Source organism: Pleurodeles waltl, chromosome 8, assembly GCF_031143425.1.
Source record: "Pleurodeles waltl isolate 20211129_DDA chromosome 8, aPleWal1.hap1.20221129, whole genome shotgun sequence".
Classification (NCBI taxonomy): domain Eukaryota; kingdom Metazoa; phylum Chordata; class Amphibia; order Caudata; family Salamandridae; genus Pleurodeles; species Pleurodeles waltl.
Window position 1 is genome coordinate 646,689,180 of NC_090447.1, and position 72,089 is coordinate 646,761,268.

Here is a 72,089-nt window from a genome sequence, read left to right on the forward strand (position 1 = left end):
CCGGAAAAGGTGGCAGATAGGCCTGTTGTAATACTGTGGGCCATACATTGTCGTCCGCCTAGCTGTTGGCGGTTACCGCTGTGGTGCTTGTTGCCATCGCCGTGTCGGTCGGTGTGTTAAAGTGGCTGTCTGTGTGGGCGGTTTCCACCGTGATCATAATTCAATTTTTTTAACGCCGGCTTGTTGGCGGTATTACCGCTGCTTTATCACTGACTGCCAGGGTTGTAATGAGGGCCTTTGTTTGCTCTAAAAAGACTTAAGACACTTTGGGGGTCATTCTGACCCTGGCGGCCGGTGGCCGCCAGGACCACCGACCACGGGAGCACCGCCAACAGGCTGGCGGTGCTCCCACGAGCATTCTGACCGCGGCGGTTCAGCCGCGGTCAGAAGCGGCAAGTCGGCGGGCTCCCGCGACTTACCGCTGCTCGGGGGAATCCTTCATGGCGGCGGAGCGCGCTCCGCCGCCATGAGGATTCTGACCCCCCCTACCGCCATCCTGTTCATGGCGGGAAAGCCGCCATGAACAGGATGGCGGTAGGGGGGGTCGCGGGGCCCCTGGGGGCCCCTGCCGTGCCCATGCCAATGGCATGGGCACGGCAGGGGCCCCCGTAAGAGGGCCCCACAAAGTATTTCAGTGTCTGCCTTGCAGACACTGAAATACGCGACGGGTGCCACTGCACCCGTCGCACCTTCCCACTCCGCCGGCTCGATTACGAGCCGGCATCCTCGTGGGAAGGGAGTTTTTCCCTGGGCTGGCGGGCGGTCTTTTGGAGACCGCCCGCCAGCCCAGGGAAAAACTCATAATACCCTCCGCGGTCTTCTGACCGCGGAGCGGTATAATGGGGGCGGAATTCTGGCGGGCGGCCTCCGCCGCCCGCCAGAATCAGAATCACCCTCTTTATATCACTTTCCAGTGATATTTCCACATTTACTTATCGCATTTTTATCGTTTTGACCTGCATTTATCCAGATAAATATTATATATTGTTCTAAACAGTGTGTAGTATATTCTTTGTGGTGCCATATGGTGTTATGGTATGATTTATTGCACAAATACTTTACACATTGCCTTCTAAGTTAAGCCTGACTGCTCAGTGCCAATCTCCAAGAGGGTGGGCCCAGGATAATTCGGATTGTGTGTGACTTACCCTGACTAGAGTGAGGGTCCTTGCTTGGACAGGGGGTAACCTGACTACCAACCAAAGACCCCATTTCTAACAACAAGCTACTCATGTGGGTGGCACAACCAGTGCTGCAGTTCCACTAGCAGCATTCGATTTACAGGCCCTGGACACCTCTGGTGCACTGTACTAGGAATTTATTAGTAAATCAAATATGCCCATCATGGAAAGCTAATTACATATACATTTTACATAGGATCACTTGCACTCTAGCACTGGATAGCCCAGAGTATCAAAAACAGCAAAAACAAAAGTCCAGCACCCATCAACAACCTAGGAAACAGAGGCAAAAAGTTAGGTGAGACCAAGCCAAGAAAGCCAAGTCTAAGGCATGCATGGTGTGGGAACATTGCACCATGACTGAGCATGCAGCACAAATCCTGTGAAATGGACTAGTCAGGGTACCTTCACATGCTACCCCATTCTGAAATAGCACCTTAAGTGCAACAGTATCCACATCAAGGGACTCATTTACTAAGTTTAGGTGCAGGCCAGTGCCTCAAATCTTTTTCCTGCGCCACCTTTCATCAAAACAAAAGGCCAGGAAAGCATGATATCTACAAAATTCATTGCATTTCTGTCCTTGTCTGCTACACTGGTGCACAAATTGCTGCCTAGCTCCAATGCAGGTACCCTTGCACCATGGTGCAAGGATACCTGCATTGTGGGGATGATTGCTTTTGTGCAGGAAGGGACACCTTCCTGCACATAAACCATTAGTAATGGTGTTTTCCTCTTTCTATGTGTGCTGCAGAATGCAGCACACATAGAAAGAAGAAAAAAACGAGGAGAAATAATGTTATTTCTCCCTGTTGCTCCACATTAATGCCACCCCCGAGGTGGAGTAGGAATCGGATGCATTCCCAGACTTGTAAATCTGGGAATGCATCATATACCATCAAATAATTCTATGCGTGTTACATAGTAACACCCATATCAACACCAATGGAACACCCCTTTCACGCAGTGTAATGCGTGAAATAGGTCTATTTTTATAAGGTCATGAAAGGCCAGGCCTTTGTATGGCCTTGTAAATATGGGCCTGCACACTGCGCCACCGGAGCATCCAACAAATTGACACTCCTGTAGCACAGTGTGTCATTAGTGCCTCATAAACGAGGCCCAGAAGGTCTGTGTGGAATAAGTCATGCAAGTGCAGAATAGCCCTTTGCATGCACTTTGTGGTCCCCTTGGATACCTGGCAATGTCTAAAGGTGCTGCACATGTATGTGCTGACCGTTCATGACAAAGCTGTGGCATAGGGAGACTCACAGGGGCTTTGGCATCAACAGACTTCTGTGCTGGCCTAGCAGTGGGTGGGCTAACCCCGTTCCAGGGAAAGTTTACGGCATCCCTAGGGGTACTCTAAGGAATGAAATCAGATGCCAAACCATAGTTGGAACATGGGGCAACCATTCTAAGGAGTGCTGTTACACAAATATAGGGATTAATCCCTATGCGTATTCTGCTCCTAGTTATGCATGTACTTTTAAATATGCAGACTCCCAAAACACACTTTGCACACATAAGAAGACAGGAACCAGGTAAACCCAAATATTCACAGGTAACACAGCAATTCCTATGACTTTGTACATGCATTCCACAACACACTATACATAAATACACATGTTTTCCTCATTTCATCTAAAAATACATGCATTAACCCAATACGATTTTCTTCAGCCATTGCATCAGCCAAAAATGATTCCTCACATCCAGCGCGTCAGAATTTACTTTGTGAAATCCATGTATTAGCCTGAAGCATTAAAAAAAATTATCCATCAGCTGAAAATGTGCCACATCTGCCCAGGAAGTGATGTAGTGAAATCAGCCATGCTGCAAAGCAGGAAATGGGAAGTTACTTTCACTTTCTCATCAAATCACAGTCCTTGTGTCTGTGGTTGGGAGAGGTTGTGTTGTGGGGTTGATAAAGAGGGAGGAGTTCTGTGTTTGTAGTCTGTTGTGCTGTCTGCTATCCCTATTCTGTCCCTCATGTCTCAATTGTCCTGTGTAATAGTTTTTTTAATTGTATTGTACTGTGTTTGTCAGGTGTTGGCCTTTGGGTTTTTATAGTTCTTGGCAGTAGTTTTGGGATATTTTATTTTGCATGTGCTGTTCATCATGTGTTTTGGGTGGGACATGTCAGGGAAGGGAAGGGCAAAAAGCATGGAGCTCGGAGGGATCCTATGGCTGGTGAAACACTACCTGCTGAACATGGTGGCCATGAGAGGATGTGTAATACAGGGCTATACAATGGAGGCACGTAAGCTGTGGTGGGAGGACGTCCGCTTCCACATGCAGCAGATATTCAAGGTGGAGTTGACAACCCACCAGCTGAAACATCACTTGGTGGACTTCATCAGCAGGAAACATGACATCCTCAACTACTTCGTACACATACGTTGTGAATGATTCCTTGGATTGCACTTGAATTTAGATGCCTGGTCGGCCACAAGGCCTTCCTTACTCCATTTTTCCAGCTCCTCTAACGGAGGAACACCCCCTTTGCATACATTATGCCTGGTGCAGGTATAATGTAGCGCTAAGGGTTGCATGCATTGCGCCACTCTGTTAATACGGCACGGGGATTTCGGCCTCATTGGGCCACATTAACATAAAAAATAATGACATTAATGTGGTGCAAGGTGGTGCTAGGGCATTATAAATATGCCCCTTGGTAACTTGTGCTATCCTGGGGTATGTGCTTTTGCAGGGGCTGTCCTATTTTGTGACATTCCGGTTGATCATGCCTCAGGTAAATGAGGCATGATGTATGTGACTCTGTACATGGTTCTGACATGGGGAATGTCATACATCTGAACATATCTCACACATTTGTGTCTCTGAATCTAATATATTGTGGTTTGGGGATGGACAAAAAAATTATGTTTGGTGTCTATGACTATGAAGCAATAACAGACACCAATGTCTATTAAATGAGGGCATAAGGATGTCTAACCAGTGAGGTATGTAGCATAGTCATGTACATGTGATGAAAAGAGCAAGGCAAGGGTATATCTAGTACTGGCTAATTGTGTGGTGTGAGTCATTTATGTGCAGAATGCCATTAAACATAGCTCTCCTCGCAAAATCTTGGGGTTGTGAATCAAATGAAATGGTTCAACAATGGGTCCAAGAGATGTATGTTAGGTTCAATCAAATGTGTGTAAATGTCAGCCTGCCCTAACAATGTATACAATTGAGCCATGTCAAATGAGCCATTTAGGGGCATATTTATACTTTTTGATGCAAAACTACGCTAACGCAGTTTTGCATCAAAATGTTTGTGCCATTCTACAGCGTGAGCCAAGTACTACATTTAAGGAATGGTACACGCCAGTGTTAAGCTCGAGCTAGCATCAAAATAAAAGATGCTAGCCGGGTGGCGGTCGCGGTAGAGGAGATGGAGGTTCAAAGAATGATGCTAGGCTGGTTAGAGGCAATAAAATGCCTCTAACCAGCCTAGCACCATTTCCTGACACACAACCATCCATAAAACATGACTCCTGTCATAAAAAACATGCGTCATGCCCACCACCCGAATGCCCAGCACAGGGAACAAGTGTCCCCTGGGCATGGCCATTGCAGCCAGTGCCATGCAGGGGCCCCCATGTCAGGACCCCCAGTGGCACTTAAAATTGTTTTTACAAATACTTACCTATTCTTACCCTACATACCTGGGATGGGGGTCCCGCATCCTCTGGTGTCCCTCTCGTGTGGCTGGAGGTGTTCCTTGGGCTTACGGTGGGTACCTGTGGGCTCATTCCATGGAGTTTAGCCATGGAAATGGGTCCAAACGTTGCATAACGCCTGGTCTGACCCAGGCTTTAAGTAATGGTGCTAAGCAAGCTTAACCCTATTATTTGGGTCTGCCTCCCACCTGTGAGTCATTTTTTGCATGGGGATAAATATGGCACTATGGGGATAAAGTCATTTTTTGGATGGGAATGTCTACTTTGCATCTCATTGATGCAAGGTGGGTTCACCATTCCAAAAAATGAGAATACTCCAACATTTTGACGCTTGATGGGTCTAGCGTCAAAATATAAATTCGGGGTTAAGTTTGCACCATTTTTGCATACAAAAGTGGACACAAATGGTGCAAAAAGAGTATAAATATTCCCCTTAAATTGTTACAAACAGAATGGTTCTATGGTAATTTGTAAGTTATGTGTAATGTTAATTATTTGTTCACAGTGTTTTCTTAAAACATTTACAATTCTATGCCTCTTGTTATGTCTTGCAGGTGGACCTGAGCTTTACACTACTGGAGAGGTGGTGACTGAGATACTGTCAGTGAGTGTCATCCTGTATGTCAAACGGGTAGTCCAAGGATTGTGTGTGATGTTGGATGCTTTGTGCAATGACACGGTGAATGTGCATCTATTCCAAATTAAACTCCACATTTTACATTTGAATCTGGACAGGAAGGTAGAGGCTGTGTCCTGGATGTGCAACTGCCTATGACTAATACCAAAGAGGATCTCATTGCTACCACTGAGGGTCCCATGTTTGCTGGTATGGCCAAAGTGCAATGACCCCAGTGACGGGATCTGTAAACATATGTGTTGGTGGATTCATAGTTCAACATGGCAGGAGATGTTAAACCTAACAAATGCATTTCAGATGCACTGATATGCCATTGTTACTCACAGTGCAAACATATGTCTGATGTGTATGGCCGACCCACACAGGGGTGATGAGTTATAACACAGTAATGACAGTAAGAACATGTGTCAGAATTACAGAGTCTCAACAAGCCATACAGGGTGGTGTCATGTTGTTTTCAAATTATGTTATTGCTGTGGGTGCCACAGGAGCATCACAGAATATTTTGGGGCATATTTACAAGTCCCATGCACCACTTTAGTGCCAACATAGCTTAATTTTTTTTACGTTAATGCAGCACTAAGGTGTCTTTTCTGCTGCTCCATGTTTACAAAGTGGCGCAATGCAAGCAGTGCAACACTTTACGACCCCTTGCACCACATTGTCCCTGCGTCAGACATAATGTGTGCAAGGGGGGAGTTCTGTCACAGGGAGACCCAACAAAATGGCGCAGTGAAAGTTACAACATTTCACTGCACCATGTTTTCCGTCATTTTTAACGCCTCCTCAAAGCAGGAATTAAAATGACACACCCATTATATTCAATGGCCTCCCTGTGCTTGTCTGCACTAGCATCAACATTTGTGACGTTAGTGTAGCAAAGCGCCACAATAGCACCAAAAAATGTTGATGATATTGTGCTAACGACAGCCATGGAGCACCGTATTGTAAGTACGGTGTAACCATCGTGTTGTTAGGTGCTGGTAGGGAGGGTGCAAGAAAAGTGCCACATAATCTATGATGTCCCACTTTCTTGTAAATATGCCCCTATGTTCCTCCCGGACTGAAGGACTTGTGAATAAGGTTGTATATTTAGCAGGACAAAGGTCAACATTCCACACTTGCAACTGCAGTTGAAGTGCCCACTTGTCGCGAAGGCTCTCATTATTTTAATGAGACTACTGGATTTCGAGTGACAGAATCGCCTGCGGTGTGGGAGACTGAGTCTAACCCACTACAGGTGACACCTGTTGCTCCAATCTGGGTTCTGCTCCTGCTAACTAGCAGTGCCTAATCTCTACCCAAAGGCAGGGATGCTTGGGCAGCCGAGCACATGGCATAACTGGTTTCTCATGGAAGCCGTGGTCACTCAGGTCTCATGCGTTTCTCTCAGTTACATTAGTCTCATATACACAATGAGAAATAGAGGTAGTATATATTTCAATAATGCTTTACTAAAGCAACTGCATCTTAGATAGCAAAGTGTGGACTGCAATAACCAGGACAATACAGCATGACAAGATTAAAATTGTGACAAGGAGAGTGAAACATAAAAATAATGCTACCATATTGTCACTAGAGTCAACAGACTAATTCCTACCTAGGCTATGATAGTGCACAGCATGTTAAGCTCTAATTCTGACCTTCAAGTTCCCCTGGAGAGACATCATCCCCCATACCTGAGCAAAGGCCTGAAGTCTGTAAAGACGGCTGTGGCGAAGTAATCGGCACTCAGCATACAGTCCATGTTCTCTGACTGGATTCTCCCTCTATTGTGTAAGGGACAGGGAAGTGTTTTTACAATAAAACAGCTGGTGTGCTAAGAAAATTTCCCTATGTAAGGATGTGTATTTTCTATGAATGTCAGAGACTAAACTTATAACACGTTCCCCGGCAGGCTATCTCGCTGCAGCCTTGAAAGAAGCACAGAGTGAGCAAGAATGTCTTGTTGGAGAACAGAGTGCTGGCCCAGGCAAAAACAGTCAGATAGAGAGAAAATAAAACAAGATCGTAAAAGTGCCTACTGTAACAATAAAAAGCAAAGCCGAATAAAATATATCTAGGTGCAAGTGCACAGCGGCAGGCCTAGTATGTTCAAATAGCGTGCATGAATCTATAACTAAAATGGCTACACAACACCCTCCCCTTGTCGGTTGAAGGTGGTTCAAAGTCTAAATATACATAAAGGCTACTAAGCTCAACCCAAGATATATATGTAAAAATGTCAATAATGGCAAGTTAAATGGACACAGGAGCGTATGAAAGGACAATTTAAATCTGTTAACATGTGGCATATAAGGGACCAAATTGCAAGAGTCAAGAGTTATTTTTAGAATTTCCAGATCGATTCCGGGACAATGGAGGACAGGAAATCTTCCACTTCGGCAGGTGTTAAAGTTGGAAAGGCATCGCCGAGAAGGACCAAGGAGCAGTCGTGTTCCATACCCTGAGCCTTAGCCAAGGCGGCATTCTGTGGTGTGCCCAATGAGTCAAGAGCCACATCCTCCAGGAAGGGCAACTCAGAAGTAGCTTCCCGTAGCAAACGCACCCTCAATGTACATGTCTTGTAATGAGCCCTCAGCAAGAACATCAACAGATCAGCGTCCAAAGAAAGCAAGCGCTGCGTAGAAAGACAAACTTCCAGTGTATTTTCCCAAGAGCAACAGAGGCACCGAAAGAGGAGCTGCACACAACGTAAAACCGTCTGAATGACAGAGACCAGTCACACGCCAATTGCTCCAGGAGTGCTGTTCCAAAATACTGCGTCATGCGATCACGACACAGCTGCTCTGATGGGAGCGCTATTATTCCTTCTAGTTGCGGCGGGGCAGCCCCATTGTTCATTAAAAATAGCAACAGCAAAACGCCAACTATTATAGCCAAAGTTATTGGAAATCCCCCGAAAATACTAGAGAGTATTGAGTGGATGGCTGATGGTATTAAACCGAATATGGAGGAGAAGCTGTGAACGAAACCAGAACCAACAGTCTTAAAGAAATTAGCAATTCCAGTAGCACTGGACACATTAAATATCCATCCCACGAGTTCACCAAAGTGTCTCAGAAAGTTGGTACTTAAAAGGGACTGTATCTCTGCTGAAGACCTTGCCACCTGAAGTGCGTAGGTCTCACGTGCAGATGTAAGAGCCACATGCTTTTGAGACAATAAAGCCTTGAGTCTTGAGTCTGCTCAACTTGTCAACTTTAACCTTAGAAGTAGCAAAATGAGGTCAAATGTCTGCTACCTCTTTTGCTTTAGTGGGAGGAAAAAGTTTGTTCCCGCAGCATGTAACAATCTTAAAGACAGAAACAACATAAACTATTCTGGCTCGCATCCCACAACAGTCTTCACCATTGAGGAGAACATAGCTGTCGTTTGAAACCACCTGGAATGTAGGTATAATCAAGGGGACTGGAACTCCTTTCAGATAACAAGCCAAGTTCACTCCAGACGCGTTACACGCCCCATGCAAGAACAGCTGTTTACAAACCATCGAATGGCTGACAGAAGTCTTGCATTCATTACAGCTAAGAAAGACTTCTTTCATGCCACTGAGACATTTGTATGCAAAGGGTAGCTCCTATACCTCATGTATGTAACTATCTCCCAGTTTTTTGTTTCTGCCTACCGGAATGTGTTTTAAACAAGATGTGAATTATAATGTGGACGTTAGGCAGAATAATGAACCCGTGTATTAACCACTCAGCAGATGGTATTTCAGCCACAGTAAAAGGCAACTTTACTAATTTTTTGATGTTTATCATGACGTAAGTCGCTACTTTCTTAGCCATTAGTTGCTGTTGTCGCGTTAAATTAAAAGAAGAAAATATTTCACTTGCGCTGACATATTGCCAGGGAACGCGACCAGCCTTCAGTGTTTGAAGCGTCCAACCCAACTTCATAATGGACCTTAGCTGACTCTGTCCATGATGTAAGGAAGACATATCTGTTTGTATAATGTCTATAGCAGAAGAAACAATGTTATTTAACGTATATATTCGGTCAGATAGGGTATTAATCCCATTATCTACAACAGCTACTGCCTTCTTTAAATTTTCCTGGTCTATTTGCCTTAACCAGGCAGCTGCTTCTTGTTGTGAAAACTTCCAAATTTCATTATATACTTCATATAAGAAGCGTTTTCTGCGTTGTTTTCTGGGGCATAACAGGAAGTCCTATAAGTTGGTGTTATTAGACAGGAGATTGAGGTGTTCTCTAACTGCGTCTAGGGAGGAAGTCATTAACCATTGCTGGCAGAGTTTCCCTACACTGTATGTTGTTACTGTACCTGTATGTTCGGACAATATATAGCGAGGGTCTGGCCTACTTGTTCTAAAACCCCCAGAGGAGTTAATAAAACGTTTGTGACACCCATTGATATCTATTGGCCACAATAACCACCCACCAGGACATGTCAGTGAAACATTAAATGTGCCATTCTGGCCCCATTCATCGAGCTGATCTTCAGTTGCATATATGTATTTTTGCCATTTCTAAAATTTTGCAGGGGCAGGTATACTGGGCGTGTTCAATTCCTTAATCTTTGCTAAGCCTATGCAACTAGTTTGTTGTACAGTTTCATTTAAAAATATCATTTGAACAGGTATCAGGCATGCTCTAAATAAAGCTTTCTTCCCCCGTATTTGCCAATGTCTAGTTCGCCACACACTTTTCAAGTCAATCGACTTTAGCCAATATTCATAGCCTTCTGTAGCCAACCGGGAAACAAAGGAATCCAAATAAACACATTTCGTATTTGTTAATAAAATGCGTACATTTTGTGTTTGTGGCAATTTAAAATAATATGACTCAGCATTTTTAACATCGTGCCCAGAAAAATATGTAAACTATTCAGAATACGTTTTAGAACTCCCTTGTGGTGGAGTCGGACAATGTTCCCATTGTGTATAATTAGAAACAGTCTTTGGGCTGCTTGCTCTGTAGATGAAATGGTGCCGATAATAATTATAGCAAAACATATCACCATAATTTTCTCTAGATTGATAAACATCTTTGTTTTCAAATACCATATAATACTGCAATTCAGTCATCATTGAATCAACTGTTTTCACATCCCAATCATCAGAAACAACCTCGGGTATTATTATATCGTTCATTGAACGTTTTAACACGTATGGTGTTTGAATTACCTCCGTAGGGCTGTATATATCAAATATTACTTTATCCAAGCAATCCCATCAAGAATTGGAAAAGCAGAAATGTTCACAAAAGACAAGTCTCTGCGAACCTTGTGAGAAGAAAAGTGTGGTTTTAGGACCTCATCCACCTGTTCAACTCCTGATTTTTCAGGAAGAAAATTACCATGTATTAATATAGAGAAACTGATGACAAATCCAAACCAAAGCAGGAAAGCTAGTACAGTCAAAGAAAGCCACAGATAGTTCCATGGAAGAATGAAGTAAGTATATTAAGCCAATTTATCAGCTTACGTGGTTTTGACAGTTCAGGTGGCGAAGAGGCGAATGAGTCTGAAGAGTCATCATTGATGTCAGCAAAGTATCCAGAAGCAGTTTGTGTAAAGACTGGAGCCGTGTTTGTTGGTGGAGTTGGTGTTTCCATTGGCGGCACCGAATAAATACCACCATCAGTCTGTGTTGAAGCTGTATCAAATCGATCAGTAATTTCCGTATTATTTGATGTCAGTGGAACTAATGCAAAATCATTTTCCACCCTCCCCAAGCCCTGGGAGGTGTCAGTGTTGCTGCTTATAACTCGTAGAGGAACTTCTTGACCAGTAGTGAGAGGGATACGGGAACTACTGGCTGTTCCTTTTGGTCAGCTGTGCAGGATCAGCCACATGGTGTACTTTGACATTGCAATAGAGACAAAATGATTTTCTTAGGCACCAGCCAACAGCGGTAGAATGATAGTTCTGGTACTGTGTATTCCCAAGACTGGGACTGGTGCACGATAATAAGGACCTAATTTCTTTTTCACAGTAACCTTTTCATGTACTAGATCCCCAACTTTAGGAATCCAGCCTGTAGGCATTACAGGTACATCCTTAAATCCTATGGAGGCATCACTGGCAGAAGAGTTGTCATCACAGAACTGTTTTAATTCCTGGAAGACAGTGACATGTTCATTTATGTCAAAAGGTGTTTCTGCTGCCTCCATGCCAGGACCATCAAGATCTGGAACATACATTTGAATTCCGAACAGGCACTCATATGAAGTACGACCCCCCACGGACCTTCTAGGCAGATTGTTAAGTGCTCTCTGGACTCCATACAGGTGATTAAGCCAACCACGACGTCTACCTAAGACTCTGGCTGCTAAGGATTGCTTTAAATCACAGTTGAATTGCTCCACAACACTATTTCCCTCGGGATGAAATGAAGATGAGTACTGGAGTTGGACCCCCAATGAAGCCATGTTTTCCCTGAAAGCCCTTGAGGCGAAAGCAGGGCTTTGGTCCGAGTGGAAAGCCGCAACTGCATATGTACTGACAAAGACTCGCAAATCTTTAACAACAGTCCGAGCATCAGCCGAGCATTGTGGCCACACCCATAGAAATCTGGAGCAGGAGTCAACAGTGACTAGAATATATTTGTATGCACTACGAGGTGTTAGGGGACCGCAATGGTCCAAGTACACACATTGTAAAGGTTTGCTAGAAACTAAGGGGGGTGTCTGCGGTGGGCGTTTAACAGTGGAAACTTTGATTTGTTGGCAAATGTCACAACAAAGGACATACTGCTTGGCCTCCTTGCATATGCCTGGCCACAAAAAATGGGCCTGTAGCAATGATATTGTGTCTGCCACACCAGCATGGGCAGATGCTTCTCCCTCATGCGCTGCTTTAATCAACTCTGTTCTTATATCTTTATTGGGAATTTCTCGAACCCCTACGCCTGGTATTTTAACTTCAACGTTTAGGCAGCCTCCCATTCGGTAGGAATATTTAGCAGGGAATGCTTTTGGATAGGGCGTACCATCAGCCGTAGCTTTCTTGGCAGCCCATATGTCTGCATGCCGGTTACTGCAGTAACAGTAGCCATAGAAACTGCTGACTTTGCAGCTTCATCAGCCAGTGTATTCCTAGCCACGTGTATTCCAACGCGCTGGTGTCCAAGTGTATGCACAACATGGACATTTGGTAGCGTTTCCTTCAGATCTGCTACTTTCCCCCATAGTAATCTGTGTTTAATGGTGTTGCCTTTAGAATCTCTGAACCCATTCTGGTGCCAATAATGCAGGTATTCATTGAAGGACTGGACACAATAGTACGAATCACAAACAATCAGCGTGTGCTGTGCAGGATCCGTATGTTCCAGTGCCATCACCAGAGTTTTCAGCTCTGCTAGTTGTACTGTGCAATCCCCTAGGGTTTGCGTAAATTATGTGTAGGGGACAACATTTATTATCCTCCATGTAGCCACTTACAACTGCGCAAGCAGCGGACTATTGGTGCTTTGTGTCAGTTGCAGGTTGTGCAGAGCCATCAGTGTACATGACTCTATGATATTGTTCAATAGGTAGAGTATATGCTGGAACTGGGTATTCTAGTTCGTATTGCAAAAATTCTTGGGTTTGTAACTTTGGGTCAAAAATGTAATCTACATCAGTGGCTGTCAAAGATGTGGCCCATTAGATCCAATGTGAATGTAATGCTTTTGCGTTAGGAGCGCTGACTTTTGTGACAGCCTTTGCCCTGGGCTAGAGGTCTTTCTTTAATGACAGCCATCTGAACAATGAGAATTTTCTCAGTAGGAGCAAAACGTTGTTCTGCTGCTGAATATAAATGCGATTTGTATGCAATCAGGACAGTCTCACCCTCACTGAAGTTTACATAGGTGAAACCGATGATACCAGCAATCACTCTGATGACCAAGTGTGTTTTGTTGTCCCTTGTGTGTAGATGTTGTGTTGCAAGCATGTCTGTCTGCAGGTCTCTGAGAATGTGTGTGTGTTTGACTGTCCAAAATTTGCTTGAAAAGTCAGGACGTATTAAGTCATATAAGGGTTTTATGCGTGATGCATAATCTGGAATATAAATTCTGCCAAAATTTAGGAAACCCAATAGAGATTGGAGTTTTTTAATCGTGTTTGGAGGTTGTAATTGTGCGCACTTTTCTAAGAATTGTGGCGCTTGTTTCTTGACTTCACTCAAAAGCTCACATCCCAGAAACAGGACGCTGAGGAAGGCTATTTTTGTTTTTTTTAAGTTGAATTTGTAGCCAAATTCAGCAAATCCCACAACAATGTGGGCTACCCATCTTAAATGTTGTAGTAATTCATCATCCTTAAGGTAGATATCATCTACATAGGACAATGCTTCAGGGTCAATGTTGTGCAAAATTGAAGTCACACGAGCTGCGAACAGTCCTGAACTGTTCTTGTACCGCTGAGGTAAACAACTGATTTTTTTCTGAGAACCTAGAGCACTGAAACTTTTTAAGTCTCTGCTCCGTAAATGTTGAGTGTTGTTTTGTATTTTTTGTGCACTATGTTGTTCATTAGTGCTGTGCTATGCGAGTTTTGTATAGCATATGTGCGTGTATGACTGTTTAAGTGTCTGTAGTCTAGGACTATTCTATGTGAAAGGTTTGGTTTAGCTAGGATTGTTCATTGGGGAGACGCAGGGTTCAATTACGCCCTGGTACTCTAGTAGTGTAAGGATTTCTCTCACAGATGCTTTCATATCATGTTTTATTGGATACTGAGGTTGAGGTTCGTTTTTAATAGGTATTACGTGGTAGGGGGATTCTTTATCCCATCCTACATGGGTGGGATCTAACGTGGGTGCCTGCACCAATTCCCAATCAATGGCGTAGGATTCAGCGAGTTCCTCCGGAACAAGGGGCGAGAAAGAAGGTTTAATAACCTCTTCCCCATATGGTCAGGTACGGAGAAATTCAAGTGGCCAATCCCGTTCGGCCAATAAGATATCATATATATTTACCATGCAATCCCAAAAGATTGTGGGGGTCATTCCAGCCTTGGCGGGCGGCAGGAGCCGCCCGCCAAGCAGGAACCGCCAGAAGACCGTACCGCGGTCAAAAGACCGCAGCAGTCATTCTGGGTTTCCCACTGGGCTGGCGGGCGACTGCCAGAAGGCCGCCCGCCAGCCCAGTGGGAAACACCCTTCCACGATGAAGCTGGCTCCGAATGGAGCCGGCGGAGTGGAAGGGGTGCGACGGGTGCAGTAGCACCCGTCGCGAATTTCAGTGTCTGCTAAGCAGACACTGAAATTCAAAGTGGGGCCCTCTTACGGGGGCCCCACAACACCCCAAACCGCCAGGAACAGGATGGCGGTATGGGGGTCGGAAAGTCGGCGGTACACCGCCGACTTTCCGTTTCTGGCCGCGGCTGTACCGCCGCGGTCAGAATGCCCAAAGGAGCACCGCCAGCCTGTTGGCGGTGCTCCCGCGGACCCCGACAGGGTCGGAATCACCCCCTGTGTCTATTGTGCATTCAATGTCTCCTTCTAACTGTAATGTTACTTTATACACCTTGGCCCGTATTTATACTTTTTTTGCGCCGCATTTGCGTCGTTTTTTGACGCAAAAACGGCGCAAACTTGCAAAATGCCATTGTATTTTGTAGGTTTGCGCCGTTTTGCGTCAAAAAGCGGCGCAAATGCGGCGCTAAAAAAAGTATAAATACGGGCCCTTATCAGGCATGGAGACTCACATGTCGGCAGTTTCTACCTGTAGAAAGTCATCAATTGCTTTCACCTCCAGATGCTCTAGAAGACTCTGGCGAACTATTGTGACCTCTGCCACCCTGTCTAGCAGCGCTAGTGCCCACCTCCTGTTTAATCAAGAGGACCCTTTTATTGAGCGGCATGCCGTATTGCAACTCCTGGCACTTTTTTCTTTTGAAATTGAGGAGGTTTCTCTTCCTTTTTTACAGAAACCTCTGATGAGTGTTGTGATTCCTGTCTTGGTTTCACATACTCTGTTCTTCGCTCTGATTGCCCACCTCTCTCACTGCGTTTTTCCGATGAGTCCCGAAAGGAACGAGATTGGCATGGATCAGTATATTGATATCTATCAGGCATTTTTATATTATCTCTATTTCGAAGATTATGTCTATTCTGCGGGGTCTCCATATGCGGATATTTTCCCCTTTCTTTTTTAGGAGTTTTTTGTTTATTATCACAGCATTTCTTATTACCCTCAGGAGCTTGCTTTGAAAAATCTTTATTAGATTTGCCCTGAAATTGTGGTTTAGTTGGTCTGGCCCCTAGACCATCTCGACCAATGCTAGAATAGGTCTCTGCGATAATCTTGGGCAGCTCGTTTTCCTGATCCTGTTGAGAACATCACGGAGCCGCATGCGCACTGCTAGAGCGACTGCTTCCCCTTTAAGTTTGCTTAAAATAATGGAGGATACTGTGGCAAAATTGCCCATTAATTGCATCCCCAAGTCCAGGGCCGGGGCAGTCCCGTATTCATCTTGAATTTGCTTCAACACGTCCGGTTAATTGGCAGTGTCGGTGTACCGTGTGCGGTAGTATAGAGCACGGCAAATAAGGTGCCCCAGGTATTATAGTTATCTCCTGTGGGGACCATCCCAAATGGCAAGCACATCGTTAGAATTCTATGTTTATCCTGAGGTCCCGTATGGGGAAATACCACTTCCAGTGCATTTATTTTTTCAGCTAACCAAAACTGAGTTTCCTCTCGTTTGGCGGGTACTTTACCCAGAATTGAATGTACAATTGCAGGGTTAATACCTGGCATCACTGCATGTGGTTGCGCTGGAGCAGCACGTGCTGGGTTTGTATTCAAAGTTTGCATTACACACTGTACTAATCATCTGTATATTGCTGTCAGTTCAGTATATAAGCGACAAACCTCAGCTACTGCTAAATTTGCTACTGCAGGATGAGATGCATAAGGGGCCAATAAAGGCCAGGAAGGACCATCATTAATTAGAGGACCTAACCTAACTGGTAAGATCGTGTGGGGTAGGGCGCCACCAAGCCAATTATTATGTTCTTGATAAGATAGAGGTATTTCTAAATATGCATATGCTCTGCATTGTCCAGTGTATAGTGATGAAATGTGTTTGTGTTCCCATCAACTGCTGGAAATGTGACCCAAGAATAAAATAGTTCTGTTCTATAAGCTGCATCTGCGTCAACAACAAAGGTGACTGGACCACCCTGGGTCATTAGGCCATTTGCGAACAAATGTGCAACCAGGGGTTGTCTCATATTTACTGCAATTGCCACCTGTTGCGGAGTCGCCATAATAGATGATAAATTTGTTCAGAGAAGGCACGCCAAATGGGGATTATCCTTTTGGAGTTCAAGCTTGAACAACCTCCAGCATCAGATAGGATGTCCTACTTAGCTGAGGAGGAAATCCTCAATACTACGGGCATCTCCGTATATAGTACAGAGGTGTCATCGTATATAGTGAGACGGAGATACTCAGGAGGACCCGAAAATTTGAACCTGACCAAACGTTGGCGGCGCCATGTTGCATAGGCTCTCATTATTCGAATTAGACTACTGGATTTCAAGTGACAGAATCGCCTGCAGTGTGGGAGACTGAGTCTAACCCACTACAGGTGACACCTGTTTCCCCAATCCGGGTTCTGCTATGGCTAACAAGCAGTGTCTCATCTCTACCCAAAGGCAGGGATGATTGGGCAGCTGAGCGCATGGCATAACTGGTTTCTCAGGGAAGCCGTGGTCACTCAGGTCTTATACATTTCTCTCAGTTACATTAGTCTCACATACACAATGACAAACAGAGGCATTATATATTTCAATAATGCTTTAATAAAGCAACTGCATCTTAGATAGCAAAGCGTGGACTGCAATAACCAGGACGATACAGCATGACAAGATTAAAATTATGACAAGGAGAGTGAAACATAAGAATAATGCTACCATATTGTCACTAGAGTCAACAGACTAATTCCTACCTAGGCTATGACAGAGCACAGTGTGTTAAGCTCTAATTCTGCCCTTCAGGTTCCCCTGGGAAGACATCATCCCCCATACCTGAGCAAAGGCCTGAAATCTGAAAAGACGGCTGTGGCAATGCATTCGGCAATCAGCATACAGTTGTGGTTCTCTGGCTGGAAGCTCCCTGTATTGTGTAAGGGACAGGGAAGTGTTTTTACAATAAAACAACTGGTGCTCTAACAAAATGTCCCTACTTAAGGATGTGTATTTTCTATGAATGTCAGAGACTAAACATATACCACGTTCACCGGCAACCTATCTCACTGCAGCCTTGAAAGAAGCACAGAGTGAGCAAGAATGTCTTGTTTGAGAACACAGTGGTGGCCCAGGAAAAACAGTCAGATAGAGAGAAAATAAAACAAAATCGTAAAAGTGGCTACTGTAACAATAAAAAAGCAAAGCCGAATAATATATATCTAGGTGAAAGTGCACAGCGGCAGGCCTAATATGTTAAAATAACGTGCATGAAGCTACAACTAAAATGGCTACACAACAACTCAAGTGGTGTGTTGCCCCATACTCTGTGTTGGATAGATCAACATTGCTATTCCCTGTCATCCTCACAGATATAACAATGTGTGTTGGAGCAGAGGAATGTCTGCACAGCATTGTCACACAGCATGCCAATGCCCAATCCATCTTCTGAGAGTGCTGGCCATTATAGCCTGCAACATTTACTGCAAACGTGATCATACTGGGTACAGCATTAGCCATTGCCATCCCAGGCTCCCTGTGCAGATGAGATTTAGGGCATGCATGAATACACATCAGATGATTATGCTGAGAGCTGATGTGGCACAAGGTGACATGAATATCTGACTCATATGTACAGGCAATGGCCTGCATAGTGGGACACATGCAGTTACTTGGGGACTATGTAAGAAGTTGTGGCGCAGCCCACCAAGTGCTAACAGGTGTTAATATATGAGCTGTTTCACACATCTCTGTGTGAGGTGAGTGAGCTATCCACCCTCCATTGTTACATATGATACCTGGCACATGTAGATGCTATGTAGCAATGTGTTGAGATATGTGCCCATGCCATATCAGGCACACAATGTTGTGACACAATACATGTGATTTGGAGTCCTTGCTCAACTTACTTTGGCTAATGCCAATGGTATCGAGGGTATTGCAGGATGCACAAGGGACACTGATGATCACTACAACATGTAGATTGTGTTTCACAATGATCACAAAACAGCATTGTTCATAAGCATCCCGGATGTTGATATGGTTATGCCTGGATGTTTTAAGATGGTGCATTGTTATTATGCAACATTAGCTTACCCTTAGTACATTGACCATGGTGAGATAATGGGTAGTGGGCAGATGTATGAGCAATTTGTCCTGTAAGGTTTTTTTGGGACATGTAAACAGCAACATATGATGTCTGAAGATAATATTGACATGGCAGGGTTCATGTTCTGTTACCAAGTTAATCTTTGAATGGCATGTTTTCTTTACGACTATACAGTGAGCATGACTCCAGGCCAGAAAAAAACAACACCAGCAGAGGGAGGAACAGTATAGGCATATTTGCAAAGTGCAAAAGACCTTCAAGAAGATGGGCAAGTCCTTTGACAAGGAAAAGGCATTGGGGTCCTGGAGGGCCTTTCCTCAAGATGTACCGGCAATTGAACCACCACCAAGGCTCGGGGTGCAGAAAAATGTAGGTCTGCAGAAGCAGGACCATCAACCTCCAGTAGCAGTCACACAGCCCACACATTCTCCCATGCTCCACCACAATTTCTGTCCCATGACTTTGAGCAGGACATGCACAAGGAAATAGCAGACTTGAAGTTTCATGTTTCCAGCCTGGATCACAAGTTGGATTGCATGCACATCCTGCTCCAAGAAATGAAGCAGGCCGTGCAGAGACCCTGAGTGGCATGATGAGCCCAATGGACTCTTCCTTCCCTTCCCCTAGTAGATAGTTATTTGTTAAGTAGTTTTTTTAGATAGTGCAGTTTATGTAAGTTAGTATAGTGTAGGTTCGTTTTAGTACTTTGTATTTCTTAGTAGGGATGTGTACATTTCTAGGTGTTTGGGTTTGTAGGAGTTTTTAGTGGGTGGTGGTTGATGTGTAAGGTATTGTGTGTTTAAATAAATTAAAACAAATAAAAAAAATCACAAAAAATAAAAAACATATAAAATCGTTGGGGCATAGATGTTTAGTTAGTTTATGTATAGTTGTAGTAACTTTAGTCCTTATCTGCAGATGTGTGTTAGGGGGGTTGTTGTTTATAATGTGGTGTTAAATGTATGGGATATTTTAGGATAGTTGATATTAATTAGTATGAGTTAATGCGGGTTAGGAGAGTTAGTATTTGTAGTCTAGGTATTGTTAGTAACATATATTTAGGTTTTTATCAAAATGTGTTGTTTGCTACACATGAGTCTCAATCATGAATAACTCTGCAAATCAGATAAGGTTAGGTACATGCCTTTGGGTCTGCTTGCAGTATTTGGCTAGATGTGTGACTAGGTGAATTCCCAATGGGCAAGTACCTGTCAGCTTAGTAATGCAATGACATGAGCTTTCTACAAATATCGTTGAGCAGTGCATGTGGCAATCTGTATGTGAATGGATGCACCCTAATTCAAGGATTTATTTACTCACATACTGATGCCTGCGCCTTACAGACTCACACTTGAATCATTTAGTTGTAACATAAATTTTGTTTGTTTGCTAACATCCATGGTTAGAGCAGTCACCTGTGGTGTGAGTTACATCAGCTTTCACAATGACTGCATGATACCTGCTGCTCTACATGTATGGGAACCTCAGAAACTGCTTGTTAGTCAGCAAACATATCATTTTGGTCAAATATGTTTCACTCAGTCTGTGTGACTTAATCCACACACATCCCTTTGGTAAGTAGTCAGTGTATTTTCTTCACACAATGCAACATGTTCAAAATGGTCCTGTTTCAGACATACATACACCTGTAGTTAGTGGTTCTATTTACAGGTGCAAAATTACTTGATGTATTGATGTACATTTCATGAGACAACAACCTTAACAAATGTATCAAGTCATTGGATGTCCAAACAGAGTCCATGTGCGCAACATGTCATGGGATATGTGTAGAAGAGGAGTGCTCCACTGAGGACCAGGACCACTTTGCCATTAGGGAAGATTAGCTACAATGACAGTCCACAAATGTGAGAGGCCAACAGAGGGAGAGCCAAACTAAGGACAGTGCCAGGTGTTTGGACACTGCCATGATCTTATCACAGCGCAAAAGAGAAAGTGGGTGTGTGCTACAGAGAATTTCTACCGGCCAGTCTTTCTGATGAAAGAAGTGCATTCCACATCTTCTTCCTCTGATGTATGCGGGGCCTCCGGTGACAGGGTTGTTGTAGGTGTTGAGGTAGAAGAAGGCACACACACATCAGGGGCAGAAGATGTGGATCACGTGACCACAGCAGCTCTCATCTGTGGCAACACATAAGGCAACACTGCAGCAAGGAGGATCTTCTGGTTTTGCAACACAGCAGCAACGTCACTGTGGTAGGCACCAAAGCTGGCAAAGAGGGAGTCCTGCTTCTGCTCCATGGACTCCAAGATGTTTTGGATAGCCCCCAAAGCCACTTTGGCAGGGCATTTGCTCATGCCTCTGCTTCATCATACCAGTGCTGTCAGCCAGGGGCTACTGGAGGCCACAGAGCGGGGAGTAGGTGCCTTGTATGGCAGCCCTGTTGTCCTTATTCAGACTGAGGCACCTATGAACTTCCTCTAGGATGCCCACCATGATCTCCATCCCCACCAGCACCTGATCTGCCAGCCTCCGCTGGACTCCTACCACAGTCTTTTGAAATGTAAGTTCTGAGTGCTGGGAGTCCAGGGCTCTGGGTGGGCTCGCAGGTGGTATATGTTGGATGTTGAACAGATCTGGAGATCCTGCAACACTGTCAAGCCTCCCAACAACCGGAGATGGTGTTTGGATGGCACCCTGGATTTGCTGAAGGGTGTCAGGATTTATGGTTTGCAGCTGGTCATCCACATCATGGGAAAAGTCCAGGACAGTCAGCTGGCCAGAAGGCATGAGTTCATCTTCTGCAATGAGATAGAGATATATTAATGGTGATCTCTGCTAGACGTTGACATAATTAATTTGGTTAACATTCAAGGTTTCAGGTGTAGCACTTTTAGCGCCTTATTTACGAGGTCATAGCGGCACACTGCACATCCAGACTATAATGTTTTTGACACTCTGCTGGCACTGTGACCCGGCCCATGTTTACAAGCCCACGCAAAGCCACCTTGCATGGTTTTTCATGGCCTTGTGAATATGGACCCTTTTCACGCATAACACTGCATGAAAGGAGCGTTCAATGGGTGTTGCTGTGGGTGTTCCCACATAATAGCCATGGAATCCAAGCAATCTGGCACATTTCCAGATTTAAAAGTCTGGGAATGCATTTGATTCTTACAGCACCTCAGGGGTGGCATTAAATTGGCACAACAGGGAGAAATCATTTTTTTCTCTCTGTTTTTTCCACTTTCTATGTGTGCTGCATTCTGCAGCACACTTAGAAAGAGGAACATGTAGGGGCATATTTATACTCCGTTTGCGCCGAATGTGCGTCAAAAATTTTGACGCACATTCAGCACAAACGTTGCCCCATATTTAAACCCTGACGCCCGAGCCGGCGCACAAGGAAAATGGCGCTATGTGCGTCAGTTTCTGGAAGCGGCACCCCGCCCTGCGTTAATGACATGCAGGGTAGGCGTTCCCGTCCAAAAACCGACGCACACAGCGGTGCGTCGTATTTATGCTTCCGTGCAAAAATGACTCCCACGTGGCAGGCGGCGCAAAACAATGACGCAAAGCACGAATATCGTGAAATTTTAACGCCTGGGTCAGGGCAGGTGTTAAAATGGGGCAAACACACCTGTACTTAATCAGAACACACAGAACAAACAACAGAGCAGCAGAGCAGCAGAGCAGCAACAGGGAGACATGGAGGTGCTTTTTCTTCAGCGTGCACGTAGATGCAGAGCCCTGCAGCAACAACAGCAGCTACAACCACAACAGCAGGGACCCCAAAGACAGCGCAGAAGGCAGGAGAGGATATTCCGCCCAAGAACAACCCTGCATGGCCTCAGGGAACGAGACATCATCCAGAGGTACCGGTTGAACTGGCAGGCCATTCAGCAGCTGCTGACAAATATTGAACAGCAGTTGGCCCCCACTTTAGTGACTCCCCGCACTATCCCAACAGAAAAAAGCTGCTTGCCGTACTTCACCTGCTGGCAAGTGGCTCGTTTCAGACAACTGGTGCCCTGGTTGGTGGAATATCACAACCATCTTTCTCCGCATTCCTGCCTAAAGTACTGGATGCCATCATTCGCCTGACACCCCGCCACATCTGCTTCCCTAACACACTGCAGATGCAGCAGGAAACTAAACAGGGGTTCTACGCCATCAGTGGCTTCCCGCACGTCCTTGGTGCAATTGACTGCACACACGTACGCCTTGTGCCACCTGCTGCGAGTGAACATATCTACCGCAACAGGAAGCACACACATTCAATCAACGTGCAGGCCATAGTCGATCACCAAGGACTGATCAGCAACATTGTGGCTAAATATCCTGGGAGTGTACATGACGCATTCATCTTCCGTCACTCCACCATCAACCAACACTTCCAGGATGGACGGTATGGCAATAGACTACTTGTTGGTAAGGACAAAAAACAAAGTCATATACACACTGCTCAGAAACCCTCTAGGATAAACAACACATACACCACAATAGCAACACCTAGCCAGGAACACACTGAGGTACTCACATCACTAGCCATGTTTCACAAGTCACCATTGAACCTCTCACACATTGGAATTTACTCTACAGCTTAGTGTGAAGACATTAATGACTGTGGTTGCCTAAATGTCACCTTGCAAATTGGAAGTCTCACAATAACCTGTACACTAATACAATGCATAAGTTTAAAGGTATGGGATGGCCTGGGTATGTTCATATGAACGTTTCTAATACACTTTCATGTTTCAACTCTACATGGAACTATCATCACACCCCCAGTGAGGACACACGGACCCCTGTATCACAAGTCACAATGCAAGGGAGGGCACACTGTACTGGAGAAACCAATACATCCTGCTGACAAACAGTTAGCCAACAAACACTTGCTCAGCCAAGGAAAATAAATCAATGCAAAAGTTTTCACCAACAACCATAGGTTGTCACATTAGTACACAAAATAGTCACAGACAACACAACACAACTACTGCCATCAAAGATACGTACAACAGTGCCTCCTACATCTAATTGATACCATTCTGTGTTTCTCTTTCAGCTGATCAGGGGTATGGCATCCAGCCTTGGATAATGACACCATATGGGAACCCAAATACTGCTGCTGAGCGGGCATACAATGACGCCCACAAGAGGACACGCAGCATTGTGGAGCGGACCTTTGGGATCCTAAAGTCAAGGTTCCGCTGCCTTGACATAACTGGCGGTAGCCTACTCTATTCCCCAGAGATGGTCTGTAAGATCATACTCACTTGTGCCATATTACACAATATTTGTGTTAAAAGGAATATTCCCCTTCTTGACCTGGACCCAGACATGCCTGAGGATGATGAAGAGGAGGATGCTGGCCTGCAACAGGAGGGGGAACAACGTAACACGGCAGCAGGAGTGCGTAGGCGCCAACAGCTTGTCAATAATTTTTTTTCTTAATTTAATATAATAACTTGTATTCCACACTTGTAAATAAACACAGATAACCAACACCACATCATGCTTTGGCCTATGCATTTCTGACCACCTTTAGTTTGAAATTGCTGAAGAAGAATGTCGTCTCATTGAGCAAGAATGCTATAACAGTCATCACACCAAAAATTAACATCACAAATGTATGCACAGAGGGTAGGATGTGACATGATACATTACCATACACAGAGCCCAACAGGAGTACAAATGTGGCAATTACACATGCCGGATCCAAACACCTGAAACAGTCTCTCATCCAGCCCAAAATTTGAGATCATTTGAAAGTCACATCACACGTGTTCAGAGACAGGGTGGGACCATCCATGTGTACGTGACCATGTCATCAATGGCTTCTCTCAAGTGTGTGATATGAGCAATACACAATTGGAACAACATCAGCTGCCACTAACTCAGGAGGAGACCTTGAAGTCACAGTGACAACACACACCCAGATAGGTGATAGTGGATCCACATTCCAACACACATGTACACATATGTCATACAATCAACCTAATATTTGAAAGTAGACCATCACAGTTGTGTCCCAGTTTGAACCTAGCAGGAAGAATGTAACATGCCACTAAACCAGTTTATGCAGAAAGGGACACAGACAACAACAAAATTATTCTCATTATCACATCGGGAACGCTGAGAGTCTTGCAAACATAGTCATTGGAAAATGGTATGCAAGTTTGCTCCAATTCATCATTACAGCAAACGTCAAATGGGCTAATGAGATGAATGAATGGTCAACAGTCATTCATACCATATGGCCTTACATTAGCCTGCTGCTGCAGGTTTGCCATGATATAATAAATATACTCCATGGATACAGTAGCTATTCTGGATGGTCAAATCCTAGGGTGCTGGGGCCGTAAGTCCACCTCTACCGCCCCCAAAACATACAAGAATCTTGTACTTGTGAACTAAACACATGCATAAGGCACATGTGTGGGCTACATGTCAAAAGTCCAACACAAATCTGAAACACAAAATCATAATGGGACATGGTTAGCCCCATAAAAACTGTAAGTGACTATTGCACTCCCTTTTAGGACTACAGATAAAAGCATCACCATCATAATTGTGGACACATTTTGGAGAAGGAATACATCATGGTATCCCATCCATCATTTCAAAATAGCCATCAGCAATTACCCCAAATATGTTGACAAATATGGTCAATACATTAGTTAACGTATCCAAAACATGACAGTGTGAATGCCTTCTCTACATACAACAACGGACATGTGTCATATCCAAACACAAATGTGTATCACATAGCACCGTTTGACCATGACAAATCACCTTTCCAAAGTTAAAAACATGAAGACATAAGGAAAAATTTGCTCAAAATTCTACGCATACAGCATGGGCGTCATAATTTGTTCACGTACATGAGTGCACAGAATGCAGAGTCAAATAGAAATGTATCCAAAAGTGTCACATATTTAACCATCAAAGTATAATTTACATCATAAATATTTTTTGACTCAGCATCATGTGCAATACTGTACGTGGAAAAAAATTACGCCCATGATGTATGCGTGGTAAAATTGACGCTACATGGACAATATGTTGGTCATCTCATATACATAAAAATGTATTAATATTCATATCATATTTTTTGACTCAGCATCATGTGCACTACTTTACGTGGAAAAAAATGACGCCCATGATGTATGCGTGGTAAAATTGACGCTACATGGACAATATGTTGGTCATCTCATGTACATTAAAAATTATTAATATTCATATCATATTTTTTGACTCGCCATCATGTGCAATGTAATGCGTCAAAAAAAAATGACGCACAATTGTGTATGCGTGAAAATATGACGCATAACGGGAAAATAAAAACGCCGGCCATTTTATGCAGGAAGTGATGTAATAGGATATCCTGTTTCCAAAATCTGTACTGGGAGTTAACTTTCACTTTCACTTTGCAGTCTCAGATTTATTTAGACTGTGTGGTTGTGTGAAAGGTGTTGTCCTGTGTTTTACTGCTTTAGTGTCCTGTGTCCCTTGTATTTTGTCTTTTTGTCAATCTATTCTTGTTGTATAACATTGTCTCAGTCTGTTTAGTCTTGTTTTGTCTATTCCTGTGATTGTTTGTATTGTCTGTGGGAGTCTGTTGTGGGTAGCATAGTTTGGGGGGTTAGTTGGGCTATTTTTCTCCTTTTTCATTTTCTTTCACACCTCTACCTTTCCCCATTTCCCACTTTTACTTTCTTATTTCATTTGTCCATTTTTCTAGCTGTCAATATGTCAGGTAGGCCTCGCCTGTCCAGGATGGGTGAAGATGAATTGGGGGGGTTCATATGGCTAGTTAGCCATTTCCTCCCACTGATGCTGGAGGCTGGGGGCCGTGTGATACAGGGGTATCACACGGAGGCTAGGAAAATCCGGTGGGAGAAGGTGCGCCATCACCTGGTCCGGGTCTACGGGAGCATGCGAAAGGGTCCATCAATTGAAGCACCGCTGGGCAGATCTGATCACCAGGGAACAGGACCTGCTGGACCACCTGGGACTCAGGATTGGTGGCCATGTTGGTGAGTACAAATCAATTACATGGGAATAATAGAAATCTGTGTGGGAACATGTGATGATTGTTAGCCAATCTGCTAAATAAGTAGCTGACTGTGTGTAATGCTAGAGAAACCTAGGCCCATGTTTATACACATATATCCCCATTTTTGCAACACATTTTCACGCAATAACAGCAGCAAATTGCAACATCTATCTGTATTTTGCTAATTAGCCCCCTCTCTGCGTCACAAAATGATGCAAATGATGCGCTACAAAGGTATCCATATGTGCCCTAATGTGTATTTGTTGCAGAATGTGTAGGAAGACCAATGCTACCAGTCCGATGGCTCATTTTTGCAACACATACCAGATGGCTATAGCTGTATGTAATGTAGTGTTGCATTTGTGTCAGACAAGCAACACGTGAACGGCTCTATTTGTACTCTAGTGGTCATAATGGCCAGTGAGTAAGTCATGTAGAAACAACATACCTACATATGTAGACGCCATAGCTAGACAGAAAATTAGAAACACATGATGATGCTATACATGTGTGTTGCCTTCACGTCACCTGAAGTTAGTTATGTTGTCCACACATATGTCACATGTGTGTGTGGTTGCTGTGTGTTGAACATGTCCACCTAGCCTGTTTGATTGTGAGTGGTCATGCAGTCCTCATGGAACCAGTTTTGGAATGTCTCTCTGGGATGCACATGCTGAGATGTATGGATAACATTATTGTTGGGGCATACTAATGGAGGGTTAACTTGGACGACACATGACTGGCCACTGCATGTGTGTAGTAGGGTGTGTCACTGTAGCAGGAGACTCATCCAATGATAATGTTGAATACAAAGTCATCCATGCAGTATGAGCATGTGGGAAAGTCTATCATTACCATGTCATATTCACACAGTGTCATTGTAACTGAAATTATTTGTCAGTTCACCCAGTCTGAGTATATTCTTCCTTTCATGCTTTACAGGTGGACCAGCCCCGTACACCGTGGGAGAGGTGGCACATTTTGACGACCCCGATACCTACAGTGAGTGTCGCCTGAGTGCTATTTTCATTGTTTGGTAATGAAGCATGATGGATTACTGTGTGTTCAAGAGAATTCATGATTTGATGCGCTCGCCGTTCATTGGCATTGTTGTTTTAGTGTGATATCAAATAGGACTTATGTTTCTGTAAAGCAATACCTAGCCATCTCTCAGATTGAGGGGCTGTAGGTCATTCCAGTTGTGCGGCAATGGGGAATGGGATGACTCATTTGGAATACACTGGTCAATGTTAGACTTGGTCAGGGACTTGCCATGAACTGAGTCTGCATATCAGACTGACAGTCTCCCAGATAGCTTAGGCACATGGCTCTGATGACAAGTGCTTCTTCCTAGTTGAGGATGGACTGTGTACACTGTAGGTCGGATCTTCCGGGGGCATGTACTTCCACAAGGTGAACTAGAAGTGTGTGTGACTTGAGTGCAATGGCCTAGGTGTTCTGTCGAATCATGAGAATGGGTGTTCTACCTCCTCTGTGTGTGTTGTAAAACATGCCTCACTGATAGTATGTCATGTTGGCCTAAGTCATATCATTTTGACATGTGTGGACCTGGGATGTGACAATGTTTGGCTGACTACAACGTGTTGCTAGCCCTTCATAGGTGTTGTGTGTGAAGGCACATACTTGTTGAACTTTCTATACACTCCTGGGTGTGCATTGAACATGGGATTGTTGGTTGTTCTTCCCACACCACCCACAAAGACTGGGATGTTACTGTGAAACAGGGTACCTAGGACTGTAGCAACCAGTATGTTACACGTACTTGACACCTTTTGTGACTTGAGTTAGTACCTAGGGCCAGATGTAGCAAACTGTGTACACGTTGCAAATGGCATAAATTTCTGTTTGTGAGTTGCAAACGTCTGTTTCCTATTCCGAAATGTATTTGGTGGTCATGAACATATTAGCTAAATGCTTTTCAAAATGCAAAATATAAAGGGGTTTTCCAGACCTACTTGCAACTCACAGTGGTAGGCAATCCCATGTGCAACCGAGTACGTGGTTGCAAAGTGAGTCGCAGTTATCATCCACTTGAAGTGGATGGTAACCCACTTGCTAACTGGAAGGGGTCCCCATTGTAACCCTTCACCTTTGTGAGTGGACCGAAATAATCCTGTACAAAACAGCCAGTGGTCTAAGGGACCACTAATTACCGTGAAATATTCCAAGATTGAAGTTGTTGTGATTTTTTACTCATTGCAGCTCATTTTCCTTTCAGGTAAACGGCCTACACTTGGGGATAAATAACCTGCTTTATTTAAAAGCAGTCACGTCCATGGAGATCTGCTGTTCCCAGCAGGCCTCCATCCCCGTGAGTGCCCATAGTCGCTAAGGTGGCACAACTTGGAACCCACATCATTGATGTTCATGAGGTGGGTCTTAGCGACCCCATAGCGACTTGCAGACGGTGTCAGAGACACCGTTCTGCATTGCAAATTGCTAGTTGCATTTTCCAAATTCCTACATCTGGCCCCTAGTGTTGACATTTGATTCTGGCCCATGGGTTCAATCTTAGCACACAACTAATTCCAAATGCCATTGAGTGAGGAGTGTGATTGTTATCACATAGAATGACATATGTAGTGAAGTCAGTATGCAGAAGAGGTGCTGCCATGATGTCAAATGCCTTAGGTATGATTTGGGTGAGTAGTTTAGGGTGATGCCATCCATCATGTAGAGACATGGATATGCTAGGTGTGATATGCCCTTATGTATGCATGTTTCACATGTACTTCCTCTGAGCCTTTCCGTGAACTATGTTGTGACAATTGCTGCAACCAATACATTTCTAGTAATGGACAAATGACCCATTGTGGTATTCCACCCAATGCAAATCCAAAGCTAAATATTTGCCTTTTCTCTTCACAGCTGCAAACCTGAGTGCCGCAGATCGCAACCATTTTGAGCGCCGTGCGATGAGATACAGGCACATCCTGCAGGTGCAGTGTGGGTATCGGAGGATGGCCCGCAAGTACCATTCAGATCGGGCCTCCGGGGCGTGGTGGGCCACACCACAGGCTCCCCCTACAGTGCCACCAACAACCACCGACACCACATCCACCAGGTCTGCCCAAGTGGACCCAGCAACGGACCAAGCATCTTCCTCCAGACCTGGACCCAGCCGTGTGGTGGTAGCAGGACTGTCCCGTGGCCACACAACTCCTGCCACAACATCCACCTCCGCCGGCACGCAAACCAGCACAGACCCTCCTGTCGACCCAGCTGCCTTCCTGGCATTGTCCCGAAAATTGGACAAGTTGGTTAAAAAGGTGGACAACCTGAGGGAGGACATGAGTTATGTGAAAAAGAAGGTCCACTCCATCAGGCGCACACTACGGAGGGCAAATCTGTAGTAATTTTGCCCTCCTGAACTTTTACCCCTCCCCTCTCACCTCTTTCCTATTTTATACTGTTAGTTGGGTTTTGGGGGTTAGTTATAGGATAAGTATAGGTAATTAGCTTAGTTAGTGTTAGGGAAGAGGGTGGGGGGGTCCTTATTCTTTCTATCTTATATTTTTGGGTGGGTGGGTGGGTGGGGGGCAATGTTGGGATTCCTGTTTAAAAAAAAATAAAAAAATAAAAAAATAAAAAAAATATTAAAAAAATATTAAAAAAATATATGTTTGTTTAGGATAGTATAGTATGTATGTAGGTTAGTAAGTGTTGTCCTGCATGTGTCTTGTCTCATAATGGTGGGTGGGGGGTTGATGTTTAGATCGTTTCGTTACATGTGTAGAAAAAGTTTAGCTTAGGTTAGTTAGGGACAGTTGTGGGTTAGTAGTAGTCAGGTTAGATTAGTTTACTTTTACCTTTCCCTTAGTTGCCTCTTTTATTACTTCATTGAAATAAAAATGTAGTTAACCCTTTACATGATGCGCTAGGTGCTACATTATCATGGCCTTGACATCAGTGTAGCAGAATGTTTTAGTATGACATTGGTGTCCTATGCTCGCTATCCCCAGGATATTGAGGTTTAACATGCCAGCTACCCGTGTGCTAACTTGGTAAGTATCCACCATGTGGGAGACCCACCATTGGTAGTGTGCATTGATCATCAAGGTTTTGGGTTGGCATGTATCCTACTTCACAAAGAGTGCTTCCAGACTTGTTATTGTGGGTAAATAGATAGGTCAGACAGCAGTGTGAAGTTCAGGGAGATCTTTGTAGATGAGGAATTGTTCACACTCTTGTCTTGTTGCTGTCATTGCTGACCTACATCATGTGTGTACTGATTCAGCATGACTTTCCTTCATGGAAGTATACTCCGTAAGGGTGATTGATGCAGTGTAATTTGTTAATGATTCCTTACATTTTACAGCATTATTTCTTATTTAAGTATTGCATGGTGCCTACATTTCTCAGCCACCATTAGTTGTCTAGAATAGCTATAGATGGTGCATCATTCTGTCCAACACAGCATGATTGTGTGTGCTTAGTCCCTTCCTCAGTTATTTTCCTCAGTATAGTAAGGCTATGATGCATTCCTGGCCACTGCACAGATGTTTCAGTATACATGAAATCAGGACAGTAGTATAGAGAATCAACATGGTTGCCACACAGCCACTTTGGAGTTATGTACTGCACAGTTGGAGTGTGAAATAACACAGAGACACAATAGGTGTGCAAGTGATATTTATTTATAGGTGCTGTAGTGCAAAATGTCCATTCACAATGTTAGCTGAGTCTGTTCTGGTGCATTCTTACATGGTGATCCTACAGACGGGGTGTGGATGATGCTCCTGACATGCTGGGGTGATGTCACAGACAGTGCAGAGGAACAGGAATTGCCAAATAGTAGGAGAGAGACATTCACTGGCAATGGGGACAAGTCATACAGTGGATTGCCAAACAGTCATTGAGTGTAGTTGTAGTGAGACTGGCATTTGTCAAAACGTAGGACCTTGGTCAGAGTAGGCCATGGTGCAGGGACTAGGGCTTCCGGGTACTCTTGCGTGTGAATGTTATCTGTTCCATGTCTTCTTCTTCTGATGTGTGTGTTGCCTGGTGTGTCCTTGTTGTTGCTGGTTGTGAAGGGGCAACACACACCTCAGTGTTAGAAGACATGGAGGCAGACATCCCGGGGGCTGCTCCCTGTCGAGTTATGAAGGGCAGTACTGCAGCAAGGAGGGCCTGCTGGTTTTTCAGAATGGCAGCCACATCACGATGGTAGGCAGCCAGGTCGGCCCTGAGGGGTTCTATGTTGCATTCGTGCACACGTTGACTGGCTTGCAGTTGGAGTTGTTGTGTCAACTGGATGACAGCTGTGCAGATTTCCTTCTGTGTTTTTAAAAGTTCCTCCAAGAGCGATGTTCGGGCTTGCATTGCAGCTGCCTGATCAGCAGTTGACAACATGCACGAACGCACCCCCTCAAGGCTGGATGCCATAGTTTGCATCCCCACCCGTACCTCCTTGGCCAGCTCCCGCTGGACCCCAACAACAGTTCTTTCAAAGCTGGTGCCAGTGTCGTCAGAGTCCTCAGCTGTGTTGGAGCTGGCAGGTCTTACAATTGGGGTGGCGGGTGGTTCTCCTGTGGTGGCTGCTTCTTCTGTGCTCCTCCTTGTGACTGAAGGTGGGGTTTGGAGGCTTTCAAGGACCATTTGAATGGTCTCTTGTGGGAGGTTCATGGGCTCGTCATCCATGTAATCAGGGAACTCATGGACAGGCATATCGGCAGGAGATCCGTGTTCCTCTGCAATGAAACAGGGTACAATTAGTGTGTCTGTGTTGTGACAATTTTGCACTAAGATACAAGCCTTGGTATGCCTTAACTTTGTGCTCTGTGTTTGTCTTGGTATCTGCTGTCCGTCATAGGGCATTGTTGTAGGCCTATGGCCCACCTGTGTGTCACATGTATGATATGGAGCTATCAGACATGTCTGCCAGATCGCCTCTAGGTGTTGCTTTGTAATTATTTAGGAATAGGCGTCTTTTGGTCCTACGCCTCCCTCGGTGTTTAACTATTGTTATGGAGGGACATTTTGTTGGGTGGGCTCTCATTATCCTACATGTGATTACTGGCTTGCTAGGCAGCAGGATAGCTAATGGTGTGGGGGACTAAGTCTGACCCACTTGTAAATAACTCTGTCACCCTGATATTTCATTTTGCTCAGACTAACTAGCAGTGCCTCTGGTCTCCCACATCAAAGGAATGTTTAGACATCCGAGCGCATGACATCTTTGGAACTTCTCAGGCAAGTCGTGGTCACTCAGATCCTACACTATTATGTCTTTTCCGGTATGTTACCATACACAAATGACAAAGACAGTATTTGTTTAATATGAGGTTTCATTGTACAACTGACTTGTAGAAATTTAGGTGTGAGCCACAATAACCCAAACAATACACACTGTTAGAATTGAAATAGTCTGCAGGAGAGTAATACATTAGTACACAGCTATCATGGTGCCTAACAGTTTCTACTCTCCCTCTGCTTGTTCTATGTATAGCACAGCATGTTAAGTTTGGAGCTTGCCTGTCTGAATCACAGGGGAGACATCATCCCTCATATCAGAGGAATGGGCTGTGATCTGGTTGTGCATCAGCAGCAAGGCAGGCAGCATCTAGTTGTGTTTCTCTGTTTGGAAACTCCCTCTTGCATATCTTGGGACAAGGAAGTGATTTTATAAGTCATATGTCATCGTGATGACAAAGTTTCCCTACGCAGGAATGCCAAACCTTAACCCCTACCACATCTATCAGCAACATACCAGACTGTATCCTTGACTGGGGCACAGAGTGAATATGTTCTGGCAAACTCCAGTGCAGAAGTAGGCAAAACAGTGTGATTTGACTAATTGACAACACCTTAGAACTGGCTATTTGCTAAATTAACTGATAGGAAGGGCAATGAGAATCATTTAGTGCAAAGTGTTCTGAGGCTCTTAGATGTGAGCAAATGAGTATAAGTACATTCAGGGTAAGATGCACAAAGGCCTCCAGCCTGAGGCTAATGCGCAAAGTATACGTTACACTTGCCACAATACACTTTGACTGACTGTGGGTGTTGTGACTGCCCTGCCAGCATACTTGCCTCTCAGGCCCTGCCCCATACACTTTTTATTCACATTGCATGAACTGTACATGTTACGTGGCATTACCTATGCATGTCAATGTTAGGATGTGGTATGGATGTAAACATTGTTGATGTTTGAAGATGATGTTGGATCATGTGTGTCTTACTGGATTGGCCTGTTTATCGTATGAATGTCCTATTTGTTTGTCAGACTTTGCAGGTGTGTTTCAGTGACCAGTTGCCTGTGTCCCCTCCTCAATGTTGTTGTCTGAGCAGTATGACATTAGTGATGTAGCCTTGTTAGCCAGGCACGCGAGGGACCGTGACGTATGCAGCATGTGTGTGTCGTTAGTGCTGTGTGGCTCCTATTGCTGTTTACTTAGGCTTATGTATGTGTCAGGTATGGACATTCGGCATTTGAGTGTACTGGTGCCTTTGTCTTATTTCTATGAATAGTTGCAGATGTCATCCTCACCCCCTAATTTAGGTATGTATGTTCCATGGGGAGGTTCCTGCCATTTGGTACTATAGCTGCACAGAGATGAGAGGTGTTATTGTCAACTGTTGTGGCAGTTACATTGCAGTTGTTGTTTTGCCTACTGCATTACTGATAGGGACCTAGTTGATGTAGGATAGATTTTGCAATACAAGTGCCTGGATGTGGATTTGAGGTAGTGGCCTTCCCACCTGTCGCTGCTTTCCCTTGGCTCTATTGTTGTCATTACAGGATGTCCCCATGGGACTGTTGTTGTTGCTGTATTTTGTCGTGCCCCAGCTTCGGTCTGTGCTGGGCATGCCCCCCTGCCGTGCCCCTTTACCCATGCCACTTCATATATGTGCTGACTTACATGCATTGTGTAGTAGGTATCCCCCCCTGCTTACAGTCCCCATTATTGCATTTGAATTCCCCATGCGACTTACCCTGCATGTGCGTTGTGTCGTGGTAGTCTGCGCTGTCCAGTCCTTGAATCCCTGTGACGATCTCCTCCGGGATGACGGCTGCGACCATCTACTCCATGTGGTCCAGGGCCTCCTGTTGTGCTGGACTCCCCCCTCCAGTCTGCATTGCTGCCTTCCTGTTCCTGGCCATTTTCTCTTTTGTCCTACGTTTGCAGTCATGCCAGCGTTTCTTACACTCAGTGACTGTGTGGCGTTCTTCAGCCACACTGTTGATCTTGTCCACTATTTGTTTCCATATGGCCTCTCTCCTACTGAGTGGCAATTTAGAGGAGATGAAAAGTTGGTGCTGGTGTTCCGTCACCTCTTTCACCAGGATTTCCTGCTCCTCTTCACTGAAGCAACACTTTTTTTTTTTTTTAAATGTCCTGGTTCCTGTATGGATCCTCCTGGCTGGTTCCTGGTCTGCTCTCATCCTCCTGGGGTCTGTTGTGGCATCTGGGATCCATTTTGAGTCTCCTCTGCTGACAGGGCAGTTTTCACGCAAAAATTTAACGCAATAGCGTGAAGAAAACCAGCGCTTTCCGAATTGCGCTGTCGTAAATCGACCCACAGTGATGTGCGTCGCCTTTACGTTGGTTTCCTTTATGACAGACCGACGCTGTGTGCGTCAAGAAATAATGACTCCCACCTGTTGGTTGCGCCGCCGTACATCAAAGTATAAATTTGACGCCCGCACGGCGCTTCAAAATGGCGTTAGACGGCGATAATTTTTTTGACGCAAAACTGCAAAAAAGTATAAATATGGCCCGTAATGTATGATTGTTTATGTGAATGAAGGTGTCACTTCCTGCACATATACAATCATCCCTGCAACACAGGCACCCTTGAACCATGGTGCAAGGATACCTGTGTTGGAACTAGGCAGCAGCTTGTGCACCTGCGCTGAGGAAAGTATAGAGATGAGTTGTATTTCTGTCAATACAACACATCCCTGCACTTTGGAAATTATGCAGCACCACATCGCAAAATGGCTTGCTGCACCACGCTGCTTCATTTCCTCATGTATGAGGCCCTCAGTTCAACACTGATGCATAGTAAACATGTTAGGCATGGGTACTGATGTGCAGTTTCACAGTATTTCCATTACAAATGGAAATAACTATGCATATTTCTCACAATAACTGTGTACCTACTCTGAGGGGATGGGCCATGTCCTACTGGGTAGTTAAAGCTCACTGACATTCCTCCAATTTCATCATCAAGGTTGTTTATCTACAGACAGTAACACGTCATGTGACTGAGTCCCACCCCATTGTATGTGTACATGCTTCCTCTGAATACCCACTTTTGGGTCCTGGTACACTGTTAAGTACCACACAGTGATACTACTCAGAACATACTTTACTTCTCACATGCCGATGACACGTTGAATATGTGTACCCATATAAAATGGTGCTACATGTTGCTTTGTTATAGAAAACTATGGGCGAGGGCTCACCCTACATGGTAATAGTGGAAAGTACCTACATATGATTCCCACATCAGTGGGCCCACCCACTTCAGCCTTTGTTCTTCCATGAGTCTTGTAGTTTGTGATGCCATATTGTTTATGGTATCCCTTCTCAAGTCCATGTTTTACATTCTAGGTCTTTTACATATGGCACTAAGAGACAATGTTGCATCAGACTGTCTCCTGGCACATGCTACATGTTTCTCTGGTCCACATGACATGTAGGTTGTAGTCCTCCAATGGGCAGTTTTCTGCCATCCCTCCCCCGGTGTGCCACCAGCGTTGCACAGTTAGACTCAGCAGTGCATGTGTATTTGTGTAGCTACAATGCTGTACACATGCCCATTCCCACCTCCCGAGTATGCATAGTCTCTCCATTCAAACCAAATGTAATTTCAACATGCGTAGTCAGCCCCTACATTGAACAGTAGTAGCAGTGGTCCACCATGCCCACACATCCTAATTTGTTTGTAAACACATGGTCCTGGAGTGTGCGTCTGTTACCTTCCCCCTACCCTCCAATTGGTTTTTTGCAAGGAGTGCCTGTGGTCCCTTTCATGGTGTCTGGCACCTGTGTGCCTTCACCCTGAATGCCAGGTCAGCTGGGTGCAATTTAGTTTCATGCAGGGTACTATAGAAATATATCTTGCTATGTCCCTATGTGTGGATACCTCCCAAACCTGGCCCCCTTCTCAAATTAGTTATTTCTCCTGTGACACATTCATTCCATTCTGAGGCTTAAAATTCTAGATTAGTGTGCATGGGCCCAAGTGAGACCGAGTAGCTACATGGTGCAAGGTGTCCTACAATGTAAAACGGAGGCTGTGCAAGGTGGCATTGTGCATGATTGGTGTATTGTTCCAGCCCATGTTTTCTGTGTGTATTGTGTTGTATTTGGGGTGAGTACTGATGTACATTTCACTGCAAGTCGCAAAAAAACAAAGTTAGGTAAACATTGACTGATGCTGTCCTTCACACAATTAAGGGAGTAAGGTGACGTTTCTGGACTGGATTGTGCAAAATTAGGGTGGCCAGTGTGCATTCCATGTCTTTCCTGTTTAACCATTGATGTGCCAGCATACTGCCCTTTGGCATGCAGACAGTGCGGTTTAGTGCTGGGTCATAGCTGCTGCATCTTATGACACTGCTTAGTTGCCACATTGCCCCTCGCTGCGACATACCTGGTGGTTCTTGTTGCTCATCATATGCTGCACTGTTCTGTCCCCAGACTCCTATCACAAACTCCTGAGGACTGACTGCTGCCATCATCTCCTCCAAGTCATTCATCTGCTTCTGGGGCACTGGACTTCTACCTCCAGTCTGCAATGCTGCCTTGCTGTTGCTTAGCAGTTTCTCCTTTGTCCTGCCTTTGCAATCATGCCAGCGCTTTTTACAATTGGCCACTATCCTCCTGAATTCTGCCACACTGTTGACCTTGTCAACAATGGACTGCATATTGCCTCTTTCCTTCCTAATGACAATTTAGAGGTGACAAAGAGCTGGTGTTGATGCTCCATCACCTCAGTGATCAGGATTTGTTTCCTCCTCCTCACTAAACTTGCACTTCCTCTTCCCATTATCCCGGGAGTCTTTATGGACATCCTTCCTGGTACTTGGGTTTTTGTGGTTGTCCTAAGGTCTCTCCATGTTTGCTTCTGGAGTGTCTCCGGTTGTGTTTGTTTTTTAAATGCGGTGTTTTTTTATGCTTGCGGTGCTCAGAAGTGACTCTAGGATGGCTTGTGTCACATTACATGGAGCTATTCAGCCTAGCATCACTTTTGCAGCATTAGCGTAATTTTTTCATTGTCACGCAGTGCACAGGCTAGCATAATTTTTTTTTTATACTTCCAGGATCCTAACACCATGGTGTGTCATTTTGTAAATACGGCGCAAGAATGACATTAGGATCTCTCATACTGCTGAAGTATTTTTTTAACACATCGCTGCACTGAGGCAGCGGTGTGTCATTTCTTGTAAATGAGATCCTATATTTGACATCTTAGCTCCCACATCTCCAGAGCTACACTAAATTGAAAACATCAAATATCATTTGGACAATGAACTTACACATCCTATACTGGGATATCACCAGTCTATTTGACAAACTTGAGGACCAGATTGGTTACAGTTTGTAAATAAGCCAGATGTTGCTGCTTTCAGGAGACCTAGGAATTAACAGATGTTTCATTAAATGGTACACTCTTGTTCACATTATGGTAAGGAAGGGCAAAGGAGGCTTACTGATGGGGGCTATTAATATATATTTTGACTAAATTAAAGCAACTATACATCAGCTTCTGGTTTCTGACCTTTCTTTGAATGTTTTGCACATGCAATTAAACCAATGATCCGCAAAAAAGGGAAGTTGTGGTTATTATGGATGTATATATACTTTTAGGTCATAGGTGTAGGGAGTATTGCTCATTATAATCATTTGAAAACATTATTAGGAAAACAAAAAATGACAAAATATATGAGGCACAGAATGTACTGATAGTGTGCAATGATTTCAAAGTCTATTCCCTAAAGGATTAATGGAAAGTATAGTGGTGGCTTGTGACATTTGAAAATGGTGGAGCATAAAGGTCAGGATGAGTGACCAGTTGCAAATGACCCTGACTGTCATTAAGGAGTTTGGGGGGCTTCTCCCCTCAAGAAATTTTTTTAAAAAGAGTGGGCAAATAATGCATTTCTAAGTAAATTTGAAAGCACAAGAAGGTTAGTAAGGCAGTACTGAAAGTGTGGTTATGACTTAAAAAAAGAGATTTCATATGATAATGAGGTAGTTAGCTGCTAATTCACTATAATCACATAACTTCATAACACACTTTGAGATAACAATGCTGAGTACCACACAGATTTCCTTATTTGCAGAAATATCTTTACAAGTGAAAGTTACTGAGGAAACCATATTTATTGTGATTTGACAGATTGGACACAATGAGTCAGCAAGGAATAAACATTAAAAAGCAGTAAGTCTCATTCAGGGGTTGAAGAAATATGAAAACATCACCCCCATCATGATGATGAAACTCCTTTTTCTCCCCTTGCTAGTCCATTATACATCATCAAGAACAGATGCATTATTTATAAACATTGTAATTGATGCAGCTTTTGTTAATTAAGTAGTGGTGGTGGCCCAGCAAAACCATCATGACCTGCTGCAGCATCCCTCTTATTTTCACAGGCAGAATAAAGTTATCAAAATATACATAGTTTTTTTGGATCAGACAGCAGTTGAAAAGGCAGCTGTATGAACCCATACAACTTAATAAGAGAGGTTCTGCTAAAACAAAATCATAAAATAAAGGCCTCTACAATGTTTCAGAAGCTCAGTTTTGAGTTTCAGTGCAACCTTATGGTAAATGTTAGTCAGGCGTACACCCTTGTTTTTAATTACTCAAATATATGTAGAGCAGATGAGAAACAACTGAGCAGGTCACAAACTGCCAGCATTCAAGAAATGTTAGGATTAACAACACATTGGCCCTCAATATGACATTGGTGGTGAGTGATAAAGTGGCGAAAATACCGCCAACAGGCCGGCAGTAATTACCACCAAATGATGACCATGGCGGTGAGAACTCTCATGAACAGCTAATGTACCACACCATCTGCAAGGGAGTTAACACCTCGCCATCAACAGCCAGGTGGAAGACAAAGTACCACCCACCATAATATGACATAGGAAACCGCAGGATTTCCGGGCAGTACCAATGCCATCAAAAGCCAGGCGGAAACAGAACGCAGAAAACAAAAGACTCACCAACAAGTACACAGAGGACTCTGCTGCCTCCATGGAACCGGAACTGCAAGTCTTCCCGATGCTCTTCTACGCTATGCTCCACCCGGAACACTAAAATTGACGAAGACGATGACGGTGAGTACAGCCGCCTAGGACACAAGGGAGGGAGGGAAGAAAACAAGAGTGACACACACAGGCACAACACACCAGACACACACACACCATACATACAATCAGCTGCACACGTAAACCAATCGCACATGACACACGGCATAGTAAAACATGGACCAGATTTCGGAACTACTGAAAATATATTAGCAAGGTAAAAGCAACCACATGAACATGATATGTACAATTGTCCACAAAGGGCCAATGCCCAGTCCAGAGTACAAAGTGCCCACATAGCCACAAGGCACAGTCTAAGGCCCAACTTGCCTCCTGACATCAACTGCACAGAACTCTGCAGGGGTATCAATTTGTAAGTGGGCAGGCACCTCAGGGGAATGGGTGCGGGGGGGAACCGCAGCTGAAATCGGGAACTTTCCCACTGGTTCTGGAGGGGGCTCCATGCCCATTTCTCTGTCCTGGGGAGTGCAAGGCCACAGTCTTTCTGGTGGGTGACTTGTCCACTGGTTCTGGAGGGGGTTCCATGCCCATTTCTCCGTTCTGGGGAGTGCAAGGCCACAGTCTCTCAGGTGGGTGACTTTCATACTGGTTCTGGAGGGGGATCCATGCCCATTTCTCTGTGCTGGGGAGTGCAAGGCCACAGTCACTCAGGTGGGTGACTTTCACATTGGTTCTAGAGGAGGCTCCATGCCCATTTCTCTGTGCTGGGGAGTGCAAGGCCACAGTTACTCAGGTGGGTGACTTGCCTCTGGTTCTGGAGGGGGCTCCATGCCCATTTCTCTGTGCTGGGGAGTGCAAGGCCACAGTTACTCAGGTGGGTGACTTTCACACTGGTTATGGAGAGGGCTTCTTGTACAGCAGACACAGGAGGGTAGCCTACATGCTCTCTGCTGGAGGTGAGGGCTGCACTGTCTCATCTGGAGGTGAGGGCTGCACTATGTCAGCATGTGAAGGTGCCTCCTGGGCAGCCTCTGCTAGAGGTGAGGGCTGCACTGTCTCAGCGGGTGAAGGTGTAGACTCTGCAGGAGGAGTGGGCTGCACTGCCTCAGCTAGATGTGAGGGCTCCTTGACCACTGGTAGTAGTGGTGGTGTCATCCTGCCAGCCTCTGCTGGAGGTGAGGGCTGCACTGTGTCAGCAGGTGGTGGTGCCTCCTGGCAGCCTCTGCTGGAGGTGAGGACTGCACTGTCTCAGCGGGTGAAGGTGCAGCTTCTGCAGGAGGAGTGGGCTGCAGTGCCTCAGCTGGAGGTGAGGGCTCTATGACTACTGGTGGTGGTGTCATCCTGCCAGCCTCTGCTGGATTCAAGGGCTTCTTCCCCTTCGTGGCAGACGTCAAGGGCTTCTTCACCTTCATGGCAGGAGGTGTGGGCTCCTTCCCCTTCATGGCAGGAGTTGAGGGCTTCTTCCCCTTTATCGCAGGAGTCGAGGGCTTCTTCCCCTTCATGGCAGGAGTTGAGGTCTTCTTCCCATTCATGGCAGTGGCTGTTGGATCCTTACCCTTATTGGCTGGTGGAGTGGGACCAGCACTGTCTTGCCTCCACGACTAGGAGGTGCATCCACTGTTCGCGTGGACTGTTTGGCTTAGGTGCTGGGCTGGGTCATTGGGACCCTGCTCTTATGGGCAGGAATGGGGGGGAGGGAGAAGGAAGAGGTCAAGTTGGGCAAGGAAAAGGTTTTTAGGGACGGTGGGGCAGGAAGAGGGAGGAGGGATGGGAGTGGTGGTTGAGGGAGTGGTTGTTGGATGAGTACGTCTGCTACACTTGGGTGTAGGTGCATGGGGAGTGTGCTGGTATGAGGTGGATGGCTGTCGGGTATCAAATGCTTGCGTTTGTGAGGTTTAGAAGGGGGGACAGACAGGGTTGGAGAGGACACAGGGGACACATGCATGGATGTTGTTGAGGCGTCTGCTAGTGAGGTGTGTGTACTGCTTGGTGCGGTGATGCTGGAGGTGGCTGTTGTAGCAGTGCATGCAGGTGTGACTATTGACGTGACTGTGTGGAGGGGGAGACAGTGGGGGCAGTGGAGGTGGATGGGGTTGTGTCTGCAACTGTCTGGTGTTTGCTTGAGTGCTTTTGTGTTGAAGTGTGGTACCTGTGTTTGACTGTGCTACTCTTGTGTGTTGTCTTGTCTGCATGCTCGTCTGTATGTGTGCATGGGATGGGTTGGTGTTGAGGAGACTGGGAAGTGGTAGTTGGAGGGGGGACGGTAGGGACAGGGACAATGGCTGCCATCAGAGAGGTGGCCAGAGCCTGAATCGATCTCTGTTGGTCCGCCAATGTACTGTGGATGCCCTCCAGGAATGCATTGCATTGCTGCATCTGGGATGCCACCCACTGGATGGCATTCACAATGGTTGACTGCCCCACAGAGATCGATCTCAGGAGGTCAATAGCCTCCTCACTCAGGGCAGCAGGGGTCACTGGGGCAGGGCCTGAGGTGCCTGGGGTGAAGGAGATGCCCACCCTCCTTGGTGAGCACGCACGGGCAACTCGCTGAGGTGCTAGTGGGAGGGCGGTGATGGTACGGGGTGGCGGCTGTACCTACAGCTGGGGTGGTCAAAGTGGTGTTCGCCACCACCAGGGAGCTTCCATCAGAGGAGGTATCTGAGTCTGTGTTGTCACCTCCTGTCTCCGCCGTGGGGCTCCCCTCTCCCTCCGTCCCACTGGTTCCCTCAGCGTCAGTGGACTCTGCCTCATGGGTCCTGTGGGATGCAGCTCCCCCTGTCGCCGGTGCCCCTGCTTCTCCGCCAGATGATGTTAATGCACACATGGACAGGATGACAGAAGATAAAGGGAGAGAGAGAGAAAGAGAACACAGGGACAATTACTGCACCAACATCACTGTTGGCATACAGAGCACCGTCACACACAGGGATTAGGATTGAGCACTATGCATTGCACTGACATTAATTTGGCTAGATGCCATAGCAAGATGAGGGCCAAACACCACCAACTGCACGCCTCCTGGGGCCCACTAAGTCCTGTCTGACATGGAATGCAAACAAGCTAGGTTACCTTCTTTTCCCTTTCAACCATTACCTTGGAGCTGGATCACGCTGCAATGTCTGGCCTGGCATTAAGGGGCATCCACTAACTGACACCCATCACCTGAATCCCATGCCACCTACCAATTCATGTAGTAATGCCCACTGCACTCAACCCCTTGTGGCTGCTGTGATGCCCTCAAGCTCCCATCCAGCTCTGGTAGGCCACCGCCAGTATGCAGGCCATCAGGGAGGTCAGGTTGTGATGAGCACCCCTTCCTCATTGGGAGCCATCCCCAGCTGGGCCTCCACAGTCTTCCATGCCCAGAGTCTCAGGTCCTCCCACCGTTTACGACAGTGGGTGCTCCACCTGCCATAGACCCCCAGGGTGCACACGTCCTTGGCAATGGCACGGATTAATCCCTTCTTTTGATGGGCGCTGTCCTGCAGACGCGATACAGACGGGAGGACACCATTACACATACAATCCAGCCTGTCACATATATGGCCCACCAATCTGGTTTCCTTCACCATTGGCACACACATCGGCTGGCGCACACCATGTACACCACCACATTACATCACCCACATGACACGATGCTTGCAAACACATCTCCATGCGTTCTTCCCACATACATCGTGCCCAAGGTGTACTCACCTGTTGGTCTGGAGACCCATACAGCAGCCCTTACTGGGGTAGGACCCAATCCACCAATCGCTCCAACTCCTCCACAGTGAAGGCAGGGGCCTTTTCCCCAGTCACACAGGCCATGGTAGGTTCCAGACACAGGTCACAACAGCACACGCAGTGTAGGTGTTCTCTTGTTGAAGGTCAGGAAATAAGTGAGGATTGATATAGAAAATGGAAATCATGTCTGCGGTGGTGTACACCGCACGCACAGATACCCATTGGCCACTGTACTCCATAGAGCCCTATATTATCCAATGAGGATTTGCACGGCGGTGCAAGACCGCCTTCTGCCACGATGCCCAATGTCAGCGGAGTTACCTCACTTCCACCTGTCCCTACTTACAGAACAGGCGGTCGCCATGTCATGGAGCTCAACAACCATCATATTAACATTTACTGCGTCACTGCCTAGATTTGCACATACCTGTCATTACCACTGTCCCATCACATAAATCAATCAATCAGGTAATTTATAAAGCGTGCTACTCACCCGTCAGGGTCTCAAGGCGCTGTGGGGGGGAAGCTACTGATCGAATAGCCATGTTTTGAGGCATTTCCTGAATGTCAGGAGGTCCTGGGTCTGGCGTAGGTGGAGTAGTAGGGAGTTCCAGGTCTTGGCGGCGATGTGAGAGAAGGATTTTCCTCCGGCAGTGGTGCAGCGGATGCGGGGGACAGAGGCGAAGGCAAGGCTGGCGGAGCGGAGATGGCAGGTGGGAGTGTGGAAGTTGAGTCTGTTGTTGAGGTAGGCCGGACCAGTGTTGTGGAGGGCTTTGTGTGTGTGGGTGAGGAGTCTGAAGGTGATCCTCTTCATTACGGGTAGCCAGTGTAGGTCTCTGAGGCGGGATGAGATGTGGTTCCAGCATAGAGTGCGTTTCTGTAGTCTAATCGCCCACTGACGCCTAGGCTGCTCTCCCAGCTCCTTCCCAGTTCTGTCATGGTTGGCTTGTGCGTTTGCAGTCTCAGTCCACAGACTCCTGACCTGGTATTCAACTTTGAGAGGGATCCAGTTAAATAGTTACACCCATTTTTGGCTTATCTTTAAGAATTTGGGAACAAGGGGCCAGATGTAGCAATATTGCAAATTGCGACTTGCAATTTGCGAGTCCATCCGACTCGCAAATTGCAAGTCGCAATTTGCAATGCAGTACAGTGTCTCAGACACCGACTGCGACTCGCTATGGGGTCGCAATGACCCACCTCATGAGTATTCATGAGGTGGGTCGCAAATTGCGGCCCCATAGCGAGTATAGGCACTCGCAAACATGGAGGCCTGCTGCAGTCAGCAGACCTCCATGTTCGTGACTGCTTTCAATAAAGCAGTTTTTATTTTTTTAAGTGTAGCCCGTTTTCCTTAAAGGAAAACGAGCTGCACTTAAAAAAAAAAAACGAAACCTTTAGTTTCGGTATTTTTTCAGGGCAGGGAGTGGTCCCTGGGACCACTCCCTGCCCTGAAAAAATATTTTTGGGTCCATTCACAAAGTGGAAGGGGTCCCATGGGGACCCCTTCCAATTTGCGAGTGGGTTACCATCCACTTGAAGTGGATGGTAACTGCGATACGATTTTGCGACGGCGTACGGTATTGCATACCACTCAGACTCGCAAATAGGAAGGGAACACCCCTTCCTATTTGTGAGTCGGAAATGCATTTTGCGAGTCGGTTCCGACTCGCAAAATGCATTTCTGCATAGGAAACTCCGGTTTGCGACTCGCAAACGGCAAATTTTGCCGTTTGCGAGTCGCAAACTGTTTCCTACATCTGGCCCAAGATCATCTGCTAACTTGAGGCTAGATTCATGATTCCAGATCCTGGTCCATGTCCAGTTTCAAAATACACTAAAGATATTCAGCACCAAACCAGTGATGCAACTTCATGTTCCTGGAAAAACAACTTTAGCCAGTCAGTCAGGATGAGACCACATCCTACCTAGACAGAGTGACACTACTTTATACATGACCTTTTCTGTACACAGACAAAAAGTAATCAATTATCTTAACTGCACACACTGAACAGATTAGCCCTGCTTTGAGTCAAAATGTTGTTCCCTTGTTGCCTTAGGGTGAACTTTGGTATGCCCCTCCATCCTGTGAAGAAACATGAGATACAAAGGGGCATATTTAAATAAAGTGGGGCTGCACCTCGTGCAGCCCCACTTTCCTTGTACCTCTTTGCGTCCCCAACCGCACCAATGTGTGCACTGTATGTCAAATCAAATCAAAAAACATTTATAAAGCGCGCTACTCACCCATGAGGGTCTCAAGGCGCTAGGGGGAAGGGGTTACTGCAGCTCGAAGAGCCAGGTCTTGAGTTGCCTCTGGAATGCGAGGTGGTCCTGGGTGGTCCTGAGGTTGGTGGGGAGGGAATTCCATGTCTTGGCCACTAGGTAGGAGAAGGATTTCCCACCTGCCGTGGTGCGGCGGATGCGAGGGACGGTGTCGAGTGCGAGGTTGGCGTAGCGAAGCTGACGGGTGGGCGTGTAGAAACTGAGGCGACGGTTGAGGTATTCGGGTCCCTTGTTGTGGAGGGCCTTGTGTGCGTGGGTGAGGAGCCGGAAGGTGATCCTTTTGTTGACGGGAAGCCAGTGCAGGTGTCTCAGGTGGGCGGAGATGTGGCTGTTGCAGGGTATGTCGAGGACTAGGCGGGCGCAGGCGTTTTGAATTCGCTGCAGGTGTTTCTGGAGTTTAGCCGTGGTTCCTGCGTATAGGGTGTTGCCGTAGTCCAGGCGGCTCGTGACGAGGGCCTGGGTCATGGTCTTTCTGGTGTCGGGGGGGATCCAACGGAAGATCTTTCGGAGCATGCGGAGGGTGAGGAAGCAGGAGGATGAAACGGCGTTGACTTGTTTGGTCATGGTGAGAAGAGGGTCCAGGATGAATCCGAGGTTGCGTGCGTGGTCTGATGGGGTGGGTGCGGTGCCAAGGGCCGTGGGCCACCAGGAGTCGTCCCAGGCGGACGGGGTGTTTCCGAGGATGAGGACTTCCGTTTTGTCTGAGTTCAGTTTCAGACGGCTGAGTTTCATCCATTCTGCGACGTCTCTCATTCCATCTTGCAGGTTGGTCTTGGCGCTGGTGGGGTCCTTGGTGAGGGAAAGTATCAGCTGAGTGTTGTCGGCGTAGGAGGTGATGTTGATGTTGTGTTTGCGTACGATGTCGGCGAGGGGGCTCATGTAGACATTGAAGAGAGTCGGGCTGAGCGAGGAGCCTTGTGGGACTCCGCAGATGATCTCGGTGGAGTCTGAGCGGAAAGGTGGGAGGTAGACTCTTTGGGAGCTGTTGGAGAGGAAGGAGGTGATCCAGTCCAGGGCCTGTCCTTGGATCCCGGTGGAGCAGAGGGTTCGGTGGCAGACGGTGTCGAAGGCAGCCGAGAGGTCGAGGAGGATGAGGGCGACTGTTTCTCCGTTGTCCATCAGAGTTCTGATGTTGTCTGTGACTGAGATGAGGGCGGTTTCTGTGCTGTGATTGGCTCGGAATCCGGACTGAGAGGGGTCGAGTAGGTTGTTGTCTTCCAGGAAGTTGGTCAGTTGCTTGTTGACGGTCTTCTCTATGACTTTGGCGGGGAAGGGGAGGAGCGAGATGGGGCGGAAGTTCTTCAGGTCGCTGGGGTCCGCCGTCGGTTTCTTGAGTAGGGCGTTGACTTCTGCGTGTTTCCAGCTCTCGGGGAAGGTGGCAGAAGCAAACTAACTGTTAATGATGGTCTGGAGACGCGGGGCGATGATGTCATCGGCTTTGTTGAAGATGAAGTGTGGGCAGGGGTCCGAGGGGGCACTGGAGGGGATGGAGTTCATGGTGGCTTTGGTCTCTTCCATGTTGATGTGAGTCCAGGCGTTGAGGGTGATGGCTGGGGTTGTAGGTTCAGTGGTGGTTGGCTGGGTCTGGTGTCCGAAGCTGTCGTGTAGGTCAGTGATCTTACGATGGAAGAAGGCGGCGAGGGAGTTGCAGAGGTCTTGTGAGGGCGTGATGGCGTTGGCGTTGGCGTTAGGGTTGGAGAGCTCTTTGACAATGTTGAAGAGTTCCTTGCTGTTGTGAGTGTTCTTGTCCAGTCTGTCTGTGAAGGAATTTCTTTTGGTGGCGCGGATCAGTTGGTGGTGTTCGCGGGTGGCGTTCTTGAGGGCAGACATGTTATCTGCGGTGTGGTCCTTGCACCAGGCTTTCTCGAGGGTGCAGCAGGTTTTTTTAGATTCCTTGAGGGTGTCTGTGAACCAGAGAGGTTTCTTGGTGTTGGTCTGTCTTGGGAGGCGTCTGAGGGGAGCGAGGTTGTCTGCGCAGTTGGTGATCCAGTGCGTGAGGCTGAGGGCTGCGTCGTTGGGGTCGGTGGAGAAGGTGGATTGGTTGTCGCTGAGAGTGGAGAGAAGCTGTTCCGCAGGGATTTTGTTCCAATGTCGGCGTGGGATGGATTGTGTGCGGAGGTGGCGAGTCTCGCGTCGGAAGGTGAAGTGGACACATCTGTGGTCGGTCCAGTGTATAACGGAGGAGTGGCTGAAGGATACGTGGTTGCTGGCGGAGAAGATGGGGTCGAGCGTGTGTCCGGCGATGTGGGTGGGGGTGTTCACCAGTTGCTTGAGACCGAGGTTGGTGAGGTTGTCGAGCAGGGCGGTGGTGTTGGGGTCGTTGTTCTGTTCCAGGTGGAAGTTGAGGTCACCGAGGAGGATGTAGTCCGGCGAGGCAAGGGCGTGCGGGGAGATGAAGTCAGTGATAGAGTCGCTGAAGAGGGCGCGAGGTCCAGGGGGTCTGTAGATGAGAGTTCCTCTGAGGGCGGTCCTGGGGTCTATGTGGATCTGGAAGTGTAGGTGTTCGGCGGCGAGGGGGGGTGTCTTCTGTGGAGGTGGTGACGTTGATGGAGTCCTTGAAGACGATGGCGTAAGATACGGCACACCATGGCGCAGGGTAAGGGGCAATAACATCATGTTTATTAACGCTATTGATGTACTATGCAGGAGTAGCCCCAAAAAGTAGCGTTAAAGGTGCCGTGAAAAATGATGCAAGGAAATCTGTTAGATTTCCTTGTGCCATTTTTACAGCCTCTCCCTAATGGGGGAATGGCCCCTTTGCATACATTATGCCTGGTGCAGGAATAATGTAGTGCAAAGGGACACAAAGTGGCACAATGCATGCATTGTGCCACTTTGTAAGCATGGCACAAGGATTTTGGCCTTGTTGGGCCATATTAGCGTAAAAACAAATTACGTTAATGTGGCGCAAGGTGGTGCTAGTGGCTTATAAAAATGCCCCTATGTTACTTCACACATAAAGGACCAATCATGTAAAACTACCATGCAACCCAAGGACACATGCAATATAACAGTATAAATGTAGACTAAAGCATGGGGTTAATGAGTGGCCATATTCCACAGCAGTAGAAGCAAACGTTGTGCTATAGCATTAAGGAAAATTATCTGAGTGACTTTTAGTGGCCATGATGATAAGTTCCACAGGGTAAAACTTCTCTTGGGACGTTCTCCAATGCACTAACAACATAATGCTCTCAAAAGCATAACTTAGTACAAGAGACAAATCCCAAGGTATACCCTACAGCATGTTTTCAGGAGGATGCACACTTTGGTGGGGTTTTAGTTACTGATTGTGAACTATTAGAACTTATATACAGAATATGACATGACCAAGCAATCCAGACTCTATTAATAAATGCTTGCTATTTATGTGGCACATCTGCTCACAGGGCACAAATGCAAGCTCTGGAGAAACCATCACCTTTTAATGAGACCAATGTCTGAAGGTGGCCTAAGAGAATAGATCTGACGTGGAACTTTCTCTCACAACTCTATCCCCATTCTCCCACCCACTTGCAGACCTGACCATATGTATACATTTGGTAATGAGGTGAGAATGCAAACTGGTGAATCCACATTGCTGCTACAGCATTTGGACAGCAGTGGTATAGGTTAGTGGCTGCCACTTGACCACATCATAGCCTTTCAACCCTTGCGTGATGTAAACAAAACATTTCATTGTCCTTTGGTCCCAACTGCATTGCTTCTTAGTGGACCTTATTTCTTGTTGTTATATTGATTTAACTTTGATTTTGTACATACACGTGGGTACATTTGGCACACCTAAGTGAAATTCATAACCTTCTAATACCTTGGTGGTGTAATGAGAAAGCTGTGTCTTCTGTTGTTGCACATAGTGTACCCAGAAAAAGCCAACAGACACAAATTATGGACAGAATGCAGAACCACTCAAAGACTCACCCCCAGTCACAGATCTCGGTTTAATCTACCAATTCTTTTGTTCACCATGCCACCCAAGTTTGGACTCAGCCATGTGAAAATCAGTCTTGACCCTGTTCCCCATGGGTCAGTCCAGCTCAAACTGCCAGGCCAGGTCCTCCCTGGAACGGAAATGAGCATCCTGAGACTGGTTTCTTAACTTACCTGTACTTACTATACTTAACCTGGGATGCGGTCCCCCATCCTCCACTGTCCCTCTGGTGTGGGTGGGGTGTCCCTGGGGTCTGGGGAGGGTGCCTGAGGGCTTATTCCATGGTGTTCCACCATGGAAATAGACCCGCAGGTCACCTAATGCCCTCCTTGACCCAGGTTTTAAATAATGGTGCAAAGCAAGCTTTGCACGATTATTTGACCCCTCCTCCCCAGTGTGTGATTTTAGCACGGGGGATAAATATGGCGCTAAGACCATAGAGTCATTTTTTGCACGGGAATGCCTATTTTGCATCTCATTGACTCAAAGTAAGTATCCATATCCAAAAAATGACCTTAATTCCATAAATAGTATAAATATGGAGTTAGTTTTGCACTGAATTTGCGTCAAAATAAATGATGGAAATTCAGAACAAAACAGGTACAACTATGCCCGTCAGTTTGCAGTCCCAGAATCAAAAATCTCACTTGTGCATTTATTTCTGAGAAAAAATCCACATCTCAGCCATTTATCCTACTTTACACCACCCAAACCCTTTCCACTCTTATTTCCTCTCTCTCTCTCTCTCTTTCTCTCTCGCTCTCTCTCTCTCTTTCTCTCCCTCTCTCTCTATTTCCCCTCTCTCTTTGACACAAACACACACTCTCTTCAAAACTAATCAAACATACTCATTCTCCTTCACCCCCATGATTTTCCACCATTTATAGCCCTACCTCAGCATTGCTATATCATACCTTTTCCTTATGCCTCCCTCAGTGCTATTGGAAAACCCTTAACCACCGTTACCATCTCAACAGCAATAATCTGTGCATTCTGACTACCTTCCACGTCTTTTTGCTAGGCACATCTGCTCTAAAATCCTATACCCATCAATAACATACCCCTACCTCTTCTATTGCTTTGCTCTGACACACCTCAATGACCTACCTCTTACCCCAAAAACATGACATACTTATTATAATAAACAAAGATATGGAAGAAATGACCATCCATTTACAAGTCAATCTTGGTCCTGCTCCAATTGAATGAGTACAGCTGAAATTGCCAGTCGAGATCTCTTCAAGACAGGACATAAGCAGCACATACTGATTGTGGCCTAATTAAGGGTTGTCTGTGAAGTATATGTCAAGTCCTGTGGCGCAATGAACATGGGATCAACGGCTGAGTATACCCACTACATGTGCAGTGTGATAGAAGGAATGTTTGAGTTTATCTTAGCCACTGGCGATCACTTGGGGCTGCCTTCCAGTCCATAAATGTTCCTTCACTATGCCACTCTAGTCAGAGATCAGCTGTATGCAAAACAGTCTTGGTCCTTCTTTAACAGTCCAGCACAAACTGCCAGGACAGGTTCCCTCCAAATGGGACCACAAAAAACCCTAAACTGATTTTGGTCTACTTTGGCCTTATCAGTGAAGTATATAGCTTGAGTCCTGTGGCATAGTGAACATGGAGCTCACATATTGAAACATCTCCTTATTACATCACTAGTACACAATAAATGATAACCAAATATTGTAGTGGATCCAAACTTAGTAATAACAGAACAAACTTATCTTTTTGTTTGTAAATCTATAGCACCAATGGCGCTTATGTTGCATTCTGAGCACACTCTGTGATATATTGGTTGCCATGTCACCCTTCCTAGAAAAATGTCACTGAGTGATTGCACTCACTACACTGCTCTCAGCAAATGTTTACAAGTACTTGCACCCAGCAGTGGTTTACCATAACATTCCCAAAAAGCAACTGCTGTATCCAGGCACAAATAGAACCAAACAAAGCCTCTGATCAGAAAAAGTAGAAGAAATGTGCTTGCTCAAGAGCTCTGTGAGTAGAAATAATAGGAATATGGGATCTCAAGAATGGGAAAAGGAAGCCCACCTCTAGAGTGGACAGTAGGCCAGTGAAACAGAATTAACACATGAGATTCAACAAAAAGAGATACAATGCATTGTTCCCACAAAGAAGTAAGCAATCAAATGTTAACGTTTACAGTGTGTTTGGTGTCAGTCCTCTTCACATGAGTCAAACAATGCATTATTTCAGTTTTATGACCTTCATGGATATCGGATGAGGGAGAATTTCTTTTCCCCTGACTCCTATCAACCACAAGTGCTAGGATTTGCTGTCCAAATCAATAAAAAATGACATAAAACAGTCTTCACACCGAAGTTAACGGTAACTATACCATTCTAACAAGTAATCTTTGCCCTAGCTGTAGGATCCTGACTCAACCTCATCTTCATAACATGAACTCATCATTTTGAAGCTATAAGTAAACCCTCATCCAGCCATGTAGAGAATCCACTCCTTGAAGCACAATGTCCTGAAAACTAGTGTAAGAGTCAACATAGTCTACTAGAGCATCCATTGTACCCACCACTTATGCAGTAGTTTGTGAAAGACTGTAATTGTATATTATCAAGAGCTCACTGACCCAAATTACTTTATTCTCATTTCTAATGCTATGTTGATTGCCTTCTTCCAATCCAACACTCTCTTAAGCCTTTGTAAACTTAGGGGCTGGTTTAAGAAAAGTGGTGTTGCACCCAGTGCCACTTTCCTTCCGCCCCTGAGCACCACCCTAATGCCACCATGTCTGCACTGTATTTATGACGCATTGTTGAGGGGAATAGCATCAGAATTCCTGATGCTATTGATGCATTCTGCAGGAGTAGCACCAACATTTTGGCACTACTTCTGCAGAGTACATAGTGGCTTGGCCCCTCTTGAAGCCTGCACTGAGCAGGCATTAAAAGTGTCCATAAATGGCGCCATTTTTTTGGTCCCGTTAATGGGTGAATGCCCCCTTTGTATACATTATGCCAGGTGCAGGCATAATGTAGCGCAAAGGATTACAAAGTGGCACAATGCACAAATATGGTCTGACATAGATAAACATAACACATTAACATAAAAAAGTTACTCTACTGTGTTGTTAGGATGGCACTAGGGGTTCTTAAATCAGACCCTTAATTTTCACTCTGGTTCTTGAACATCTTAACCATCCTCGAAGTTCTCAGCTCTCAGTGTGACAAATCTAACCTCCCTAGTTTTGTGTATTAATATGAAAATTAGAAGCTCTGAATCTCTATCAGCTCATAACTGAACTTAACAATTTGTAAGGCATACCCTGGGTGCTGCTTCACTAAACCCAGAACAATTTTCAGCAGATGTCTGACACCATAGTTCAAACCTACAAAAGCTTTTAAAAGGCTAAGAAACCTCCATTGGATCACAAAAGAATGGAAGATAATTATAGGTGGTATAAATTACATAATCTTTCTGACAAGCAGTACCTAAGTACATAGTAAAATGTAGAATGTTATCAGCAGAAAAACAGAGGTTTTTGTTAGGATTGCATCACTGATTTTTCCTGTCTCCAGAGGTTCAACAAAGTGTGAAAGGAAGGAAGGGTGTGTCTGTGCTCCAGCAACAAACAAGACTATATTTGTTTTTTTCTCATGGCCAGGGAAAAGCCAAATTACTAACAAGTTTTTTCTTTATCATATGGCACGTCATACCATGTTCCACTACTGTCTCTAATCTCTATAAATTACAGACGTTTACTATTAACTAGTTGAGTGTGCTCAATTTACTGACCATAGGCAGATAAAAATAGAAGGCCTGATACACAAAGGTAAACTTATACTTTAGTGTAAGTTTACGATTGTTTGCCATTCACAGAGGGGTTCACAAGTGGTATCTTTATGAGTGTGGAACATCCGTACATAAAAAGATAGGAAAGTCCTATTTTTTTATGTATAGAGACTCTGTAGTCATAAAGATAATACTAGTAAATCTCCATGTGAATACCAAACAATCATAACCTTACACAAAAGTGTAAGTTTATATTTGTGAATCAGACTTTTAGTCTGCATTGCTGGCATTCAAGCTCATAACCTCCAGTCAGGGCCGGCTTTAGCGTTGGTGGTGCCCTGTGCAACAGTCTCTTTTGGCACCCCCACCCCATGACCACCTCCTTGGGATCACTTACTACCACTCATCAAATGTGCCCCTCATCTCTCTATAGCTTCCCTTCCAGGTCCATTTGTTTGTTTTAAGGGGCTTATAAAGGCTGGTATTACTAATCCACTCAGCTAGCGACATAAAATATGGTTCTGTTCTTTGCAGCAGGCATTTTAACCCTCTATTCTACTTTATGGTGGGTCGAAGCTGCCGCTAGACAAAGCTGCAATCTCTCTCCCTAGCAGGAACATTAATCACAAGGCATATCTTGACATGTTGATTGCTTCCTGAAGGTTGGACACATAAGGAACTTTTCAGCAGGTGCTTTTAAATCTCAAGTTGTGTAAGTCTTTGGCAAACACAGTGCCACCCCCAAGGTCAGTGCCCCCCAATCCAGGTCAGCACCCGGTGCGTCTGCACTGCTCGCACTACCCTAAAGCCGGCCCTGCCTCCAGTACACCATGTCTATCAGTAGTAAGCTCACTGTTGCTTCCAGACAGAAACAGAGGAAGGAGCTGTGTGCCTGTGCAATACAAGGAGCCAGGCACAGTTTGTATTTTTCCTATGGTACAGCATTGGGGAAGGAATGTGGACTTCCAGACAGTAATCATGGCAATCAAGGTATGTCACCCTATAAAAGAATCCTTGGAGTATGTAGGCGGTGAAAATATAGGGTGGAGAATTTTTGCTTCTATACCTGTTATTAGTTTCCAAAGAAACAGAGGGCTAGGGCTTCAAAAGCTTCCAAGACTATACATTCCTGTGGGGGGGAGTACAATAAAATATTTACCAGTTTTACAATTGAAAAAAGAAATGTGAAACAAAATACCAATATTCTGCAAGCTCTTCTGACCAGATAAACCATGTGAGGCTTTTTTGACTTGCAACATTAGATTTCTTATGTTATATAGATTTAGAAGACATGGGCCCAGATTTAAAAGATAATGCGGAGAGTGACGCTGCGCCACATTTGGCAGAACCACGCTCCGTCATTTTCAAAACTCAGGGATGCACCGTATTTAATAGAATACAGCACACCCCTGTGTTTCCCCATGCACTAACACTAATTTTGCTGCCAAGCGCTAATGCAGCCACCCTTGTACCACGATGCAAGGATGGCTGCGCTGTGGGGGAGGTTGTTTTTATGCATGAAGGGACACCTTCCTGCATGAAGACAATCTTCAATCACAATTTTCTCTTTCCATGTGTGCTGAACAATGCAGCACACATGGAAAGAGCAAGAATGTGCCATGTTACACCATCTCTGGGGTGAGGTTGGATTTAAGCGCTGCCTCGGGTTAATGAAAACGTGTAAATCTGGGACAGCTTAGAAATGTAATGGGTGTTGCTGTTGAATGCCCACATCAACACCCATTGCATGTCCTTTCCACTCAAAGTGCTCCATTTGAAGTGGCCATGTTTACAAGGTGGCGTTAAGCCACAAAAAGTGGCTTAATGCCACCTTATAAATACAGTGCAGTGCATAGCGCCACCGGAGATTCACTAAAAGTGATACTTCAGTGGCGATAGGACCTTTTACATCCGGTCCATGGTTTATACGTTTCTGTGACCAGTAATATTTGTCCTGAAATGAACAGTGTGCCATAAACAGTGATTTTGGATCAATTTACTGATATGTGCTACTTTTTCCATAGCTGATCGTGCTGTCAATATTACCTGGGACGACCAGGTTCAGGACAACCAGGATGACATTTCCATGTTTAGCCTTCTAGAATATATGTTTTTCTGTTTGAGAGATGGAACGGAATTTGAGCAGTTGTGTTTAAAATATTCTCCAAATATACCATTATATTCGCTGGGTGCAATTAAATAGTGATGCAGTAGTTAGACCAACCAGAAAGTACTAAAGATCAGAACATTCATGTACTTGAATAACTGAACAGAAAAAAAAACATTTTGAAAAACGATTTCACATAGGAGTGAGCAGCCCCACCCCAGCAGTAAAAAGTTTCAGTTGGTACTGAGCTTGAATGCACCAGCTTTAATTTTGGTGAACTGGCAGCCCTCAAGGTGGGACTGTAAAGGAGACCCCTCGTCCAGTTAGTTGAACTCAGACAGCTTAATAAAACAAGCATTGACATAGCCAACTGATGTGAGTTTATTGTGCCTTTTCATGAAGCTTTAACACATTACAGTGAGTCAGTAACAGTGGACATTGAGGGCAACAGTTCTAAAACAGATTCTCGTGTAGCTTAATACAAGTATTCATGCGGAAGAAGAAGGTTACTCAACTAGGTCAGAAATGAATGGTTCACTGGGCTGAGCCAAGACGTGACTGACAAACTCTCAGGCAATGGCCGAAAGAGGCTGGTCGAGGAAAGCCAACATCTGAAAGGGGTCTTCCCAAACCCCACTCCATGTAAGTAACAATAGGTCTATTTGTCAGCTCTGTTGTCACAACGTAACCTAAAAGCATTATTTTCTCCAAGCTTGGAAGCACTTCATTGTCCATGTGCCACACGTCACATAAGGACTGCCCCATCAACCGTCATCTGTACAGGGCACTTTTTAGTAGTATATAGAACAGTTACAGAAATCGACCTAACAGTGTTCTGGTATCACTTTAGCTGCATGGCTGCCACTTATTTGAAACTAGACACACTGATACGGTCAACAAAAAAGTATACTCTAAAGTATACTTCTTTCTGCTTTTGAATAAGCTAGTAGATATTGCACGAGTGGGCAGATATTAAGTCTGATTTACATCTTGCATTTAGATCTTGTTAATTTAAAAAAACGATCCCTTACTAATATGTCTTGAGAACCAAAGTGCAAGATGTTATCATCCTCTCACCATTGAAGCTTCCACAGCTTCATATCCGACATGGGTCTTCTTCCGGACGCCTTCATTATCACTTCTTTCTGTAGTTAAATTCCTCTGCTAATTTGAAATACTTTTGAAACAGCAGGAAACACATTCTGCAGGGGGCTCTTAGCTTTAAACAATAACCGTCTTAGCAATTACATGCACTTACAATGTATTTTGAGAAGTAGTAGCTTGGACTACAAATCAGAAACATTCTCAAGTCACGCACACATCAAAGAACGTACATTTTGTGAGCCAACTATTTCTTAACGTTTATAAACGCACATTCCTATATTAAAGCTGCTCTAAGGAAACCAACTGGATTTTGTAACACGTGGAGATCATGCTTTTATAATAATGTAACTGAATTACATATTATATCGGCGCAGAAAACGCCACTGGCTTTCTGAGTTATCATGGCTCGCCGTGAGCTTCCTCAGATTTCGTTTCTCTTATCCTTTCTTTTTTTACTTTAATTTTTAGGCTAACTGAAGGTATGTTTTTAAGCCAGAAAGTAAACTCCTTTGAGGAAGTTTTCAACTTTAAATATCAGGAAAGTAAAGGAAAATACACATTATGTGCATGATTTTTTGTTAAAGCATGCTACGCTCTCTGGTTTGCTAACAACATCTTGGGGACATTTGGAAAGCTTGCCTGGGGATGCATTCCGCCCATTGTGAACCATTGTCTTTGTGGTTTGTAACTCACATTTGAATTCTTTCTATTTCTAGCTTTATATGTTTTAAGCTGTGCAGCTTGTTTTAGGCTGTTCCGCCAGTACTGAAATTATGTAAATAGGCCTTAAAATCGTGTTCTTATCTTTTCACATTTGCAATGCATTTAAAGACAGAGGTCATATGTCAGGCTTTGTCTTCCAGGACTCTTGGGGGCATATTTCTACTCTGTTTGCGCCAAATTTACGTCAAAATTTTTTACACAAATTCGGCGCAAACCTAACACCATATTTATACTTTGACACCCGACCCGGCGAATGTCAAAATTCAGCAGTGTGCGTCATTTTCTGGATGTGTGAAACCGCCTTGCGTTAATTGCATGCAAGGTAGGTGTTCCCATCCAAAAAATGACTTTAAGGCATGTGCGCCTTATTTATACTCCTGCGTCGTTTTGATGCACAGGAGGGGGCGGGCCATAAAAAATGGCCATCCAGCCTGATTTGCAGCTTTTTTTAACGCCGGGCTGAGGGCAGGTGATAAGAGACCTGTGGGCGAATTTCCATGGTCTACGACCATGGAAGCAGTCCACAGGTGCCCTTCCCTGCCCCCAGGGACACCCCCTGCCTCCCTCGCCTACCCCTGGAGGCCCCCATTGGATGGGGGCCCATATCAGGTAGGTACAGGTAAGTAGAGGTAAGTATTTTTATTTTATTTTTTAAGTGGCATAGGTGGGGCCTAACTTGCCCGCCCCTACATGCCACTGTGCCCAATGACCATGCCCAGGGGACACAAGTCCCCTGGGCATGGCCATTGGGCAGGGGGGATAACTCCTGTCTTTCCTAAGACAGGAGTCATTTCAATGTGGGTTGTGAGTCAAAAAATGGCGCAAGTCCGGTTAGAGCCATGATTTTTTACTCTAACTTGGCTTGCACCATTTTTTGATGCACAACCCCGATTCTTCCCTACGCCTGCGTTGCCCGGTTAGAGTAATTTTTTTTACTCTCACCAGGCCGCAGCACCGGCTAACGTCAATCCATAAATAAGGCACGCACCTGGTGCATTGGAATGGCGTTAGCCGCGTTTTTTTTTTTTTACGCAAACCAGCGCCGGTGCTGGTTTGCCTCAAAAAGTATAAATATGGGCTTTTGTGTTTACTTTTCTTTCTGTGACACCAAATTGAGAGGATTTATGTGATAATCCTGCAGGGTACCTATGTGAGACAGAAAGGATGAAAGGATGTACTTTTTATAGCTGGCTACACACACAGGATATGGAAAGCGTAAATTAAGAACATATTTTTGGTAATTCTGTACTGTGGTGGAAACAAATATTTTAATAAAAGCAAAGCATATCAGTACACAAAGTGATCACTTTTCCACACAATATTGTTTGTGTGATGTATACTTTTATTAGTAAAACTGTCTCTCTGTGCAAATGTAATGGTCATTTTTCAATTGAAGATGTGTTGTGAGTAATGACTGTGCTAATGCTGAGTTTTATTGAAATTATGAATGAATATTACTGTATTTTGAGTGTTGGATTTGCGTAGAAATTGTAATAATCTAGAGGACAATAATGCAAGCATTTAAAGGTGTGACCACGTGAGTGGCCACCAATGTTCACAAAGGGTACTTATTAATGGCTTATTAATATGAAATAATAACCTTACGTTTGATTAATGTAGTAATATGTCATATTGAGGGTTACGCATTATGTATTAGCTTTATTAATTGTAGGCCTTAACTTAGTGGAGGTCTTAGCTTAGCTGCAGGGCCTCATGTCAAGTTGCACTTCTTAGGCTTAATAAAATGTCTGCTTAGAGAATTAAATTGTGATTTTCCACTGGGCTGACCTAATGTGCTTGTAGCTAAACGTTTTTCTCATGAGAACTGCTTGCTAGAAGATGCTGTTCTTGCTAGAAGAGTACAATGAAGACTCTGACTGCAGAATAAGCTGCAACAATATTGTTACCTGACGAGCCAGGTGAATGAGAACAGGACGGAAGAAGCCAATCATCGACCTGTGAACCGTGTACTAGTAGAAATGTAGATTTGAAGTTTTAGTTTTATTGGACAAAGTGTGAACATGCAATCCATTGACCAATAGGGACTTGGGAATTAGTTTTAAGGAATCTAACTTAGTCGGACTGCACTGAGGAGAAGAGACCATTTTGCCCATTTTCCGTTTACCATACTGCCATTACTTTCTTGAGCATCTTAAGAAGAGTCGTACTTAACTTCCTTGCTTAAAGACTTTGCCTTTTCTGTACTTTGATGCTGAACCCTGATGCTTTGCTGACCAGACTGATGTCCTGATGATGAAGACTGTCACAGCTTGCTGATCCAAAGTGAGGATAGTTATATTGACTACGAGATTGTTTGCTATGTCTATTTGATTTTCTTTCTAGGTACCAATCGTACTAATTTGATAGAGCCATATTTAGATGTTTTTCCAAATTTTGTGTTGACTAAATGGTTTTGCACGAAGCCCAACATGCTATTCTAATCTAGTGTTAGTTAGGATTCTAACTAATGAAAATCAATACATGGAGTAACATTTGATGTCATTTCTTTGCTGAATCTAAATGTATGTAATATTGTTTGTGCAGTTATTCTTGCTATTAGTTTCCACTGTAACTTTAGAATGTGTAGTAGCTCAAGCCTTGATTAGTTTGCGATTATTTCACCATTTTTGTCAGCCAGTGTTGTTTCTGTATGTCTATCATTTGATTTTGAGATTATTTTACGTGGCATTGGCATTGTTGATATAGGGAAATACATTTTCTAACTTTTATGGTGTATGACAACTACTGACTCCTATTGATTACTGATGTCATTGATTATAATTGATTATTGATCTGCATGTACTAGATACATGGCGGGAACATCTTAAGCACAGTCAAAAGGTTCTCGGTCTATTCATGTCCCCTTGTAAGTTTACTTATTAAGGTCAGATGTGCCAACAGAGATGGTAGCAGAGATTGATGGTTTATCTCCTTAAGAGCCTATCATAGATGCCCGGTACAGGTCTGTCTCCTTGAGAGACCATCATATGGTCCAGAAAGAGAGGTAGAAGAGTATTTCGTCACAGAGATTGTAAGTGAGAAGAAATAGGTGTCCCCAGAGATGGTACTAGGTTGATGGTCTTGTCTTTTGAGAGCTCATCAGCACCGAGACTTGGATTTGTTTTTTCAATTATATTAATTGGAGAGGAAATGTGCCCCTAAGTCCTGAAATGACTTTCCTAGAATCTTGGAGCTTGTAATGATTGGTTGAGGATGTTCTCGGCATTCTAGTGACAGTGTGAATGAAGCAGGTTTTACGCTTGCATTGCTTATGTAAATCGCAGGTGAATTGTGATGTCTGTGAGAGTTTAGGGAGTTTGCGTACTCCAAAATGAAGTTGTAGAAGGAGTGTGCGTACACCGAAGTGTGTGAGTAGGGAAGTCGTCGAACTTCACATGTGAGTGGCGCTTTTTGCCCATAAATTGTCCACATGGTTGTTGATACACAGTCCCTGCATGGTCTAAGACTCCGGAGTATATAGAAAAGTGTATGAGACAATTAGGTTTTGTTGTTTTGTCTGGTTTAATAAGTCAATCGGGCGTGGATGACTTCCTGATTGCAACCAAAACGAGGGACGAGTGCAAGTATGACACAATTGCATTACTGAACCATTAAGGAAAGAATGGTCATAAAGTGTCATCACTTAAATTGCAATATTGTCAGAAAGAGGTGAAATATTTGGGTCAACAGATTGAAAATGGATCAAGGAAAATATCCAGAGAAAGGGTCACAACAATATTGCAAATGAATCCCCAACCACACAGAGAGATGTCAAGATGTTTCTAGGGATTGTAGGCTATTGCTGCCAATGGATTCCCAATTTCTCAGTCTTTTCCAAGCCTTTGCAGAAGTGGACCCACAAGGAGGTCACCAATCCCAGAGTGTTAGACCAGCCTTGAAAGAAAGTGTTTTCTGAATTGAGAGAGAGTCTGTGCAATGCTCCGGCTTTGGGTATGCCTGACTACACTAAACCGTTCACGTTGTTTTGTCATGAGCATGACACATGTTCTTTGTCTGTCTTGACGCAGGTCCATGGAGGCATAAACCGCCTCGTAGCATATTTTTCAGCTACTTTGAACCCAGTCGCAGCAGCTTTACCAGGTTGTCTGCATGCAGTTGCAGTGGTTGGACAGAGCCTCACACAATGTGAAGGCATTCTGATGGGATACCCCCTAACTATCATGGTCCCTCACTCCATTGAAATACTACTCACAAAGACGAAGACCAAATACTGTACAGGGTCAAGGTTGACCAGATATGAGACGAGTATTCTAGTGTCACCAAATGCATAACTGAAAAGATGTACAGTGCTGAACCCAGCAGCTTTATTTCCAAATTAAAATGTTGAAATTGAAAAATTTGAAGAAATTGAGCATGGTTGTCTTGAAGTAACTGATCAAAACTGAGACACGATATTAGAAACACACGATCGGAAGAAAATGACCAAATTATCTTGTTGACGATTCTTGTCTAAGAGGCAATACAGGGACACTGAGAACAGGATATGCCCTGTGCACAATTACTGGTATTGTGGAAGTGTCTTGGCTTTGGGTAGTGCGTTATGCTCAAGTTGCAAAACTGGTAGCCCTTACTAGAGCATGCCATGTTTCTGCTCAGCTGAAAGTTACAATCTATACAGATAACCAGTATGGATATGGGATAGTCCATGACTTTGGCCATTTATGGTCACATATAGGTTTCATGACCTCTTCTGGTTCACCAGTGAGAAATGGTGAGAGATTAAAGAATTGTTGCATGCTTTCCAAATGCCCGAAAAGATTGCCGTGGTGAAATGCAGTGCACATCCGAAATTGCAAGACTTTGGGCCTGATTCTAACTTTGGAGGACGGTGTTAAACCGTCCCAAAAGTGGCGGATATACCACCTACCGTATTACGAGTTCCATAGGATATAATGGACTCGTAATACGGTAGGTGGTATATCCGCCACTTTTGGGACGGTTTAACACCGTCCTCCAAAGTTAGAATCAGGCCCTTTGTGTCAATGGGAAACAGATATTTAGATCAAGTCGCAAGATTTTGCACATTGAACTGTATATCGTTGAAGGATAAGTGGGAATTGTTACCTGAAGAAGATGAAGAATATCTGAGTTTTGCATTGAAAGTAATAGATACATTGGAAGAATTTAAAATGTTGCAGAATAAAGTTGACAGGGAGGAAAAGCGATAATGGAGCAATATGACATGTGTACAGAGACAAGATGAACTGTGGGTTTCAGAAGAGGGTCAATTAGTTTTGCCCAATAGTCTGTTGTCTCAAATAGCACATGTTGGGAGGGATGCCATGATTCAATTGTTCAAGCATAATTGGTTCAATCCAAAGTTTAGACAAGTTGCTGAAGCAGTTTGCCATTGTTGCGTCATTTGCCAACAAATTAATGCAGGAAAAGGGACAGTGGTTAATTTGAGCCACATTGGGAGAGCAGGAGGTCCATTCAGCAGAATGCAAGTGGATTTTATTGAGATGCCTGTGTGTGGAGGTTTGAGATACGTGTTGGTGATTGTCCTCATCTTTAGTCACTGGATTGAAGCGTACCCTATACGAAGAAATGACAGCCTCACAGTAGCGAAACTACTGCTTAGGAAACTGATACCTCATTTTGGGTGTCTGATCTCTTTAGAATCAGATAGGGGAAGTCACTTCAACAATGAAGTAATTAAATTACTGTGTGCAGCATTGAACATTGAACAGAAGTTGCATTGTACAGTAGTTACTGCCTTAAAGCATCAGGACTAGTGGAACAAATGAATCATACCTTGAAGTCAAAAGTTGCAAAGATGTGTGCATCCACTAATCTGAAATGGCCTGATGTGCTGCCTTTAGTTCTGATGACAGTGAGAAACACAACCGCCAGGAAGACAGGACTGACGCTGCATGAGATCATCATGGGCCGAGCCATGAGGTTGCCAGCGATGCCTGCAAATGCACTTGTCAACATTAGAGATGATATGGTGTTGGACTATGGCGAAGTTCTGGCTGATGTGGTTTGTTCTTTCTCTCAACAGATGGAGGCCACCACACTGCCACCGATCCATGACCCAGAGCACAGCCTCAGAGCCGTTGACTTGGTTGTGGTCCAGAAACACGTGAGGAAAATATCTATGTAGCCTCATTGGAAGGGTCAGTTCCAGGTAGTTCTGATGACTACCACAGATGTGAAATGCGCTGGAGTTCCGAACTGGATCCATGCCAGCCACACAAAGAAAGTGGCATGTCCTTTGGACAATGAAGAAGAGTTTTTGAGAGTACCAACAACGACAAAACAAGTCTCAGAACCAGAAGGAAAAGAAAGAGGAAATGAGACCGGATCCGAGCCCGTTGAGGACGGTTCAGTCACTCCTGTGAGAGACGAAGGAGAAGACCTTCAGAAGGGTGACAGTGAGCCAATCTCAATTGAAGCAGCAGGAGAGCCTAGTCAGAGGAGGGCTTTCCCAGAAGCAGATGATTTTGAGAGACAAATAGAACAGTTGCCAGACCCCAAGGGGGAAGGAGTTGTTGCAGATTAAAGCCTATGTAATCTGACTCCCCTTTAACCAGTTGCAGGTCTGTCAAGAAAAAACACCACAGATCAAGAAGAAGTTACAAGCTCAACCCTGAAAAGAAAATTGACTAAAGGTCTGCTGAAAGGAGATAAGTGGCCGGAGACACAAGGAAAGAGAAAGGAAGCAATTGTTGAGACAACAATTGAGGAAGAGGTGGATACGACAAGGAGAGAAGATCTAAGTGAAGGAGAATTGAATGGAGATCGAACGTTGAAAAGAAAGAGAATAGCAAGTCAAAGGCATGCAGGTCCTGAATGAGCATATGCAACTAAAAGTGAATGGCAGAAATAATTTGTCTTTTTGTTTTGATCAAGACATTCTAGGTCAATATTTTGGCACTTGAAGGAAGCTAATGAACTGAACTGTTGGGAACAATCTTCACAAAAATATTAAGAGAAAGAAACTGTTGAAAGTAACCGGAAAATACTTTTTGATAACCTGATTAGACTTTTTGAAAACCTGATTTTGACAAGCTGCTAAACTGATTTTGACAAGCTGCTAAACTGATTTTTTGACAAAGGATCCTGGAAGTGAGACTGAGAGCCCTAAATATCTGCTGTAAGAAGATTGAAGATTTCTGTTTTTTTCATTTTTGCTGCATTTTCTAAATTTCTCTTCTACTTTCGGATTCTTTACAGATCATGAGTATTATTAGCCAGCAGAGTAGGAAGAACAGGTGCTGTAAATACATGAGCATTGGTTTGGCAATCGTGTGTGGGATATTGTTGGTGATATTGACTGTTCTTGATAAAAAGGAAGCCAACCAAACCTCAGCTTTAGAGACAACTTCTGCATTAACAGCAAAAGAGAAGTTTAAGTTAGATGAGAAGTATCTACATGAGGGTACTAATGCACATGGGGAACTTTCTTGTAATGTCTTCTATCGCTTATTGAGTGAGTATGTTGAGATGATCAATGCGAAGAATTGTTTTGTGTGCACACAGATTCCTTCATCATTTGAAGAAGGAGTTACCCATCATAGTTTGCCTCTAACTTATGAGATAAGTTGTAGTCTGATACTAACCAGATTCTATAACCAGGAGTACATTCAGTGTTTCTACTCCAACCATGATGTGGTGTTTTCGTTTGTCCCTATAATTAGGTACCTGAGTAGAGTAGCTAAGGATAATGACATTGTATTAGTTAGAGATTTCTTTGAGCCTACATTAACTTTTGGCACAGCTTATGCTCACAGAAATAACCTAACATGCTTGCTTACACCTTTATAAAAGAGTTTCTTAGATCATACTGATGACAGGAGAAAAGCATTGAAGGAGAAATGAGAAAAAGGCTTAGAGAAAAGGACGTATACAAATGATTATGCTTATAGTGCAATAAAAACACAAGGGAAAGTAGCTCTGGATGTGCAACACATAGGGGATCTTTGTCCATATAGGCCTAAATCTCGCACTGACACTTTTTTTGTGGGAACGAGTGAGTGTAGACGTGTTTTTGTTTCACAGGAAATGGATATTTCTGTTGAATGGACAAGATCCAGCGATTCCTTTGATATATTACATATGTGGTCCTAATGCTTATTACTGTCTTCCAAGAGGATGGTATGAGACATGGTATTTGGGGATAGTTTTCTCAAAGATTTTTCAACTTGACGACTTAGATAAATTTCTGAACTTGACTGAATTACATCATATTAGACAGAGGAGAGAGTCTCCTTCTGGTATAGTGGGAGATATATTTGGAGCAATAATTTCTTCAGTGGGAGTTGTTCTGAATTCGATAAAGATTCAAAAGGGTTATATGTTGAAACCATGAGTGCTTCAACCACCCATGGCTCAACAACGAGTTCGGAACAACGACCTCGTTGGTATCACTAATGCCTTTACCAAAAATGCCTTTACACCGATTTTTCATTGTAAAGGCATTCCTGGTAAAAGCATAAGTGATCAGCATGCACGGTTCCAGCACGCGTCCCCCCTAGTCCCACACCCCTAAAATTTACAGTGACCCCCCACCCCAACAACCACCCCAACCCCTCACCTCCAAAATTACCACAACTCCACCCCCTCCCCTAAAACCTAAAGCACCCCAACCCCCAACCCACCACTAAAACCTAAACCCTGACCTCCCCACCCCGCCCCTAAACTCTAATCACCCCAAGCCCCCACCCCACCCCCAAAAAAACAGCCCCAGTTTTTGCCCAACTTGCCTCTTTCTTCACCGCGTCTACTCCCTTCTTCTGTGCCTTAACCACGCATGTAGGTGGTTCACACATGCGTGGTTAAGGCCCTAAAACCAGGAAGTCGTGGAAAACGAAACCGTTGTTTCGCTTTCGTTTTCCACGACTTTGTGGTTTAGGAGTCATTGTTCCGGGTATTTCCCATTCAAAAGTTGTCTACTATTGTGGATAACATGCTGACAAATTTTCAGGAACCATACTCTTGATAGATAGTGAATTAGCTGCTGAAAGAACTATGACTCTTCAGAACCGCCTTGCATTAGACATTCTTTTAGCAAAGGATTGCGGACTTTGCAAAATGCTTAATTCTAGGCATTGCTGTTTGTTCATTCCTGACAATAGTAAAAAAAAAAATGAGAAGCTTACTTACCAATCTAACTAATGAGAGTGCTGACTTGAAAGAATTGAAGGAACCAGGTTTTTGGGAGAAAGTTGGTAAGTGATTTGCTTCAGTGGGAAACTGGCTCTGCAACATTGGGAAAGGGATATTATTGAACATAATACAGGGGATAATGATTATTGTGGTTTGCTTAATTGGAATATAGGGAATATGTAAACTGTGTAAAAGGATCAAATTAAAGAAGACAAAGAATGATCAGAGGAGGGAAGAAAAGAAAAGGGTAAAATTGTTTAGGGAAAATTCAAAAAGGGAACGAAGATTTGAAGGGGTCGAAATGACAGAATTTTGGCTAATGCAAACAATTGTGAAAGAAGGTTTAATGTGATGACACATTTAGTCATCAGAGGAGGGATTGCTAATGCTGAGTTTTCATGAAACTATTAATGAATATTAATGTATTTTGAGCATTGGATTTGCCTAGAAATTGTAATAATCTAGAGGATAATAATGCAAGCATTTGAAAGTGCGACCACGTGCTTGGCCACCAATGTTCACGAAGGGTACTTATTAAGCACTTAGCTAATATGAAATAATGAGCTTATGTTTGATTAATGTAGTAATAGGTCATATTGAGGGTTATGCCTTATGTATTGGCTTTATTAATTGTAGGCCTTAACTTAGATAAAGTGTCTCATGTCAAGCTTCACTTCTTAGGCTTAATAAAATGTCTGCTAAGAGAATTACATTGTGATTTTCCACTGGGCTGACCTAATCTGCTATTAGCTAAAAGTTTTTCTCATGCGAACTGCTTGCTATAAGATGCTGTTCTTGCTAATGCAACATTGTAAATGTAATGTGTGTAAGACTAACTTTCCCAAGACAGTACAATGAAGACACTGACTATAGTATAAGCTTCAACAATATTGTTACCAGACGAGCCAGACGAATGAGAATAGTACGGAAGGAGCCAATCATCGACATGTGAACCGTGCACTAGTAGAAATGTAGATGTGAAGTTTTAGTTTTATTGACCAATAGGGACTTGAGAAGTAGTTTTAGGGAATCTAACTTAGTCAGACTACACTGAGGAGAAGAGACCATTTTGCCCATTTTCCATTTGCCATACCGCCATTATATTCTTGGGTGTCTTGAGAAGAGACATGCTTAACTTCCTTGCTTAAAGACTTTGCCTTTTCTAAACTTTGATGCTGAATCCTGATGCTTTGCTGACCAGACTGATGTCCTGATGATGAAGACTGTCACAGCTTGCTGATCCAAACTGAGGATAGGTATATTGACTATGAGATTGTTTGCTATGTCTATTTCATTTTCTTTCAAGGTACCTACTGTGCATTTTTGATAGTGCCATAGTTAGATGTTTTTCCAAATTTGTGTTGACTAAATGGTTTTGCATGAAACCCAACATGCTATTCTAATCTGGTGTTAGTAAGGATCCCCACTAATGAAAATCAATACATGGAGTAACATTTGATGTCTTTTCCTTGCAGAATCTAAATGTATGTAATATTGTTTGCACAGTTATTCCTGCTATTACTTTCCACTGTAACTTTAGAATTTGTAGTAGCTCAAGCCTTGATTAGATTGCAATTCTTTCGCCGTTTCGGTCAGCAAGTGTTGTTTCTGTATGTCTATCATTTGATTTTGAGACTATCTTACGTGACTTTAGCATTGTTAATATAGGGTAATAAATATTCTAACTTTTATGATGTGTGACAATTACTGACTCCTATTGATTACTAATGTCATTGATTATCATTGATTATTGATCTGCATGTACTAGATACGTGGTTGAAATATCTGAAGAGCAGTCAAAAGGTTAATCAGCCTATTTGCGCCCCCTTGTAAGTTTACTTATCAAGGTCAGACACACCAACAGAAGTGCATTACCACACCATGCTTACTCCACTTTACCCTATGTCACTCTAATCTACTCTGCACTCTACAATACTCCACTCTACTGTGTGCCAGTACCCTCTATGCCACTTCACTATAGTGTGAAGCAATCTACTCTATGCCACTCTATTCCACTCTGCACCATTCCACTCTACGTCATTCCACTCAATGCCACTGTAATGTACCCTGCACCACTCCACTCTCCCACTCCACTCAAAGCCATTCTACTCCATGTCAATGCACTCTACACCACTTTACTCAAAACCAATACAGTCTACGCCACTGCACTCTATGCCAAGCTACTCTGCATCACTGCACTGTACACTACTATGCTCTACTCTGCAACAATCTACTGTATGCCTTTGCACTCTATGCCAGTCTACTATACACTATTGCATCAATTTACTCCATACCACTCTACGTCAGTGAACGCAACATAAATGCACTCTATGTACTCTATGCTGTTGCACTCTATGACACTCTACTCTGCAAAACTAGACTCTCTGCCACTGAACTCTATGGCACTCTACTCTGTGCCACTTTACTCTAGTCTGCACCTCTCTACTCTATGGCATTATGCTGCACTCTATGCCACTATACTTTATGCCACTACACACTATTCCACCCTACTCCACTGTAACCTACTGTATGACACTACACTCTATGTCACTGCACTCTATGCCACTCTACTCTACTCTTTACCACTATACTTTATGCCAGTGCACTCTACGCCACTCTACTCTATCTCTCTGCACTCTCCCATGAACCACTAAAAAGTTCTCCATTTCACTCTATTCTGAAACAATCTACTCTATGTCACTGCACTCAGCACCACTCTACCCCACTCTGTGCCACTTGACTCCACACCATTGCACTCTAGACCACTGCAGTCTACTATGTACCACTCTATTCTACATCACTGCACTCTACGCGAAAGGACTCTACACCACTTTACTCAAAGCAAATGCACTGTATGCCAATCTACTCTGCACAGCTGTACTTTATGGCACTTCACTATCTTCCACTCTATGACACTCCACTCTATGACATTGCACTCCATGATATTCCACTCCATTAAACTCTACTCCTCCTAGTGACACTCTACTTTACACTATGCTTCGCCATCTGCAACATTCTACTCAACTCTATGCTACTCCACAACACTACTTCACTCTATGATGCACTACACAACTAGTTCTATGTAACTCCATGTCACTATACTCCACTCTATTCTTTAACAGATTACTCCACTCTACTCCACTCCAGTATATGCCACTCCATTCTGCCACTCTATTCAACTCAACTCTACAATACCCTACTTTACTCTATGCCATTCCACTCTACAGAAATCTACTCCGCTCTACATCTCTCTACAAAAATCTACTCCATTCTATGCAAAACCCTCTATGGCACTTCACTCTGCTCTACTCCACCCCACAGCACTCAACTCTACTCCACTCTAAAACATTCTAGTTCACTCTGACACTCTGCTTCACTGTACGCCACTCAACTCTACTCCACTCCAACACTCCATTACCTCCAAGGCACACCACAAGACTCTACGCCACTCCACCTCACCCCACTCAATTTTACTCTAGGCCACTGTAGGCCACTGCACGACTTTCCACATCACTCCATAACACTCCAATCTACACCTTCTTACAACACTCAAGTCTCCTTTACCCCACTAAGGCCCATATTTACACTTTTCTAGCGCCCCAATTGCATCCTTTTCTGACACAAAAGTGGCGCAAACTTACAAAATTCAATCATATTTTGTAAGTTTGCACCGCTTTTGAGTAAAAAAATGACGCAAATGCGGCACTAAAAAGTGTAAATATGGGCCTAAGTTTTAGCCATGCTAAACAGTAGCCAAGCTGGTGTACAACATGGCTAAAGCATATTGGCAAAGCCAATAGCTCTTGCCAATGCGCAACCTATTGGCTTTGTCAATGCTCCTTAGAAAAGCAATCATCTGGATCTACAATGCAGAAAAATAAGAAAACAAGCACACATGAAAACAAAATGGAAGTTAGCTGGAAACAGTAATTACTGTATACTTAAAGGTGTTACATTTGTAGTATTGAAATGAAAGAGAAGTACAATGCCCCCAGTTACCTGTTTCAGAGAAATAAGATAAAATGAACTGAATTGGAGCTCACAATTCTATTTGCTTTCTTAAGCTTTTAATTTTAGCTGTGGATTTACATTTTTTCCTATTGCTGAATTGTCAGTTATGTAGTAGTATCTGATACACAAAACCACTTGCACTCATAAAAATTTACTTAGAACCGCAAATAGAAGGGTTAACTCTGGGGTGATATTAATTTATGAAAGCCTAATATCATGCTGGATTAAATAGTTTGTCAGAGGTTGGGTGTGGGTGTATTAAGATGGCATTACAGTGTAAGTTTGACAAAGCTGTCAAACATATGAGTTTGTTCATTCAATCAATCAATCAATCAATCAAGGATTTATAGAGCGCACTAATCAACCGTTAGGGTCTCAAGGCGCTGTCGGGGGAGCTACTGGTCATAGAGCCATGTCTTGAGGCGTTTCCTGAATGTCAAGAGGTCTTGGGTCTGGTGAAGGTGGAGCGGTAGGGAGTTCCAGGTCTTGGCAGCTAGGTGAGGGAAGGATCTTTCTCCGGTGGCGGATGTGGGGGATGGAGGCGAGGGCGAGGCTGGCGGAGCGAAGATTGCAGGTGGGGGTGTGGAAGGTGAGTCTGTCGTTGAGGTTGGCTGGGCCTGTGTCGTGGAGGGCCTTGTGTGCGTGGAATAGGAGTTTGAAGGTGATCCTCTTTGATACTGGTAGCCAGTGAAGGTCTCTGAGGTGGGGGGAAATGTGGTCGCGTGTGGGATGTCCAGAGTGAGGCCACGGATGCGTTCTGGATTCTTTGCAGCTTTGTTAGGAGTTTGGTTGTTATTCCTGCATATAGGGCGTTTCTGTAGTCCAATCGGCTTCTGACCAGGGCGTGGGTGACAGTTTTCCTGGTTTCGTGGGGAATTCACTTGAAGATTTTGCAGAGCATGCAGAGAGTGTTGTAGCAGGAAGAGAAGATGGCATTGACCTGCTGAGTCATGCTGAGTATGGAGTCCAAGATGAAGCCTAGGTTGCGTGCGTGGGTGGTGGGTGAGGGCACGGTTCCTAGGGAGGTGGGCCACCAGGAGTCATTCCAAGCTGAGGGGTTGGTGCCAAAGATGAGGATTTCTGTCTTGTCTTTGTTTAACTTGAGGTGGCTTGATTCCATCCAGCTGGCGATGGCGTGAAGTCCGTTGTGGAGGTTGTTCTTTGCAATTGTAGGGTCTTTCGTGAGGGAGAGGATCAGCTGAGTGTCATCTGCGTAGGAAACTATGTTGATGTGGTGGGTTCGTGC